At 43.2% G+C, this 72,089-nt stretch overlaps 1 protein-coding gene across 1 annotated transcript; it reads right to left on the bottom strand.

Annotated features, from left to right (window-relative positions):
* Window positions 1-39,705: 39,705 nt before the first annotated feature.
* Window positions 39,706-48,345, bottom strand: PRLHR (prolactin releasing hormone receptor). The gene is made up of 3 exons (XM_056352113.1): window positions 48,254-48,345; window positions 46,879-48,141; window positions 39,706-40,533 (listed from the first exon to the last, which is right to left on the bottom strand). The coding sequence occupies exon 2, from the start codon at window positions 47,953-47,955 to the stop codon at window positions 46,921-46,923; it is 1,035 nt and encodes a 344-aa protein (XP_056208088.1). The 5' UTR covers window positions 47,956-48,141; window positions 48,254-48,345; the 3' UTR covers window positions 39,706-40,533; window positions 46,879-46,920.
* Between the last annotated feature and the right edge of the window lie 23,744 nt (window positions 48,346-72,089).

Here is a 72,089-nt window from a genome sequence, read left to right as displayed (position 1 = left end):
ACCCTCCTCTGGGATGGAAAGGGAGGAGTGCTGGGATGGAGGGGATGGCAGGGTCTAGGGGAAGGTACGAGGCAGAAAATTCAGCAGCAAGTATAGGTGGTGATGTATCAGCAAAACAGCTTTCTTTTGTGGCTACGGAAAATGGACAGCGGGGCAGCTGATCATCAGGATAACAGCCACACATCACGTTGCAGTAAGAGTTTCAGTATGCCTATGGCACTCACATTTCCAAGGGATTATAAAACCTGAACTCCTGGTTTTGTAACGCAACGTTATGCTTCCCTGATCCAGCTGATCCCGGTCACAGGTCAAGGAAACCATGAAGTGGCAGCAGCCACGGGGCTGAACTCCAGGGGTAACCATCTCTCAGGGCCGTCTTTAAAGCATGTGCATGAAAAGCATGTTTAAAGCAGTCTTCTAAGTCTGTGTCCATCTGCTGCTGAGCCCGGTGGCCCTGCTCCACAGTACCACGGTGAAGGGGCTCACGGCCACGGCTACACTGCTGCTTGCTAATAATGAGGGAGGGAAATAACCAGGCAGTGCTAGAAAAGAATGGCAATGTGAGGTTGCAAATCCATCTCACATAGGGAGGGGTTTTTTTCTCCTTTTATAACCATCTTCTATAAATGATCACCAACAGAATGAGTAGATTTTAGAGCAGATTTTAAAGAAAGAGTATATTTTAAGGAAGGATTATCCTGCTTTCTTAGAAAGCGATTGAAATGCAGGGGGGCTTATTTCCACTACTTTAAAATGTGAAACCTAATTCTAGGTGTGACAAAATTTCTGTCAGAGGCACATCAATATAACAAGGCAATGTGTCCAACCAAAATCATCTACTTGACTACTTTCAGTAAATGACTCATTAATGAGCCATCAAGACTTGATTGTGGCAACTATTGCACAACTGTCACAATAGTAATAATAATAATCACAATAGAACAGCTAATTTTGCATATTTCACATAAAATAAAAAAATACATGACATAAGCTTTGTTACAAAGACATATTCACTGCCACTTAATATGTATTATTCACTGGTACTAAATTATGATTCTAAATCAGAAGGGTAACAAGGTGTTTTCCTGTATAAGATTTAGTGAAACCTCTGGAGTTTTTAATCTGTTTTCCTAACAAAGTTTACTCAGAAACATTGGCTCTGTTCTGACTGTCAGGAGACCCCAAGTCTCTCTGTGTAAATTGAAAGAGGCTCCCCACACTGGCTCATGCTTTTATTATGGGAATCACACTAAATGTGATAATTTTAGCAAAGTGCGTGTTTGCTATTGCATCGGCTTCTAATTTTGCTTCCTTGGCATCTGCAGCATACGAATGAAGAACATTGGTCTAACTTTGAGGCTAATCACTGAACACAGGAACAGTCTCATCAGGCTCCCAGCAGAAGATACACCTAAAATACAGCAAATTGCAATGGGTAGTTTTCAACCACCCTTATTGAGAGAAACACCTGAAACTTCTGCCTTCATCTCCTCACAAACTGTCCTCTGTATATAAAAGCTGTGGGTCCAAAATCAACCATCTGCCTTTACTTGCATGGCAAAGTTTCTGTTGGGCCAAAAGTATCGCTGGTGAAAATGAACCAGTTCTCTTGAGCATCACACCCACAGTGACTTGCTGAAGGAGTTAGTGGCTGTCATGGGCAAGTCTAGGGTTTACGTCTAGGAGGGATGTAGGTAGGTGTCAACTCCAGCAACGTATGGGAGCTCCACATCTTCTAAAGGACATGCATGAGGATTTGGGGGTATTGGAGAGAGAGGACTGAACAGGTATATGACCTTCGAGCATTCTGATGAAAGCCTCTTTGCAGAACAGGTGGTTTAATTTGGCATACACCAGTATGCTATCAGGAGAGGGCATTTGAATATGTAGAGATGCAGTTTCCTTTTTTTTTTTTTGTCAGTCTCTGTGGCTCTATTGATTTGAATCTGCTAATTCCTATCTGCCAAAAATTTGGCTCATGAACAAGACATATTTGAAATGTAAATCTCTGATGCAAATATCCAGAGCTGATTTGGAATCTTTTATCAGGATGATAAATACAATTTTTAAATTTTTTTCCCCAATAAAAATGCAGTTACTGCCAGTTCAGAATTTTCTATTGGAAAGTTTTTGTGTCAATGAATATTTGCAGCTTCCACATAAAAATGGAATTAACTATTTCATTTGACTGAAACACATTTTAAATCTTTTTTTTTTTTTTTTTCCCCTGGAGTGAATTTCCGTATGATGCTTTGCCATATGGCAGTAGGAGTTCAGCTCCCAGTGTTGCAGACTGCTTGCATCCCCAGCCCTGATGTTCATAGCTGCTCGCCCACATGACCCAGGACATAGATTTCAGATGGAATAGTTTGTAAGGGAAGGAGAATGGCAGATTCTCATGATACACTGCATAAACTCACGCGGGACCTCATTGTCCTGATTCCCAAGAGGACTGTAAGCCCATGTGCTGATTTTTTGCTGCCCTGGACTGCTGTAACACCCAGTGATCGTGGGACCTTGGGGTATGATACAAGCTGTGGCCTGGTTCGGAAATCTGGGCTGTAGGGAAGAGCAGATTCCAGCTCCAGTGAGGCAGTGCCTGGCTCCCATACGCTGCAGAGAAATACATTTTTGATGCAGGATATTTGGGGTTGTTCTATCAGTGACTGAAGTAAAAACCCATCAATATCCAAACTGCTGAAAGTTTTATTCTGTTAAAGAACATCCAAATGAATCTGTCATTCCTTACCTGGAATTAATGCAGAATTTCCATCCCACACACAGAAGAATCTGAATCTTACTTTTTAATCCTGTTTTAAATGGAGAGAAGGGCTGAAATGTCAGCATTTCTCCTGGGATAGAAATGCTGTACTTGCTATGCTCTGTAAACAATTTTGAATAGGAGACTGTTTCAGTGGAGATCACATTCTCAAATGCATGATTTATGGGTTTACGAGGGTATTAGGCATCAAATTAAGTGTCTGTAAGGATCTTTTTTCACCTGAAGAGTCCATGACTTTAACATCAACTGCCCTAAACTGGCAGAAAGTGAGAGAGATCAATATGACAGAAAAGAGTAAAATAACAAGGCACCTGATAAATGCTAAACTAGCTCCTAAAAACTGTAAAATCCAGCACGACACTAAATGCTTTCTCCATCTGAGTGAGCAAACTGGCTGCAACTTGGATGTGGTGTCACTCTGTCCCTTCTCCCTGTGTGACACATTCCCCTCTAGTGGCTAGTAAAAGATTTCTGGGAGGAATTTCTGCTGAGAGCTAGAACCAAATTTGCAAAGGGGGATCAAGGGGAACTAGGCATGTAAATACTTTTAACAAGCTAAACAGGGGGTCCTTCCTTCCTGCAGTGGCAAAATCTGCCATCCTTGTGCTGCAAGCCGAGACCAGGTCGCTCTTTTGGCCTGACTAAGCATCTAGAAATCAAAGGCTGAGCTCCATTTTGGTACAGCTAGAGGTGGGGGGACAGAGTTAGAGTTGAGTCTGAAAAACATGTTTTATATGAGTTTGAAAAGTGTTTATGATTTTTGGGGTCCATATTTGCCCTGCTGGTTGGGGTTGTTTTGTGTTGGTTTAGTTTTATTAATTTTAGTCAGGGATGAGCAGCCTTATGGTAGCTGTCGTTTCGCTTTCATGGGGGTTTTGTGTGTGTGTGTACATCTTTGCTTGCTTAGGTGCTCTGGGTTTCAACTCCATCTGTGTCTCCTGGATTTGGGGATTGGGGTCTGGAGTGTGTTTGTTCTGATTCTGAGTAAAATGATGGTGTGTTTGCTCTGAGAATGCTCGGTCCTTTTGCTGATTGCTGTGGAGTGTCTGCCCGAACCCGGGAAAGGAACAATGAGAGGGAGAAGTTACAAACAAACTGAGCTCCGTGGCTTCCATCTGCTCGCTTGGAGAGGGGGCCAGAGTGCCCATAAAGCTCTGTGGGATACTTCAGGAATCACTGATCTTTTTCCAAAGGGCACTGGCATCTGGATTAGACCTTAACTTTGGATTTTCCCTCTGAACCTTGGGCTGTGCTGTAGGTGAGGGGAGCACCTGGGACGGACGGACTCCCACTGCCTTGTTCTCAGGGTCAGCTCCACCGCTAGTGCCAGCTAAAACTGCAACAGGCAACTTCCAGTTGCACCATTTCCATGGCCGTGAAGGACTTTACTCCAGTGCAGGACTGTTGCAGCAGAGTGAGTCTGCTTTACACTGCTTTTCCCTTGCAGACTACTAAGAGTCTGCGTCCTTTAAGAGGATGAGGTGTAAGTACAGATACCGGCAATAACTTCTTCAGTAAGAACTGGATCTGCTGGACATGTGGGACTTCTTTATGACGTTCTTGTGCTGATTGAAATGGGCCATAATCCACCTTGAAATGCCTTAGGTTCACCAGTCTTTGCTGAGAAAAAACATAAAAATGCATACTTTGTTCTCAGTATAAACGATCATATGACAGCTGTTCATACAGGACTTGCAGTATTGTGGTGCCAGCAGCCAGCACATTGGTAAGTGGCAAAGTAGGTTTCTGTAACTCCTCTTACAGCCAAGGGAGTGAGCCAGGCTCACCAGCAGGAGGATGTCCCTACCACCTTCTGACTGTTTTCAAACAACATTTGGGAGTGATTTATGCTGCGTTATGACATTGGTACCATCTGTTCATCATCAGAAGTATGAATGAAGTGATAATGAAGAAAATGTTCTAAGCAGCTAACAAGATGATTACACTATAATAACATAATTTGGGCATAATTTGGATCTTCAGCGATCTACAAACACTTCATTTCAAAATCTAAAGGTCTGGAGCCTTACTGCAGCTACACAGAACTCTCTTCTGACTTTTAATATCAGAGGAAGAACAAAATTGATTTTGAAATGTGTCAGAGGTCCTACTCTACCTGTCTGCTGACTCACACTTTCTCCTACTTAGAGCATCTGCTGTGCTGCAGACTCTTGGTTCATTTCCTCGCCTGCTTCACCTGTGTTTTGGAAACCTCTTATTAGAGTAGACTGGGTATCTCCCCAGGGAAGAACCATCTCTTCCTTCTGCCAGGGATGTATACCTGATCTATGCACTCTTTTCTTATGGGAGAAAAACAGGAACTGCCCATTGCAACTTCTGTCAGAGCCCTGATAGTTTTCTTTCGTGGAGAGTAAACTGGAAGTCCTGAGAAAACAGAAAATAGTGGTGATTTTGCATTAGATTCAGTGACATTTCAGCATAAAAAAAAGGTGTAATTTGTTAAAAAAACTTTTAGATTTTTTTTAAAAAGTCTTTCAAAATGCAATTTGTAAGAAAAACAAATCTCATTGCTTTAAAGCCAAGGATTGAAAAGTACTTTTTCTTATGGGTCCAGCAGAAGTGTCTCAGCTCAACCACCAAATGCAGAACTTCCATTTTTCTTCTTGGTTGCCAGTATTGTTCCAGGAGGGAATCTCCTGGCCATCCATAGCAGCATTAGATCCTGCAGCGCTGTGGTTAGGGGTTATTTCTAAGCAGGCCTGTTGAGACAAATTTGAAGTTTCTCCCATGCTGCAGAGTCAACCATAGCTGTCCGCTCCTTGTGATCCCACCATCAGATGGGATACATACTCGACTTTTTTGCTGTGCCTTGGGGCCATGCAGGCGCTTGCTCCAAGTCCATATCCCACATTAGAGGGATGATCAGAGTAAAACACTGGGGAAGGCATTTTGAGATGTGCAGACTTGAAACTTTTGGACAGAACTGAAGGTAATCTGTAAACCATGGGATGGTTTGGGACCTAATTGCCTGAAATATCTCCGGGGCAAAACAGTAACAAACCACCCCAGTGCATAACAGCAGTACACAAAGCATCCAGCCGGGCTCTCTGGCAGAGTGCAGAGAAGGAATGTGATTCCTGAAGGTGAGTATCTGCAGCCTGCCATGGCTTGTCTCGCCTCCGTGTGCTCAGCCTACAGCAGGTGTGAGCCCACAACTGCAGCTTTACGCAGCACTTGTGTCGATGCTGCTGGTTGTCAGCAGTTGGGTGGTCCACCTGGCTCTCTCCAATGATTTGGCTGGTTGTTGTATGAATCCTGGATGACTGTCCCACCAAGTCTTACGTGCTTCTACAGTGGCACGGCAGTAGCGCAACGGCGAGCAGTTGGGCTCGGCAGATATTAGGCTAACATCATGAAAGCCCAAAATGTTTCTAGGAACTCTTAGGCTGATCTCTTAAGCCTGCAAATAGCATTTCTTTGCTACTCGAGCAGAAATGTTGTCTAAATATCTTGCTTTTGTCTGGGATGTTTTTTACTAATGAGCAGTCTTTTTTCGTAACAGAAATTTGTATGATAACTTGCTACCAATCGGATAAAGCACCTTGCTAGAGAGGAAAAGGCAATTTGTTGAATTGGTAGTACAGCAGCAGAGCTGCCATCCAAGCTGATCTGCTATTCAATTAGACTTCACTTAGCTGATGGTGCGATCAGAGTGACTAACAGTAACAAGAAATAGGAAGCACAAAGCAGATTTTTGTGCTGTTATATTTTCTTTCTTGTAGCTCCATCTTTATATTAATCTTTTCAAAATGAATATGCAGAAAAGAAAGAACCCACATGAAAAGACATGGCACTGAATGGCACTTGTGTAATCCATTGACTGTAGCTGCTGTGAGGATTTGTGCATAGTGGACGTGACTCATGAAACAGCTATCCCTGCACCAGGTGGTTAAAATTCATCAATGACAGGTTTACAAGGAAATCATTCTTAATCTTTCTCACCACACATGTGGATCAATGGATCTGCAAGAGGAATCATGACTCTTGTTTACATTATTTCAAGGATTCTGGGGCCTCTGGAAACAAATTCATCCCCTTCCTTGGATAAGAGCATTTCAGAAGACTACCAGAATCTTCTCTTATTTATCTTCCAAATTGGACCACGACCCAGAGGATGTCCCTTCAGCCCAAAGGAGTCTGAGTTTTCAATGATTTTGACACATCCTGCCTTCACCCGGCTGGGACTAGGAGGAAGGAGAGCCAGGGAGTGGCACTGAAGCTACATCCTACCCAGGAAACAAGCTTGTCCTGGGAAATTCGGTACAAGGATGCTGTGCTGTTTTCCGCTTGCTTAAGGCCATTACAGTAATCAGAAAGTGGGAGAAAATTTATATGTGTTGACCAAAATACAGAAAAAACTGTAGGTGACACCTGAGGAAAGCCTTTCCTAGCAATGCTTGAGGTTTCTGTGTGGAGGCACAGGGTCAAAGACACCATCAACACCCCCAAAAAGGAATGACATGAAGAAGTATTAGCAGATACTCCTCAGTGATTTAGAGAGGCAGAAAAATAAATTAATAAGGACCTACAAGCTGAACGAACTCTGTAAAAAAACCAAACCAAAACAAACAAGCTTCTGTTGGTGGTGTACAAATACCTTTCCTGATTTTTTTTTAATCATGAGAAGGAAAAGAGGGGGAGAAAGGGAATAACAGCCTTTGCCAAGTGTTCAGTGATTCTCATACACCTGATTCCCAGCTGCACCTAACTCATTATCACTCTTGTGAGTATAACACTTCTCTGCAAATGCTCCAGCCACTTAGATTTTTGAAGAGGGTTTTTCAACAAGGATGGAATGTGATAAATGCAATTTAAACAAGCCACTTAATCAACTTATTTATATTAGATAACAATATAAGCAGAGCGAGTGAGTCTTCCACAGAGAAGCCCTCAGTAGCCTTGGTGGAAAAGAAAACACCACCAGATCCCTCCCTGTGCCGCCAGCTGCAGTGGATTTCTCTGCTGATCTGTGTCCCCCGTGCCCAGAACGGGCAGTCAGGGCATGTTGGTGGTGGCCCACTTTGGTCCCTTGTCCCCTTTAGATGTCAGCGGCACCCTCTGAAGGTCTGACATCGCTGGTGTGTGAGCTCTGGCGCTCCCCAGCCCTCACCCCATGCCACCAGTCGATATTAAGGCTCTGCTGAATTTGTCCTATCCATTTCAGAAGATTCATCTGCTCATAGTTGTTGGCTGTAATTTTCCTGGAGGATGGGGAAGGGTAGTCTGGGAAAAGGAGAGCAACTTATTAATTTTATACATTTTATTAAGGTTTTATTAATTTCTGAGAAGATTGCCTCTGGGAAACGCTGTGTGTCCCACTGTCCTTCTACCACAGTGGTAAATACATCCTGAAAGCATACGGGGAATATGGAACCAAGCTCTTTATGCAGCTTACCCCATCCAAAGTGCCCACAGGGCTCAGGAGAATGTTCAAGAAACAAATCTGTGCAGGTGGAGCTACCGAAAACATCAGTGAAAAAAGCTAGCTTTTAAAATTGTATTTTCAGATGAGAAATAGGAGATGATCCTCACATTGGTTAAGGAATAGCAAAATAGAGGCAGAATTTTAATTTTAATTATTCATCTCACTTAATCTGAGAATTTAAGTTGATCCTCATTTTACAGAAGCTTGTGGAATCCCTAATTTGAGGTAAGGTCTGAGCAGGGATCAGAGACCCCAAGCAGAGAAGAGTGCTGATGGAAATTTAAGCTGACAGAAGTTTAAAAAGAAACAAATGGGCTTTGCCGTTCAGAGAATGTAAGTGAAGACCACAGCTCTGGAGGGAAAACAAGATAAAGTCATAGTAAAATGATTCATAAACCACAGACTCCACTTCAGGAAAAGCAGAGGCAAAGGTGAAACTCCAAGAGGAGATGGAGCAAAACTAGTTAGGTTTCAAGAGGCATACTGAAGGACAAGCACAAACCAGCCGCATTTTGGAAGCCTTTTTGTCTATGTAAGAAGCTAAAGCATGACTGCAGGTATTAAGATAAACAAAATATATGTAGTTTGCACAGATGGCAAGGATTTGTAGGAAATGTTAGAGACAGCTATAGACAGTGACTGATTATTAGACCGAGCGTGAATGGAGCCCTTTTTACTTGTCATTCCAACACCAGTGCACAAGTTCACAGGAGCTCAGAAGCTGCATTAAAATTTTTGAAGAATAAATTTAGTAATGTCGCAAACAGGAATGTAGACCTTCATTAGAGTCAGTGGGGAATTTCCAGCCTAGATATGGAGAGAAGATGTCTTTCAACAGCAGGATCCTCCAAGCTGTGAAATAGAGCAGGGTGTGTTGATGAAAACACATGAGCTCCTTTGAAGATTTTCAAGACAAAGGAGACCAGCTCAGACTGCTTGAGACCTTTTGATATGCATGGTATATTGTCACTTCTCTACAGTATTTCTTTATAATGAATGAGAGGTAAGTCAAATTAACCTTTTGTGAGATTTAGGATGAAGACTAGGGCTTCTGGCAGCATTGCAGCTAAGACTGAATGTTAAAACTACCTGGTGAGCAGCCTGCAGGAAGCTACAGACCAAACCCTCCCTCTCCATCTCAAGGACCTTCTCTAATGCATGTGGAGCAGCCTGCTGCTCCATCAAGAGGGGCAGTTCTGTGTTGCAGCTCAGGTTTCTCCTGCGTACCCGTGAGGGAGTGTGGCGACTCACTCCACCTTCCCCTGGTGATCCAGAGCCGGTTTGTCACTCACCCTGCGTGCACGCGTAACCAGTGGCCTTCATCCCACCCAGGACTGGGCTCAAATTCAGCCTCTCTTAGCTGCCACACTTGTCTGATCCACACTTAGCATTTGCATTTATACAGCAGTAACAGCTGTCAGCCACTGATGGCAGGATCCCAAGTCTCGATCAGGTCTATGGTTTCAGAGTTACATGCACACTTGCCATATGGACAACCCTGCAGTAACGTGTCTTGTAGAGTATCATGCGCTGAAGCTGGAAGTTCATATGGAAATATTTTTTTGTGTGCGCACTGGTTTTGCCAAACATCCTGTTTTAATTATTCATCTCTCCTCATGAATAAATGAAAAGGGGAAACATCAAAAGTCGCCAAATACTCTGTGCTGGTCACAAACACTGAAGGTTTCTTTTTAATGTACAATCAGAAAGTTGGATTAAGATTCATTCCTTTGATATGCAGCTGATTATTTTTATATATATAAAAAAGACAGAAATTCCTGTTTCCTGCAATTAACTGTATTTTTTTTGAAGCGCAACAGGCACAGAGAAATCACATATCTGTGGCGACTCCTTTCAAAGAAAACAATTAGCATCCATATCAAAAAGCTAATTCAGAGAAATTAAAAGAACACATACATCAGTAAAATATAATATTTCCTCTTTAGCACATCTCATTGTGTACAATGTGTCACTGTAAAATTGTTAGGCTTGGAGATAATGAAGAGTGACAGTTGAAGGGTTCAGGGCTTCATATAAGACTTTTGGGTATGTAAAGATTTTAATTGCACATAATTATGAATGTGGAAGTGGAACGACTTAATTTTTTAGCTTTCATGCTATTAGAAGGCTAATAGAACCAATATCAAACTGAGTTAGTTACAGCAGAATTACTAGAAGAAGCTATTTTTTTCATTCAGCAATTTAAATTCAATCAAAACAAAAAAAATTAAAATAGCTCATATGTTTCTCTCTTCTTTTACATTTATATAGTGGTAGCAAGATAAGTGGTGTATGCTATTAACAGAGATGAAGAAAATAGTTCTAATAAGATTGCAATATCCTGGAATAATGCCAGTGGATAGCGGGGGAGCACAGAAGAAAAGGGACAATGATAAATGGTGCGGTTAAAGTAACAAAGTGGTCTGTGAAGTTTGAGGGAGACCGTTGTCTAAGGCAACTCTCTATTTTTGCTATAAATACATAAACGTACCCTCTCCCCACCTTAGAGACACGCTACTGCTGCTGAGCATAACTGGAGGAGGAATGAGCCCCTTTTTCCAGGTCTGTGGGTTTGTGACTGCCCGAACAGCACGGATAAAACGTGCCTGATAGCTGAAAAGGTTTCTGGCCAGTGCCTTGACTCTGGGCATCGCCCATCGTTTTCACCTTGGTGAACCACAGCACGGATCATTCTCTTCCAGCGTCCTGGATGGCTGTAAGCACAATTTCCAGGAAAGCCCAAGTGGGATAAACCAAGATTTCCAGCACAGCCCATTCTCTGCAGGGCCCAGACCTCCCTGTTCCCGTTCCCTGGTCTGTCCCTGGTGCTGAGCAGCCAGCCCTCTCCTGCACCTTTCCCCCTTCTCCTCGTAGTGCCTCAGTTTCGGGTTCCCTTTCTCACTCTAGAGCCCCACTTTCAGTGGGCATTTCCCTTCACCCGCCTACAATTCAGGCTTTTTCTGATACCTTGCATCCTTGCAACCGGGGAGCCCAGAGTTTTCTCCCCCCGGGACTTTCTTGCGAGCGCCTGTTCTGCTCCGTGCAGCTGTAACACAGCCTGCCCCGCACGGGGACGGGGGGCGGGCAGGGCCCTTGTCAGCCGAGAGGAATGAGAGGAAACAGCGTCCAAACCCTCCGCGTTTGCTGCATCCGTAACCAGGTGTTTCGGTCCTGGGTCGCTTTTTCTTGCCTGTATCGTTCCTTACAACAGAGCTAGAAAATGAATTTCTAGCTACTGCTAAACCCCATTTAAGTCCACTTTCAGCAGTAATTAGAAGTCTGTTGATGTTAGGATCTCTTTGCAGATCTTGGACCTTTTCAATTAATTTTAATCAGGTTCATTAGCACTTTTTTAATGTGTAAGAAATGGGCAAATACATAACTGGAGAGCCACTTACCTTTTAATGAAGGTAACAAATATGCAATTAAAAAAGCTCTGTCTTTCAACAACTTTGCAGTAAATTAACTTGTTTTGTCATTATTGTGCATGCGGAATGTCACTTACTCTGGAGTTTTGACATAAAATTCTTTATCACTGGCAGAATTAGCAAGCAACATTAAGAACTAGGAAATGACAATTAGTTCATGAATTAGGTGGGATATACGACGTGTTAATTATTGAGGGACCAACTTCATGCAATTAAAATTTAAAATCAAGATAAGAATAATGTATTATTAGGTATCTGAGTATTTAATGAAGTTGCAAATGATTACCAAATTTTATAAATTAATTCTAAGGTTCCTTGACTATTCTTAGAAAATTTTGTGCTGTGGGACTTATAACAGGCTGCAGTTGTTTGTGAATAGAATAATAATACAAATCTCTGAAACGCTGTAGGAAGCTTTGCTTTTTATCAATTTTACATGTGCCTGCAAAGATGTTTATTAAATGTCTTGCTGCTAAAAAATGTTACACTGATGCTTCTTCACCAAGAGCTTAATTTCAAAGCTGAGTTTCATATACAGCTGCCATATCCAAGAGTTTATTGCCTGCACATCAGCAAGCTGTTGGAAGTTCACTCTTCATTGTAAGTCATCTTAAAATCAACAGGCACCTTCCCAAGCAAGCCACATTCTGCTCATGCTAAGTTCATGTCAATACAGAGTAAATGCAAACAGCAGCTGGCTGTTGGCTGCAGTGGGACTTGGATCACATCCACAGTATTGCATGAGTCTTGATCCCGTGGCTACAAGTGGAGGCTGGATAAGTCATGAACTTAGGCTAGCAGGTCGTCACTTTGCTGTGAACAGCCAGCCCTGTACTGTAGAGGAATTATAGAGGACCGTATGAAAAATTTATTTGTAAAAAGGTTGTAATGATTGTTAAAAACATAAAGTATGAAATGTTAAAAAGAAAAAGAAAAAAGGGGTAAGTGTAGAGGAATGAAGCTGGGTAAATTAGCATTGATAATACACAGCTGTGGGCTGGCTTCAGGGGCGGTGGGTTGGCTGGTGTAGACAAGGTGCAGCTGTGGCTGGTTCTGTTAAGAGGTTGGGCAGCTGAGGAAGACAGAGGAGGAAGAAGCAGAGAGAACAGGTACTCTGGGTGAGGAGAAGGCAGCAGAGGGACTGTATGAAGAATATGCTGGTATGAGATGGTAAAAGACTTTGTTGCAGCTTGATAGTTTGGAGAGTGCTGCGACCCTGTACCATCCCAATAAACCACACAGTAGAGCAGCAGCCCTCTAGGGGGGCCGTATCCAGGAGGCATCACACGAACTGTCGGGCTGGGGTGGATTTTGTAAGAGGAGGCAGCTCTCTGCTGCTGTTTGAGGGAGGCAAGGCCAACCGGTGATGAAACCAGCCAGGAGAAGGCTGAGGACTTGCATGATGATCTCTCCGTGTGACTGCAGCTGCTTTTGATGGACAAGGGGGAAGGGCATGTCAACATATTGCTGTTCTTCAGGGGTCTGAGGAGGGTCTCATGTCCAGCTGAAGTGAGAATCCTGTCTTCCCCACCCTCGCCCTGGAGGACTTGCAGCTCCTAGGCAGCCAAGTGACCCCCTCCCCGGCTGGGGCACAGGACAGGTGACATCAGTTTCTTGCCCCTAAGAAATAATTTTTTTTTTAAGGGCCACTTGGCTCTGATGTTGGCCAGCATGAATGCCGTAGGAGGGAGGCCCCATGTCATTAATTAGTAAGTTCCTTACTGGCTCCCTGACGCTGATAAGCTGGCATCAGGAGTCCGAGTCTTCTGAGAAGATCAGTGATGCACGGCACAAATTTCTGCCCAGCAATGGGGCAGGGGGAGCTAAGCAGACCCTGGGGTTTGCATCTGAGCACCCACGGCCCCAAGGAGCTGATGCCAATGTCTCCTTGCTGTACGGTGGCAGTGCAAACACACTTTCATTGCCAGCAGAGCCATGGGGTTGGGACCTGCTCTTGGAGAGCCAAAAATAACAGCATGAAAAGATCACCTGCCCCCCAAGGGCAGCGAGCTCAGCCAGCTCCATCCATTTCTGCCTCCCAGGGCCACTTACCTACCTGACAATGACAACCATTTATTTTCAACAACTTCCACAAAATTAAGTGTTTCTCTTGTAAAATCTCCCTCTTTCATCACACTGTCTTCTTTGCAAGAGCCAACATTAAACTTCAGAGCATCCTGGCTGGCATGCTCTTGGATATGAGCCTCAAATTTTGCCAGAAATTCTCCACTGTGAATCAACACCACAGACTGTGCAGTTCAGATCTGTTCCACTAACTGGATCCCACAGCAGAGAAACCTTGAAAGATCTGTGGTAACAAGAGGTCCCGTTTAAAAGCTGTGGCCTGTACTATTTATTATTTCTGTCATGATGAATGGGAGGGTGTGATGGAGAGCTGTGTATCAGCAGTGCCAACAGCCCTTGGGGACCATCAGTGCTCTGTGTCCTGTGAGTGATCCTGGAGACTCCTTGCTGCTACTGTCAAGGGGTAATTTGAGCAAAACACGTGGAGTCAAGATCAGAAAACAGCTGAAGGAAGGAAAAGAAGTCCATACAGGAGGGGTCTTGGTGCCTTTAGCCTGTGCTGGCATGGGTGGCAGGTACCCACCAGGCTAAACAAATTCATCGGTCCCAGGACAATGTCTCTGTACAAGGAGACTTTTGGAGTCCCTTCATCCCGTGGGATGGACATGTTTCACAGCCAGCAGTGACCTCTCTGCATGGCTGTGCCCAGGCTCTTGCGCTGGCTGTGGGTGTCGCTTGCTGGGATCAATGCAGCCTGCGGCGCTGATTCTGCATGCAGCCCACAAAGAAAGCTCTGTGTAAACTATCTTATTTATTTCACTATCCTTCCCCCATTCACCAGGCAAATTATCACATGTGTATTCAGTTTCAATAAGATAAAAAATTGCCTAATAAAATATTTACTCAGCCTTTGTCCCTGCAAGTGTAAACTCATGTAATTACAGAGCACTCCAGAACCTGTGGCTATAAATCTCTAGAAATAAAATCCTCAGCACATTGACAGAATAAGGCTCCCACTTACTGTGAAAATGGGAAGCTAGTCCATGCCAAGCTGTTAGATTAACTTAATGTGCTCCAATTCATGCTCCTTCTCTCTCTTCAGTCTTCAGGGAAGGATGTTTATCTCATCCTACTGCCTAGCAATGGCTGTCATGAGCTTTCCATCACAGGCAGGAAAAGTGACGATTCCACCCTTCTCTCTGAAATCGTTGTCTCTCATCCTGATACTGGCTCTCGTTGCTGGCTGCCACAGAGGCTGTGGGCAGTGGTGCCTGGGCCGTGCTGTCAGCAGAAAGGCTGATGTGTCTAGATGCACTTAGAAAATTCGGAGTATCCCGATGACAAGGAGGCTTTGATTATCTCCGCTGCTAACAAGAAGCTAGGGAGGTATTAAGGTGCTCTAGCCTGATCGTCCTTGTGCAGGCAGCGTGGCAGGCTTCCACAGGACACAGTGCCAGCAAAGACATGGTGTGACCAAGCTGCTCTTTCCAGGAAAATTCCCGAGGCTTCAGGGCTGAATCTCAACCGGGAGTGGGAACCTGTGCCAGAGAGACTGCTTGCAAAAGGCAAACGGTTAGCCATAATGTGTTTGTTAGGTGGGAAGGGGAGAAAGGAGGTGATTATTCATTATTTTCAATAATGTTTAGGTTGTGGGACTTCAGAACAGAGGGATCAGAGAAGGGAGCACCAGGAATATAACAACCTCTTTTGTACCTGTCACTTTAACATACGCCTGCTCCCACTTTGGCAGAGCACCAGAGTTTTTGAGACACAGTAGCTTAGAGCAGTGGGGAGTATATTTTGAAGGACTTTTAATTAAGTCTGCCCTTGGGCTACTACGCAGAGAAAGGTGGGGGCGTCCATGGTTCTTTTTAAAGCATCCCTCTATAAAGGCAATTTTTTCCCAGGCTATCACAAGTCTAGAACTTGGGGGGGGGGGCGGGGGGGAACAACCAAACAGGTAATGAAACAGGTAATGTCTCCAACTCAGCAGGTAACCTAACCCCCCATCCCTGAAAAAGCACAGCAACATGGGCTTTTTACTTCCCAAACTAATTACTTGAAAGAAACACGCCTTGGACACAAACCAGGTATCAACATTGCCATTCAGCATTGTCACTCCAAACCCCAGTTTCGATGCCAGCAAACAGACAACAGGGGAAAGTAGGAAGCAAAGGAGGAAAACGTCCCTTACTGTCTGCCCTGTAGAGAATCCAGGTGACCCACTGAAAGCCCTTTACAGAAATGGGTGAGCAACCATATCCTTGAGGTAGTCACGGCCCAAGGATCCCCTTTGAGAACCAGAGGAATCTGCCTAATGTCTTTTTTTTTAATGCCTTGTCGCTTTTCTTCTTGCCTGGGAAGACCACCACAAAACACAGGCTTTTCTTTGCCAGTACATTTTCTCTTTGAAAACATTTTCTTGAAGGAAAATCCCTAATGAGATCCGCTAACAGCTTGGGAGGCGACCCAAGGTGACAATAGCTGGAAGTGCTAGGAGGGAGCATTTCTTCAATAAAAAAAACAAAAAAGTCAAACAAACCCCAAGTTTCGTAGTGGTTGTGTTTATGAAAAGGAGACTGTTGGATCAGCCTGGGTGTTCATGCAAGTCCTTGTGTCAACCTCTGAGCTTCATCTCAGAAACCAGTTTCCCCTAGTACTCTCCAGTGCCACTTTCGCAACGGTGCATGTTAACAAGGAACGCATCCAGCAGTGATGCATGCCACAAAGCCCTGCCTGAAATGAAGTCAGGCTGAGCTGGATCCATCACATCTTTAGTGATGGAGCTTCTCCTTTTCCAGCCCAGAATGATGATCAAGGATGGCAGCTCAGCAATTACGGTTTGCAACGGCAGCAGGCAGTCACAGGACGGACTTACCCAGGTAAGAGGGCTCTGCTAAAATAAGCTTTCTTCCTATATTTGGTAAGTGCTGGCCTGGGAGACAGCAAGGAGCAATCCAGAGGTGGTGGGTGGCCAGGCTGAACGTGAACCTTACGCTCACACCTCCAGGGACCATCATGAAGCTTCACCATTAGGTTGAAAACGGGAACTGGGATCTCCTGCCCCTTCCAGCTTAGTCCACCATCCATTGCACAGGTGTCTGCTTCAAAAAAGAATCGTAACAGCCTCAAATAAGTGGCCGAAGGGCTGATTTTCCTGTTTCTGCCAGTCTTAATAAAAAGTAAACATCCCCTTTGAGGAGTTATATTAACAAAGTGAAATTAATTTTTTAAAAGGCCAGCTTTGAATTCACCCAATCAGTGTAAACGTTTCATGAATGCATCCATCAGATGCCACCCTGTGGCTGAAAAGCACTCCTCCCAGCTGGAGTCCGAAGGAGGGTCTCCACTGCCCGCCAGCATCGCTGTGTCCCAGCTTTGTGGGACAGGATGGTGGGCAGCGGAGGGGATCCTGTGCCACAGCCGGGTGGGTGTCCTGGCCCCGCAGCTGCTGGGATGTGTGTGTGGGTATGACGCCACTGCCATGATGTCTGGAGATGTTCTTGCCTTGGGAAAACGGCGCTGGCTGCCGCCCAGCGATCTTTAATAGAGACCGAACATGGATGTGGGGATGCTTGTGTGTAATTATACACAACGTACAGGGCCATTGACCATATGGGAGCAGTTGGAGCCCTTTGATCCTTCTCACCCGTAAAGCTGGGCTGGAGGGGCCTGATGTGGGAGAGTGGGGTCACAGGGGGGCTCACTTTCATTCCAGTGAAGGCCGGGGCTGTGCCTCTGTGCCTGTGTTTTCTCATTTCCCATGAATGTTTGGGAAAGAGACTTCCCAGCACAGCTGGAAGAAAGCAGGGGCGCACTGCTGGTGTCCTCTGGAGCCCAGTTCGGAGGCCTTTGTAGGCAAGGCAGGGAGGTGCTCTGGGGAGGTTTGCTGGAGCCAGAGGCTCACCTCCTCCGGGAGGGACCCTCTCCCCTGTGTCTCCTGGAGCTGGGTAGGGCACCCCTCATTCAAAACAGCAGCACCGAGTGGGAAGCCTTGGCTGAGAAGTGTCTGCGGTGTGGGGATTGCTTGCATTAGGGTGGTAATGCCTGAAGGTGGGAGGAAGCCCACCTGCACCACAGACCTTCTGCCGGCCAGGATGCAGCGTGTTGGCAGCAGAGCCAGGACAGGCATGCTGCTGGCTCCCAGCGCCTCTTTAGGAAGGTCTCTGCTTGCCCTCACAGTCCTTCCTAATTGTCAGCTGCTTCATCTGCACTGGTGATGCTGGTACAGGAGTTCACCAGGCAGGGCTTGGAGGTATCTGCTCAGAGATGTGAACGGGGCGTTACCATAGCCATGCTTATTTTTTTGGTGGTTTCCATAGTTCCCTGATTGGATGATGCTGAAACTCTTTCATGAGAAGGAATTACCTGCTACAAATGCTACATAGATCCAGCTATTTCTTTTGTTTTATTTTATTTTTCCATTCTGGAAAAAAAAAAATTTGCTTTGCAAGGGCAGCTGGGAATTCAGTTGTATTTTCCATAGTCTGGTGGGCACAGGGTTGTGGTTCCCCAGCCTGAGTTTATTCCTGACTCTGCCACTGAGGTGTGAGTAACCCTGACCAGACCACTTGGCCCCTCTGACTCACTTTCTTTTCTCTTTCATTTTCCCACATTATAAATTCCTTGATATAAGAGCTGGTTGGTTGTTTGCATTTGCGGAGTATGTCGTGCAAGGAAGGAGAGCGCACGGCCGAAGCAAAGACACTGAAGAAACTTTGCTACCAGCATGATAAAACCAATCAACCAGTTATGTTTCCAAAGGCAGGGGAGTTTAATGGCATAATTTGCCTGTCCTCATTGCTCACCAGCTAAACCCAAGCCTGAATGCTCAGCCAAGCCTCCGGATGGTCCAGATGTGGGCTTGCCCCAAAAGTTGCTCCAGACCTCGTGGCAGCCCCTCTGTGCCCCTGCCGTCCCTGCGCCCTGGTCCTGGGGAGCTGCAGGGCCAGCAGGGCATCACAAATCCTCATGCTCAGAGGCTTTCCTTCACCTTACAAGCCTGCTGACAAGCATTTCTTTGCCGAGGAGAATCTAGCGAGGGCATGCTGGTGGAGGGTAACGGGGCCTTTGTGTTATTTGCTCACCCATAGTCATCCTCACAGGCCTGAAGCTGAGGGAGATGCCTGGGTACAGAACCGCCTGCCAGCACCCAAGCTTTTAAAGGAATTTTGCACACATATGCCCATGCTAGTGAATCCCCCTGGAGCCATTTCTTTTGCCCTCCCTATTGCTAAAACATGTGAAAAGATAGCACTCTGCCTACATGTGGTGGTGTTAACCCGACTCATGCACACACATTACTGACAATAAATCCGCACCACGTAACAGGTACTTGTAAACCCTTTCCATCCATCCTCTGCAGACAATGCTGAGTTTCATTTAAACTTCTCTCCTGTTTCTCAATCGGTTTGGTTTTGGTTTTGTTTTTTTTTTCAGGCTATTTGAGCCACAAAACTGGCCAACAGGCACAGCTGGGAAACACACTGCAGCACAAAGAAAAAATAATAAGGGCTGGGACGAGTTCTTTTCCCCTCTACAGAACTGTAATTTGGTCTTCTATTTTTTATTTTTTTTTGAAGCTCAGCTGGGGTATGAACTCCTTAATCTTAGTTTGACTTATAGGAAAGGGAGGGCATTAGCATATTTATAAAAATTTACCTTGTTCTGAAACTGTAGACATGCTTCACCTTTTAATTTCATGATTAGTGTCATTTCATCGTAGGGGAAAAGCCACTTTTTCTATCCAGCGGCACAAAACGAATACAAATCAAACACATGCTTTCTGGAATTATTCACACAATGTTTTCAAAAATCGACATAGTTCAATAGTTGAGCAATAAATTTTCTTACTAATGAGACACTAAAAAATGTTTTTGATGTTACGCCCAGGGAGAACTAGTTATTGCAGATTTATAGGCAATCTGTGCAAAGACTGTCCTTTGCTTCCAATGAGTTTCTAATTTTGATTTGATGATATCCAGCTGCAGAGATTTGGCCATGATATTATATAACTTGTGATATCACATCTCTACAGTATTTTCTTCACCCTCGGTGACCAGCCTTTTCATACATGAGCTGGATGGTCTGCAACACCCCTCAGTCTCCCTGTGCAAACAGCCATGGCATGCAGATCCATGGATCCCCCTAAGCAGCATACGTGGTTACGGTACCTGCATCTCAGAACTCTGAAATACAGGAGGCAAATTTAAATGTTGGTGAAAACACAGCTTTTTTGTGTGATCCCTCCTGCACACCCTGTTGCTGGGAGCCACAGCCCAGAGCAGGTCAGGGTGCGGGTGCTCCGGTACCTTGTGGGCAGCATTTTGCCCTTCCCTTTGTTCCAAACACCTCTTCTAGCATTGGAACTGGAGTGGGGCCACTCAGGCTTGTAGCACAAAGGGCCAGCCACTGCACCAGGGACCAGGGTCACTGCAGTGCATCGCCACACAGAGGAAGGTCAAGGGCAGCTGGTGGAGGACAGTGACCACTTCTGTCACCATTTCAGCAGTGAGAAGCCCAAGGGAGGGTTTCTCAGTTCAGGCACGGAGCGTTCTCTCCCCTTGGCAAAGGCAAAGCAGTGTGTTCAGTGAAGTGACCACCACTGCGTTCCCTGGAGGTAACCATCGGTGGCCCAGCACAAGAGTTTACTCTCGTGATGGTCTTGAGACCCTGCTGAAGACGAGCACAGATCTTCCCTGGGGACATTTTTAATGCGAAACAAGCCGAGCGGTGCCGGTATTGATACTGCTGGCAGGCCCCCTTCCATAGGAAATGAGGGAATGTGGTATCTCTCAAAGGGTAATAACAAGGCTCCTTGCCTGGATACAAGAACGATGAGTGCTTCAGAAGTGCTGATGATTAAGGCCCGTGTTTAGGACGCTTGGAAAAAGTGGTCTCCAAAGCGAAACAGCCATAAGCCGGTTTGCTCCACCGCTCTCCTGCCTTCCACCCACATGGCTGCCTTGTGGGCAGGCTGCAGACAGCCTCGACGAGCGCGTCTGGCAGCAGGCTCCCGCGCCATGTGTGCCTCAACACGCAGGGGCCTGCCTGCGCTCGGCTCCGCGGGTGCCATGCCTCACCATGTGTGCCGCCAGGCGCCGGGGCCCCTTGCGCTGCCCTGCCAGACAGCACAGGCATGTCTGCATCCACTTGGCCCGCTCGCTGCTGCAGGAGGCTAACACGCAATTAGCTGAGCAGATGAGGAGCACTATTATTTTTTTTTAATATTTTTTTTTTTCCTTTACAGAGTCTGCAACTTGAGCATACTGCAAGTAACTGGAAAGCTCAGCTTCTGGCGGAGGATGACAATAAGACGGTGGTGAATTAAGCTAAATGACTGCACACAAAGCCTACAGAGCTATTTTTGCTTAAACAAACATTTCTCATTTCCAAAAAAATGATGAGGAGTCTGTGGCCACCCTAAATAGTATTAAATTAGCCGATAACTCACAAACACTGAAGTCAGTTATTCTTCTAAAGGGCTGCTGGAAGCACACTCATGGCAGGGACTGCAAACGCCTCCGGCAGGGACTCCCCTGGGAATCAGGCAGAGCCATCCTCTCGTTCCTCGCATGCCATGCATATGCATAATTCCATATAAATCATGGGTCTGAACGACATCGAAGCGCTAGACAAAGCTAGAAGTTCACAGAAACACATTCCGGATGACATCTTATTCCCAGCTTTCAGTAAGCACATTATACATTGAAGAGCTGCCATTCTTTTTTCCTTCTTAACCCAAGCTTTTGGTCCCCTCCTCCCCACATGCACCTTCTTGTCATGTTTCTATCTCCAAATTTGCTGCTGATGCAAATGATTTCAATGGCACTTCACAAACATACACAGAAAACGCAGCCAGATGTCTTCCCTGGATTTCAGGAAGGCAGAGAAGTGTCAGAATTAAATCTGGGTTGCTATGATGTTGCCAAAAATAGTTTCTGTGTTCACCCGGTGTCTGTGAAGATGGAACTCAAGGCCAAACACAGAAATTAGCTTCCATATCAACATTTTACTGTCACTTTCATCGCCAAGCCAATAGATTAGTTAAAATAACATCCTTTACTGGCATGGAGTGTTATTGCAAACAGATGTTATCATTAGGATAAAGACAAGTTCTACTATTTCATCCAGGAACTTATTCATGGAAATTTTGATTTTTCTTATTGAAACAAGAATCACTTTTCAGTCTTTGCATCTTTCACCCTCGGAAAACACTTTAGGGAGAGGGTTTTTTGTTTTCCCCTCCTATAAAGAAGAAATCAGCATTTTGCTTGACAAGGCACAATTCTGGTGGTTATTTCCAGTTAAAAGTTTTCCTCCAATGAAAGACAAATGTTAATTGGAAAAATATCTATGAACAGCTCTAATTTCCTGTATCTTTCATAATTGTATCTAATTGCATACTGCTTCCTCCAACTTTTCTTCATCTGGAGTTGAATAGTTCTAGTCTCAAATATATTCATGTTTTTCCATGTATCCAGTCACTGAGCTGCTTTCTGTGTTATTCAGATAAAACTGAACATTTATTTTTAAGGATTGTTTCTGTTGCCTTCCTTTATTATGAAGGCAGTATGTATAGATAATGGATACACATTTTACTTCATTCATTAGAAAGGAATATGTAACAGCGTGATGTAATGAGATCGGCCACCATAACACAGCAGCTCAGGAGGGATAAAGTAATGGCATGCAGAAATCTGAAATCTCAGTCCAGTTGGAATGAGAGGCAGAGCTCCAGTTGACATCAACGAGGCTAGGATTTCATCCTAAGAATTTAATAATACTTCAGTTGCAAGTAAGTTCAAGCAGAAACGCATGCTCACTGGCATTGTTTAAAGCTCTCGGTCTTACACAAACAAAAGCCTATGCATTTAAGCAAAAGAATTTTGAGTCCCTACGTTTTATTTATTTAATCTACTTACAATATATTAAATATTAAAAGCTATATTGTAATAGATTCTATGTACCTCTGGAAAATAACTGCAAAAATCACCCCACGTGCAAAAAAAATGCAGTGGCAAATTTGTATTCTTTCTCATTCTACTCCAGAGGAGACAGCAACAAATAAGGTCACGTTTGGCAACTGTTTTCATGTAGTATGTTGACTCATTGCTGCTCTCTGGGTCTATGTATTCCTTATATTGTGCCTAATAGGTTGTACGTAACTTCTGTATGAAACTTGCAGAGTGTCAGCTTCCCATCAGCTCTAGTGTTAAGACGGAAACTCCCAGCACTTCGGCACAGCCCTGGCCTCTGCTCCTCCACACAGCAATGAAAAGTTCCTTTAGACATCAGTAACGGAGGCTCAGTCACTAAAGTCAAAATGCTTGGGGAAAAAAAAAACCTACTACAATTTATTTTTTAAGTCTGCAACTCGGTCTGTAAAATCTTCTTGAGTCCTCCTATAGTATGGAAGAATGGACACTGGCAAGAAGAGACACCTTTGTAATGTAAGTTAAATGTTGGGAAAAATGGGAAGAGTTTGTATTAACAACCCCAGAGTGCACCCAAAGTCAGTGCCGCTCCCGGAAAATCCCTGGCTGAGCCCTGGGCACTTGCAGGGAGCCTGGAGCAGGCGCAGAGGTGCAGAGCTGTGCCAGGGGGCCAGCTGGGTGGGCTGCAGCAAGCTCCGCGTCCCCCCATGCAGCTGGAGCAGGTGGGCACCCGGGTCACCTGGCAAATACTGACATAAACCAGCCTAAATGCAAAGGGCATACGTGCTCCTGGGACATCAGCTGCCTTGCCGGCACTAACCCTCCCCTTGTTTTTTCTAGCACAGGGTGTTGTCATCCCACTGCAGCTTTCTGGGATAGCCAGGACAGGCTGTAGAACAAGCATTTGCCTTATATCCTCACCCACGGCCCTGCGCTGGGTTGCCTAAATGCATAAAAATCTTGATCCTGCATCTACTATAAAAGCCTACAGGGACCACCGCTATGTCTCATTATGCTGAGCTGAGAAAAGAGCAGGAGTTAGCTACCAGCGGCAGAACAGCCCCCAGAAACTCCAGCTGAAATTTCTATCTTCTTCTGCATTTGCCTTTACTGTAATTATGCTTCAGAATAATTTCTATGTCAATCTTCTGCTTCTGAATATAAATGTCACTTCTCTTGCCCAGGTTCAAAACAAACTGTCAGTTTGAAATAGCTTCTAACACGTTAATAATGAAATACCATTTTACCCCCACTGAGAATAAAATGCTAACACTAATCATACCATTCTAAAGGGCTTATAAATCAATAAACTGAGAGGCAATGAATGAACAAAATGCTGATTGAAATCATAAGCACATCAAGTATCTGCAGATAATCAGCGTCACATGTTGTTTTGGTTTTTTTTTAAAATAAGAAGGAATAGTTTTCCCAAAACATGTGGATACACACAGTGTCTGGCTAGATTTTATTCTCACAATGTGGTTTGATCACCTCACCAAGGTAGATGGAAGCGCAACTGAATGCCAGAATATGAGAGCAGTAGGTCGCTGTGATGACCCAAAGTGGTACATGCTCATATGAAACTGCCTCCGGTACCTGGGGTTTCTCCTGTGTCTATTATTGCCCCTCACCTCTGGGATGCCAGCTTGCAGCTCTTGGTTGTGAGCAGCTCTGGTGTGGTTCCTGGGGTCAGGGCTGTGGCAGACGGCCAACACTAGTCACAAAGTGGGAACTGTTGGAGCGAAGCCCATCACACATCTCAGAGCCAACTGCCCACTAACCCAGCCCACACCACAGCCTGGGGAGCTCAGGGGTATACCTCTCCCCTCCCACCTGCAAAGTATCCTACAGAGTTTTCCCGTTTCCTTCTCTCCCTGGAGTACGTGCTTTGTGGCTCTTGTCCATGTGAAAATTTCAGTAAGCAGCTCCTTGCAGGTGGCTTCCTCTGATATCTTGTGTAACACACTTGTTCAGCATTGGCTCTGATGGTGTCCTTCTCAGCTGGATGCACAACACACCTGCAAAATCCTTCCCTGGGTGAGTCATATTCTTTCCCATCCCATCAAGGCTCAGAGAGATTTGTAAGTATAGTGTTGGGAAAAGCTTTTCTCAAACTCATGATACTGCCTTTAGTAAGTGATTCACATGGCTGCTGTTACAAAATTGCTTCCCTGCTTGGGGATGTCTGCATAGCTCTGGTATGGAAAATGTTGTCAAGCTTTCAGCTTCGCAGGGTCCCCAACATGCTGGCACTGTGGAGGCGCCCAAGTGCGTTAGTTGAGGTGGAGAAGCCCTGGCAACACAATCCGGCATTTGCAGGTGTAGGACCTCTCATGTGGAACCTCCTGAAGAGAGGAGCAGCCCTTTGCTGGCTGACTCTTGGTCACCAAAACCATGGCTGCTCTCCCTGCATTTTTCACACACACACACACACACACCCCATCCCTTTTATCATTATAAAGGAGTCTATAAGGAATCTCTAGTACCTTGGAAGTGGCACGCTGCCATTTTTAACAAACAAGCCTTGTTTTAAAGGTAAATGCTGGCACTGGATAGACAGAGACAATGTGAGATGCAAACCACCGACAGATCAGCTCCTCAGTTTTGTGGAAACCGGTGACAGCAATAGATCTCAGTAATTTCCTACATGGGAGAAAGAATGGTTCTTATTACGGTCAAATCCAAATTATTTCCTCATATAGTTTATTGAATCTTTCTTAAAGATAGATTTTGTAACCTTACTGGATAAATCTACTTTGAGAGAAAAAATTGCTTAATACATCAAGAATCATCTATGACTTTTTCCTCTCGATTCTGATGCAACATGATGGATAAAACACAATAGAAATGAAGATGCTGGGAATTTATGACAGGGCTTTTAATTATAGATCTAGGAATAAATGAACGTGAGATTCTCTTGCTAGAGAATTGCAAATTAAGATAATGGATGTTAAGATTAAGTCTTTTTTTTTTATTATTTTGCAATACTTGATGTCAATAGAAACTGATTTTGTGTATTAGCCCAAGTGTCTTTAAAGACTTTCAGTGTCATTATTCAATAATGGACGCATGTTTTAATAAATTTGCTTTTCTGAGAAGGTAAATGGATTAATTGATAGAGGATCATGAAAAGCTTTGCAAATGTGTGTTGATGAACTTGTTAATAAAACATCACACAAAATGTTTTATTCACACAAGATAGGTGGGTTCACCCCTTGTTAATATTCAGTGAAGTTAAAATGTTCCTGTGAAGTGGCATTGAGGCATCATGATCTTCAATTGATGTGGGGTGGGAACGTCATCTAATAAAACCTTCTGGGGAAATAAACCATGTTAGTGGTTTAAAATTGCCACGTGTTTATGTTGTGTGGTACCTGTTGTTTGAGTTGTCTCATAGAAGTGCTACTGCTGCCACTTTAAACGATTCTCCCCAAGTGACGGTAGCTCTTCACAAGTGGGGTATGTCTCAATAAGTGCTTTAAAACCAGTGGAAAGTTCTCAGTATGGAAATTGGAGAATATAAAGCTCTTTCTGTCCTTTGCAAGATGGCAATGATATTTCCTCATCTCTTCCTCAAATGAGCATTCAATTACCTATACTTTACAGAGAGGTGATTAACCTACAGCTCCAAGTCAGACAGTAGCAACTAACATTTGTTGGGTACAGTGTGCCAGAGTATCAAAGCTGTGTAGCAATAAATACATCCAGCAGCATTATGGAATTCAGGCACTGACCTTCAAAAGGTATTCAGAAGCCCAGCCTCTCCTGGAACCCAGTGCAAATTCAGTCTGGTGCCTAGGAGCTGGGTGTTTCACTAATGTCATGAAGTTGAGCCATAGATTTTCAGCAATGTTGCCTCGAGCTTCACCGAAGCCTGTGAAGCCCCAGCTCTGCACCATGCTATAGCTGGTCACTACAGGTCTGTTCAGTCATTATTCATCGTCATTGCTTTCAGTCACCGGAGGCTCTAATTCTTTTGAGGATCTCAACAGAAAATTTTGCATTAGGTGTGTGATTGTGTATGTATGCATACAGGCAGCTCAGGGTTCAGAGAGCATCGCAGGGTGCAAGGACAGTATATGCTACTTGTTACCAAGATAATACTAAGAAGATGAGACTATTTAGTTGTTATACACTGGGAAACAGAAAAAGTTGTCGTTACCTTACAAATGACCTTGTAAAGTTTCTCCTACATGCCTTTCATTCACAATCTACCCACGTTGTCTGTCACATGCCTGTCCCTGAGAACTTGGGAACTGCCAGCAAAACCTGTGCTAGAAGATATTCTGTGTTTGAGAACCCTGTAATGCATTTAAGTGTTAGTGGAAATAAATACCTAAGGAAACTTCTTTATATGTTGCAACAAGTTGTCCTAAATATTATTTTTCACTAAACTTTAAAGCCATTAGAACCCTTATGCATGCATGCTGTGCAGCAGCCCTCAGCAGGGCTTTTGCAAGCACACAGAGTACACACGTGGCAGCTCAGGCCAAGCACAAGAGTCCCAGCCTGGTTACAAAGTCCTTTATGAGGCAGATGTAATTTATTTTCCTGTTGTCATGTGTGACAAATAAGTGTTCTTGCCTTGCGAACATTAGCTTGATAATGAAGCAGTTCTCCTGTACAATAGCGTTTTCTTAAACCTCTGTTACATTGTGCTGCCACTCTATGTCACCAGTAAAACAGGACAGCCAAGAAAGGCTGCAGAAAGGTTCATAATGTTTTGATGAGAATGGACCCTGCCATTTTTAAGGTTAAAACTGCCCCTGCCCTCAGCAGCAGCCTGCCTGAAATTGTGTGGGGTGATTGCAGCCACTGGAGGTCAGCTAACACTGCAGCAGGGGGTGAAGGGCGGGGGGGCTTGAGGGGGAGAGCAAGGGGATTGCTAGCAGCCTTACTGAAAACCTAGCATCGTTTGCTTGGAGAACATTTAAAAAAAAAAAAAAAAAAAGGAAATAATCATTGTGCAGCTGTGATCAGATACATAGACACCTCCCAGCCCTCCCCCCCCCCCCCCCCCAAGCTATCTGGGAAAGGCAGCACGACTGTCTTGGTGGTTTTGATTTTATTAGGTCCCTGTTAGTGCTCAAGTAAGAGCCAAAGCAGGGAGATCACTTTGGCCTTCATCCATCTTCATTCAACTTCATTCTAATCCTATTTTAAATTGTGTGTTTGTCCAGTTGTATTCCTAGTAGCTTGACAGGGAGCAGTCACACATGGACCGCTGTCTCCAAGCGACTTTTTTGACACCAGCCAGTTAGCACCACCAGCTTGCACAGCAAAGCACAAGCCACAACTGTATGCTCTGTGGTTGCAGCTCCTTGCTGGCTCAAGGCATGTGTCTCTGGGACCACCCAACTTCACAGGCAGCCACCAGGAATGGAGAAGCTGACAGGGAGAAAGGTGTGATGTGAGCAGCGAGTGACACTAGTGCTCACGGGTCAGTGGGGTTAGCAGTTTGTGGGAACCACAGGCTGAGCCCCAGGGAAACGATAATCCCCTGCCTTTGAGATGCGGGACATCAGGCAGGTAGACATCACACTGGCATATCTCTGGAGTTTCCATCAGATACATCTAAAGCACTCAAATGTCAGGGAATGTCAGGATTTCAGCTACTGAGAGAAATTTATCTCTGCTCTTTTGCGTGTTTGTGCTGTACCAGTTAAAACACTACTCCAGTGAGCAAAGTTAGAGACTCCTAGCTCCCTGTAGAAATATGAGTTAATTCGGTCACTACTTCAAACTTTTCAAACATGTCTACTGTCCCTTCAATAAATGACTTAACACCTGCTGCATCACTGTTCCCTTCTGACAGCCACAGCATTCCACTTTGCAAATTCTTGAGCTCAAGAATTCTTCAAGCAAGGAAAAAAATAATTCAGCAACCTGGCTTACAAAAACATGTCTTTGCAGAATGGAGCATTCACTCTCTCCTGGCCAGGCAGCACCTTGTAGGAGGTAGAGGTGAATAAAGCCTGGCTTTGGTGGAATTTCTCCATTCTGTAGCTTCCACTGACACCTGCTGGAGACAGGCTTCTCAGGGGCTGATCATTTCAAATTCTGTAGCCAAAATGCAAGAGGGTTAGGCACAAAACACACTTCTCCCCCACTTCATTAATGAAGCACACCGCACATCTGTAACAGTAAAATATGGTCAGAATCAAGAACACTTGCTTATTTCCATCCCTGAGTTTATGAAATAAACCTAGCTTATTCTAAAAACCAGACCTGATTCACAGTCCTGTGCACACAGACATTTCCCAGACAAAGGAAAAATAATGTTTCTTAAACAGACAGGTGATCTTCAGAGCTCAGTTCTGATACAAATGGGGTGAGGCTTGGAGAAAAGGAGGAGGAAGGAAGATTCTCTCTGCAATCCCTAGCAAGCTAAGAGAAGAACAGGACCTGGCAACGGTTGTACTTTCTGGTGTACAACGGCTCCACAGGGATGAAACACCAGCTCGGCGAGGGGGCTCAGCACTCAGTCCATTTCGTATGTGGGCTGGCAACTGATGCTGGGGGACTAGTACTGCTGTCTTCACTGCTGGGCTCACTTACTGTGGCACCACTGGAGGAATGTGGTCTGTAGTTGACTTCAGAGACAGACTGATTGCTCAGACTGCTTCCCAGCAGATCCACACACAGAGCTCTGCAAAAGAACACAGAATTAAATCTGGGTGTGAATGATGGTTCATGTGAGTACAGCACAGAGATCTGTGGTATTCTGTGCTGCCAGCTGTGGGCTACTTTCCTAGCGAGACGGTCTGGCCAAAAAGTCTTCCTTTTCATGTTAGAAATTTCACCCGGTCCCTGATGAGCATCTGAGGCAATACAGGCAATTACAGGAATACAAAAATAATAAAATGCCTTAAAATACAGGCACAGTCCTAGAGCTTTGAAAACTAGATGTATCACAATTGTAACAGGAGGTTTTATGTTGTTGTAAAGTGTTCCTACCCAGCTCAGGCAGGAGACAGAGCTGGTCACTGATGGACCTAAAGCTTTCCTGCACTTTCAGATCAGCGTCATAGCTTGTCCATAGCCCAGGCAGGCAAGCTGTGTAGAACTGAAAATGCTTATTCCATAGTCAGCTCAGTCTAGCGCATAGCATTACCTTTTAACCAAAGCTTTGGACTGCTAAAAAAAAAATATGGTTCTATATAGAATGATTATATTTTGAGTTCTGGCCAACAGGGGACATCTAAGGTGAGGGGGTTTGTTGGGGTTTTTTTGGTTGGGTTTGTTGTTTGGTTTTGGGTTTTTTTCTCCCCTTGGTAAAAATTAAAGGACAGTGGAATCTTTTGTTCGCTGTATTTTTCAAGTTCATTGACTCGTTCCACGGGCCTCTCTCTCGGGCCATGGCCAGAAGGTGGCAGTGGAAGAGCACCCATCGCTCAGCAAATCCCGCTCTCGTCTGCCAGGTCACCCCCAGCTTCAAGGGCAGAAGCAAGGGCTGTTTTACGTGACAGCACAGCGGACAGCTGCAGTTTAGGGTATTTTAAGAAGTATCTCCTATCTATGATACTCGAAGTGCCAAAACGTGTGGCCCCATAGTTGTTAAGCTGGAAACGTGTAAGGAAACCCACTTGTTCACTATAAAACTAGGAGGAGAAAAGCTCTTCTCAAAGCGTTATTGCAAACCACTGGATTTCAAGACAGCTTTAACAATTTTAATGACTCAAATGAGCAATTAAATTTGACTATCTGAATAGCAGGTCCACTTCAACTGCCTGAAAAACATGAAGGATTCCCATGGTAAGCAAACAACAGAATTGTCCCAATGTCACGTTCTGTTATTTTGTCTATATTTTTTAATGAGCATGTGGCCCCCTTTTTAACAGCCTTTATTGTTGGGATAACCCAGAAAAACCCTCCAGAGCAAATGCAGGTGGTGGCTCTGGTCAATGTTATTTTAACTTTAATTTTAAATATATTATCATGACTAATATTACAGTCCTGCAAGCTGTTGCATGTGGAAGGACTTTAGCTAGTCTTCTTACAATCCCAAACTGGCCTCTTGCTCGTTCCCCTGGCTGTATTGTTTTGTGTTTGCATTTGCTTTTCTGGTTTGTATTTTGGGGTCTACAGAAAGAAGAGTCTTTTAAAAGATCTTTCTTGAAAAAGTAAGTTATCTCTCTAGGAAGCATTTACTGCCGTGCTGTAATTCATGTTAATATTTTACTACTCTCAGTTCAGACGGAGGTCCCTGTACCTCTCCGGGCGGCCCATTCCCACAGCACCACCTGGGTTGCCCTCCAGTGGCCCAGGGACCATCGGTGGCCACCTCAGCACTGTAAACCTGTAGGGTAATAAACCGAGAACAGAGTAAAATAGCTGAAGTCAATGGCTAAACATAACCCGAAGAAAGGAAGTGAAGCATGCTGCCCTTCCCTGCCCCGCTGTGGTGGCCTCAGCGAAGAGGTCTGAGAGATGAGGGGTAGAGCCTTGCATCTGCCAAAGCACTGGCAGATCTCCTGATCTTCCACTGCTCCCTGGCAGGCAGAGTCAAAGCAGCCGAGTTCTTTCATCACATCCTGAGAAGTAAATGTGAGGAACGGGATCCTCTCTCTCTTTTCCTATCCGCCCTTTCCATCCATGTATCTTACTCCTTTCCCTTTTCACCTTTCATTTCAGAACAGTGTCTTTCACAACGCTGCTGGGTGGCAGAGGTCCGAAGGGCAGCTACAAGCACCACAAGGGACAGCGCGGGTTTGCACATATTTGCCAGATCGTGGCCTGACAAACTGAAACACGTGTTGTGACTGAATTTCTCCCACAGCAAGGCTGCAAGTAAAAACCAGCACCAGGGAGAGGAACGCAGCCCAGTTGTTCTTATGTGTCCCCTGCTGAGTTTGTCTTATTTTCTACTAAAGCGAGCAGGATTAGGCCACACACAAAAGAAACACTAAAAATCCTCCCTGTTTCATGTTTTTGAAGGATACTTGGGCTTGCTTTTCTATACAGTATTGCGCAAATGGAAGTTTCTTTCTGAAAGTTCACTTCAAAAGGAAGAAAAAAACGGGTAATAATTACAGTAAAAATCTTACAAACCTCTTTGATTCATATGTTTTAGCTTTTAATTTTTTTAATTAAAGATGCAGTAAAGAAGGAGAAGATTTTTAATGGGTCAGTGTGGAGGGTGATGCAGGGCAGAACTCTGAATCAGGCTTAAGCTCTTTTTATTGAGCAGAGAAGTGCCATTGACACCTTGTCTTCTCAGCACATCAGAAATAAAAGGATAGTTGGGTGAGCCAGCCAGAGGTGCAGGAGAAGATTTGGAAATGTGGGGAAAAGTCACGAGTTCTTCATTCACCCTAAACTCAGAGAAGATGCCTACAGAAAGTAGCGACTAAATGAGGCTACTGAGACAAGTAGCAAAGAACAGCATGAGTATGCAGAGACACAACTTTTAGCAATGAAGGTACAGAACAGGGTTTTACAAGTGATATCAGGAATAGCAAGAAACAACTCTGAATATACATTGAGACAGAAAGAGAACAAGCAAATCATTGATTCACTAGCAAATGAAAAAGTGAAGTCATCAGCACAAAAAGCCAAGAAGGCCAAAGTTCTCTGTGTCTTGTTTTGCATTTCAGAGAGGAAAGATCAAGTGCAAAGACTGGCTAATGCAAGCAGCAGCAGCAGAGCAGCAGGATCTCTCTAGGGAAATGCACAAAGATGCATCAGCACACTTAGAGAACTCCAAAGTTTTCATCCTGCCTGAGCCTGATGGTTTTTATCCCAGGATACTGCAAAAGAGTATGGCAGAGCTAATATCAGAACCACTTGGGGTTACCTTAGGGAAGTCAGGCAGTGCAAATAAGCATCAGAAGGCTGGAAAAGGGCAAATATATTCAGTTTCTAAGAATGGAAGGAAAAGACTAATTGGGGATTTGTCTATCAGCTTACCTTCAAATGTCAGAAAAACCTTGGAAAGCACAAAATCTTTGTGAGCACATGAAAGAAAACAAAGAAATGAGCAATAATCAAAATGGATTTGTCAACTGAAAATCCTCTCAGAGCAAACTCGTCTCCTTTTATGCATAGGTTGCAGGTCTGGATAGAGAGAAAACAATAAACACCATCTAAAATCTCAGAATGGGCTTTGATACCATCTCTAAAGATCTTCTCACTCAAAAGGTAGAAAAGTATGTTCTCCATGAAAGTCTGATATGGCACAGCCCAAACAGGCTGAATAAACACGCTGAACTATTGAATATGTAGGAGTTTTCAGTGCTCATGGTCAAAATACAAGAATCAATTAACATGCTCCTCAGACAACCGTCATAAAGTTGGCTGTGTTCAAAATGTTTATGTTAATTACCTGGTAGATGCAAGAGAGAGCTTTACTGTTAAAGCTCTAGAAAACACTGAGGTAGGAGGAGGTACAAGTATGTTAAAGACAGGACTAGAAACTAGTCAGCTAGGCAAGCTGGAGAAATTATATAAAAACACTGGATGAAACCTTACAGGTTTCTGCTGCTCTACACAGCCGAAGGATGTGCAGTTGCCAAGAGTGATTCACTGCACTCTTAAGTGAATACTTAATAAGAAACTCCAGGGATCCAAGATTATAGGAAATCATGAGCATAACATGAGCCAATGTTTTCCTATAGTGTTGCAAAATGAAGGTAATCATCAATGCAACCCAGGACACTGTTTCCTGAGCAAAACTCATGATGTATGCTTATAATGAACTTACATTCATGCAGCACAACATTCAAACAGGTTTGAGCCAGTGCACGATGATCCATTTCCTAACATCATGTACTCTCACAGAGCAATTAAACTAAATTGCTCATGTTCTGTGAGAGCAAACCTTGCTGGAAGGGACTGCAATAAAGGAAGAACCTGTCTCTGTTAATGGTACTAACTCATTTCCCAAAAGCTGAAATTGCTAAGTGACCATCTGTAATTAAAAGGCCTGATGCATTTTACAGATCCTTTTTCTACAACTGGCTGCAATTGAACCTTCCCTCTGAGCTGCACATGAAGCCCGTGCAGTACCAATTGATTCAGCACTTTCATAAACCTTACAGCAGAGGCACAAGAAATCAGAACTTTCTGCCTTAGCTTGTGAGAGGCAGCCTTCGCTAGCCAACATTTCTGATTTTTAACATAATTTTCTTGTATTCTAGCTATATTGTTCTAGCTCTGTCTGCTGGGGAGGAAGGCCAAATATCAGAAAAGCATCCATCCTGCAGGAAATGGGAGCTCAGTCTAGGTACTCCACAAAATACTTGTGCTCTTGAATATTTTTGTGTAGGTTCCAGTCCTCAGGAGCAACCAGACAGATGAAATGGCCACTCTTATCTGCTGCATCCATGGAAGTAAAAAAACTCAGCTCTTCTTCCAGATTTGTAGGCTCCTTTTATCTCAGCAGAAGCTCTGACCTTTCAAAGCAATAGATTCTAGGCTCCAGGCTACGTGTATAAACCCTTGTTTATATGGTGTGATAAATCAAAGGCAAAAATAGCCTACAGGATTCCTTGCTACATTGCACACTGTGAACAATCATTTACTTTCTAGGGGACCATTAATTAGTATTGATTTGTCTTCTTGCTCAGGCAGTTCACAGGCATATGGATGGGAGGCTGCATGCCAGCTCATGCAGCATCAGAAGCCTGTTATCCTGCAGCTTTCCACACAGGTTGAAAAGATTTGCAAACAGAAGACACACTACATAGTCTGAAGTTAAGGTGATCTTCAAATTGGCTGGTTTAAGTGGCTAGTGGAAGGGGAAATGGATGAGATCTGTCACTAGGAGCAAGAGACCCATTTGGAATGTAAATGGAATAAAACTGTGAGGATGAAACCTGACATCCGTGAAAAGGCTCATGCCCCAGCCCAGTACTCCAGAGTAAGACATCCCTATGAATATACGTGGTGCACCAGTGCCAGGCTAGCACCTGGAAGTCAGCACTGTAACAGTCTGCGTTTGCAGGGGTGGTCTGTAAAAACAGACCATCTTTTTACAAATCTTCTTGTATCTTTGTAAGTAATTATTGTCTCAACAACCCTGACTGAGACAATCATTTCTCCTCCTTCCTAGAGACCTTCTCTAGTGTGCCACGCTGAGACCACAAAAGGCCAAGTATCTGTCTGGGATAACTGGTCTCACATGGTATCAGACGTGTGATGATGCTGGGAAAAGAGATGGCACATACGGTGGTAGCAGGTTCCCTCGGAGTATGGCTGGTCTCCACCAACAGCGGCTCAGCCCTTGCTGGCTGCAGCGAGCAGGTGAAGCAGCTCACACTGTTCTTGGGCAAAAAGGCACCCCGGAGGATGCAGCTCAGACCTAGGCCAGCAGGCTCCAGCAACCAGCACAACAGGGTGCTTGATGTTTGATTGAGCCAGCTAGATTTTCAGTTCCCCAAATAGCGAGAATAGCTGTACAGACACACATCAGAGCCTCCTGGCAGGACAGAAAAACCTGTGTAGGTGATCAGTGAATGCACAGCAGCACTGCAGGGCAGAGAGTGCCTATAGAGCAAGCTGGTACCCACCCGTCACTGGGGTTTTGCTGCTCACCAGCTATGTCCTACTGTTGCTTGCCACCAAGAGATCATTGGTCTTATATTTAGTGTCCTGGCTAAAAAGGAAGCTAGCACCTAGTGTTAGCGCTGGTGTTAAACTGAGCTCTTGCTTATGGCTGGCACATATTGTAAAGCAAAAGACAGTTTTAAGCAGGATGAGTCTAGCTTTGTACTGATTGTACTGGTCCATCCTCCCCCTTCCTTCAGACAGCCCCAGGATGAGCAGGCGCTGATAGATAGGCCTGTAACAGCATCTCCTGTAAAAACAGACAGCAATTAAAATTACAAGGTAAAGTTTCTTAGCCAGAAACAACCTAGGGACAGCATTTTAGTACTCTGGTAGAAATGGGAGGTCTAAGATTAAGTGGAAGCTCAATTCCTTCATGCCCTCCCCAATCTTTTTAATAAATTTTCATTCATTCTTTTAGTATTTATTTTCATAACAGTATTTATTTTCTTAACAGATTAGGAAGATATTTTTTTCCTGGTTTGATAGTCTTCAGTATTAGTATCAGATAGCTATTCTAATCATGCTCTTGCATATGTGGGTTCTATCTGACTTCATGTAATAGTATCTACAAATAATGCAGCCTTGTAAAACCTGTTGAGTAAGGTAGAACTACCTATAAAGCACTGCCACCCAACCCAGCCCACAGCAACACTACCCATGCTTTACACAGGGTCTCTGTGTGCCCTACTTAAAGGCTGTGCCTGCTGGGCTGGAGCAGGTGCTGGAGGACCAACAGGTGGTGGTGGGAGGACACCTCGTTCATCAAAAGGGTGAGTTCTCATAGGAAATAGGCTGTAAGATTTGCTGGGGGATAGGGAAAACAGCATTTGCTTTTCTAACGTGGAAAGATTTAGTGAGAATACAGCTGACCAGCAGCTTCCAGGGAAACAATGACTTACAAAGGTGCTTTGGTGAGTAAAGATCTAGCCATTTTATTAAGCAAATTCATGCTGAAGGTCAAAGGGAAGCTGATATCAATCTCTTGTGAAGGGATGCTGCTTGATAGACTGACTAGCTGATTTAGAGTTTTGTTTCAGTTCTGGATTAGGATAATAATTATGTGTACTTATGCTTGGTTTCATGGACTCCAATCTTACACCTGCTGTAGCTGTTAGGAGGAGGTATTTCAGATCTTGGGCACTTCTAGTTGTTGGAAGCTAAACATTGTGCATGGAGGCAGGTATTGCTGCATCATGAGGGCTTCTGATCTTTTGCAGAAAAAAAGAAAGGAAAAAAAAAAAGAAAGCAACTCAGGAATATTATAAACCAGGAAACTAACAGGTTGGAAGTTCACCTGTATACTATTTTCCTTTACCAGTACAGAGCAGAAGAAAGGAAAGGTAGGGACCCCTTGTAAAATTCCTGTTCACCTGATCTGAAATCAAGACTACTGCTGATAGGGATGGAGGTGGAACCAAGCTTCTGGGGTTCCTGAGAGCAGCCCTCAGCAGGGCTGCAGTTGGTGGTGGTCCGTGTAATCAGACAGTTTGTTCCAATATACTTCAGAAGAAAGAGGAGGTATCTAAAAGGAGGCATATCACAGTGCTTAAGTTCTCTGAGTCCTAGAGGCATTATGGTTCCTTTTAGGCTTCTCTCTGCTTTTCAGAGGTGACGCAGCTTTCTGTGACAGCTGAACCACACTGCTGCTTATTCTGAACTAAATGAAACTATTGCTCTCTGGTGGATTCTCAAATGGCTAATTAGCACTTATTGGGAAATACACAGGCAGGGTTGAGATTCACTGAATAATAGGTGTCTGTTGGATTCTTAGCCATTAATAAAAGAAATTAGCATACCTCTGCATAGCTAAACTCTGCCATATTTTGCTGTAAGTAATGTCTTCCCTGTGTTTCAGCAGTTAATGAAACATGTCATAGGGATTACAAGTGGCAGTATCCAGCTCACAAGGATAGAATATTTTCTAAAAGAGAATTGCTCTCCCTGGAAACATCAGTGCTCTGGGGCTGCCTAGACCAAATGCAGAAGGCATAAATTCCAGGTCACAAGAGTTGTAGTTTCATAGAAAATACCGCTAGCTATGCAAAGGTTGAACAGAGTACATCAAAGCTTCCAACAGTCCTCTGTCATTTCTTTTGGTTTTAAAAGTGTTTAGTTGCCCTAAATGGGGCATTAGCAAGAGTTTCTACTTACATGATTTCTTATTTTCAATCCTCTGGTTGTGCTGTGAATGTTAAATTAAAATCTTTTGGAGAGACACCTCAAGCTGGTTTTGGAACCATTATCTACAGCAGAAAATCAGAGCAGCTTGGTTAAGTCTCTGGACTCCATCTAAGAAGAGATGATAGGGACACGGTCATCTCTGCTCAAAACTCTGCCTCAAAGAACTTTGACTTTCTGCAATAAAAGATGAAATCAGACTGCAGATCCATGTTTCAAACATCTGCAATTTAATCTGTAGGGCTTGCTATTTTTGCAACTGTTTTAAATAGGTAAATTTCAAAACTTAATGTAGCTCTACACCACCTTTATCCACCTCCTCCAGTCTCAATATTTGAATGTGAATAGATTCAGAATTAGAAAGCTGTACTGACATTATTCTCCATTTAGGTTTTATTCACTGCTGTCAAAAAAGACTATTCCTGTACCAGTCTGGCCTTCTCCCAACCCACCTTCCACCCTTGTTTTCAAATACCTCATGTTAGAACTGGAAGTAAAAGTGTTTGCCTAATTATCTCTATTTTCAGCAGAGCTAGCACTGTAAATTAGGCTGTTTGTTGAACAATGTAGTGCAGATTCAGCTTGTCCAGCTAATTCGTTTTAGCACTAAAAATAATGTGCATTTTCCTCTTGCCCTCGCATCTTCTGTGCTTTTCTGGTCATTCAGCAAACCCATAATGGTTTAGAAAGCTACCAAATATTTCACTTGCACATACCTTCTTCAATGGTAGGCAAACATTTAAACATCTTCTACCCCTCTGAAAAGTGACCTGATCCCCAGGGATCAAGGCATTTTAAGAACAATTTAAATTTTTTATGTTAATCCATTCCTTTAACATGTTGGGGTTTGGGGATTGTTTGTTTGGGTTTTGCTTGATAATAAATTTCGTATGTATAGAAAACATTTGGCCTAGGGCTGCTGGTTACTTTACCACTTCTATTTAAGTCCTTGAAAAGCAGTACTGGACCAAACCCACAAATCAAATTTAAGCTTTGTAAGACTGGGTGAATACATAGAGGCACTGACAGCATCCCAAGCAGATTGTTCGTACAGTGCACTGGGAGAAGGTTTTACCCAAAATATTGACTGCTAGTGTGCAGAACAAGCTGCTGTCTGAGCTAAACTAGCTGACAGCCACCACTGAGGATGCAAAGCGACAATGTGATTTTAAACCCTGCATCTCTGAGACTGGGTGCCTCATACTGGGCTGAAGGGAGATGTCGCTGCATGAAAATTAGTAGGCTGAAAATCAAGTACCTTTTCTTGAAATACATGGGGGAAGGAGGTAAATCTTCTCAGTAAATGATTGAAAGACAACTTTTCAATGCACAGTTGCCTTTATCCAATAATTTAATGACTTCAGGGTCTAAGCAGTCTGGGGTTTAATTCCCAGTTCTTAATTTCAACCTGTCTTTTACGCCTTCACCCTATCCCTAGTAAGCAGCATTTACAGGTGGGTGAGTGCCATTTTGAACTATTGCATGGGAAAACATATTTCCTCATTTAGCACCAAAGGAAGAATGTTATGAACTACAAAAATATGCAGATCTTGTCAGACCCTGTATACAACTTTTTGGGGTGAGAAGTGTTTGGAACAGTGCTTTCCACAATGCCTTAGAAATGAAGAAACCCATCTTTTTGTAACTATGGCAAAACATAGGTCTTCAAAAGCTTCCCTGAACTTTGTTGGTGATGTTGGAACTTTGACCAGTGATGATTTACATTTTGTCTATCCTCAGTCTGTGGCAATTTTCCAAGAAGAAGTGCTATCAAAACAATTTAGAATTAGCTGTGATAACTGACAATTGCATGGGTGGTCCAAAAGGCTTTAACAAAGAAACATTTTATACAACAGACAGGAATACATGTTTTAATGAAGAAGTGATTCACAATGATAATACTATTGACTTGTTAAGGTTAAACAGGTCTGCCATATGCTGTGTCTAGTGCTTCAGATGGTTTCAAATTTGTTTTTAATTTTTTTAAGTTATGCATATTAACAACAGATGTTGAATTTTAAAAGGATCCAATAATTGAGGGGAAATCACTCCGAAGCAGAGTGTTGAAGGTCTTATTTTCTTAATGATTCCACTTTGTATTATAGTGACTTAGAAAGTAATTTCTAATAGGTGATGTAGCTCGTAGCTGCCTCTTGCACATGATACTGGGATTATTTTCATCTCACTTCCTCCAGAGTTGCACCCAGTTGCTGAGGAGTGGGTTGGTTGAACACTTGCCTCAGAACCCCATCCCCAAACTTTCAATTACTCTTATAAAAAAATCTTTCACAGGTGCATCCACCCTCAACTCATCTGTCCCTGGACCACACACTGATGGTTCACGCATACATATGGCTGCGGGGTGGGAAGAAAGATGCAATAAAGCAAATACACTGAAGCAGCACGCTGCAAGTGAGGGACCAGACTCAGAAGGCTTGAGTTACCCCTGCGTTTGTACAGAAACAGCCTCTGGGTTATTACAGATTTAGCCTTTGGATGGTTATTGTTGTCTTGATGTCCAAAATTATGCTTTTCTTTTTTTTTTTTTTTTCTTTCTTTCTTGCATCCAGGAGCCCAAGACAGGTATGTTTTACAGTACAGTCCATTGCTTCGCCTCCCCACTCCCAAACACAGCTGGTCACACAAACCTGAGCTGTGACTGATGGCAACCTGTGATGGTGTGTCACAGTTACCGCATTGTTTGGCTGTCACATTCTCACCAGAGCATCAGCCTGACTTGTTGTGGGTGTGATGGGGTAACAGAACACAACTCCCTGTGGCTGAGACACCACAGACAGAGCAACCACACCGCGTGCTGCCCAGCCTCACAGGGAGCACCAGCTGCCTCCAGCCGAGCACATCACTTAGTTGGTGATGTTGCTGGGGGGATCCTGAGCTTCCTAAGAGCGATCCTCTGCACCACACACATCACCAGGCTCTCACAGACCACAGCACTAAAGCCCCTACTGCTGCTGTGAGCCACAGGCTGCCTTTCCAGCGTTTTATCTGGAAACCAAGAACTGTGCTCAGCAGGAGAGGCAGATCTGATTGCTGTGCTGGAAAGCAGCAAGCTTCTCTTTGCGGTCCTGCTAGCTGCTGATGAAACATCTCCAGTGCCTAACGGAAATGCAGAAATTGTAGGAAATGTAGATGTAGGAATTAAAGCCATCATCTCCTTTTGTATGTTCCCTGCAGAGAGAAAAAAAAAAAACACAAGGAAATTACAATGTAATACTGATAATTAACATAAACAAGATGCAAGGAATGGAGAACCCAGTCAGCTGCAAATAGATAACAGTGATCCCAAATTGATTTCCAGTGACCTGGAGACACAAAGCAGGGAGCTCCTGAGTGTGTGTTTTATTATTTATATTAATTACTAGCTTCATTAACTTAGGTCAACAAAGCAGGCTGTAGAAAGGAAAAGTAAGCAACAACAGGCAAGAAAGTCAGTCCTATGAGCTTCTTGGCAAAGAGGGTAGATATTAGATTCCATAGGGATCTAAAATTTTTTATCAAATACATTTCACTCCCAGTGAGGTATATTTGAGCTTCATGCCGTTAACTCCAGGAGGCAGCCTCGCCATCTCATAACTAGTTCTGAACCATTTACACCGTCCCCAGTGTAACCCTAGCTGGGTCCCTAAAGGAGTGAACACTTTGATGTCTTTTCCTTCCCTGGGGAGCACCAAGAAAATGCTAGTATTTTTCCTTATTTCAGATAGCCACTAGGATTTCAACATCCTTGAGGCTCCTGCTTCTACTGACTTGTTGATCAATGGTTTCAAGACTCTGGGGGAGGGTTGGGAGGGCAGGGAGCAGAGAAACATATACAAAATTTGGTTGAAATCAACCTGGGAGAAGCCTGTTCCATCTGGTTATATCAGTACATGGTAGGAATGTACTTAGAAACCTGCTCTTGAAACAGGGAGTATGATAACGAATTCTAAAGGCAAGGTCTCATTAACATGGGCAGGGTACATTCGATGCATCTGCAGTTGTTCTCTGGGACTTTCAGTAAAGCAAACTTTTGTTGATGTGGAGGGAAATCAGGTACAAAGGAGCCAGAGTTCGTGATGGTTTTGACCCAGAATGAAGTCACTAAGTATGGGGAGGAGGTTTTACTGGATGTAACCACAAAAGCCACTGCTTCAAGTGGGAAGCAGCCCAGGTTTACTCCTGCCAGCTGCAGACACACACAGCAAAGGGTTAGGCGCAGAGTCTGTGTGTCAGGCACAATGGGCTACTACTGCTTGCAGAAAGAAGTTTAAGAGAGAAGAGAGTGATCTCCATTTTAGAAAGCCTCCCTGACTTCTGTGTGCTTTCTGTGAGACAGGAATATTTGCTTTGACCCTTGAGCAACCTTTTTCCCAGGAGAAGGAGGAGGAATGCAACTACTTTTTTCTGAAAAAAATACAAAGCTAGTGGGCAGTCAGAGTGGAGGGCTGGAGGTAAACATTTGTATTTATATTTTTTCATGCAGAAGTGACAAAGACAGCAGTGACTTTACCAACAGCATGCTGTTTCTCTCTCTGCCCTCTTCTCGTCTGGTGGGCAGATTGATGGATGTACAGTTCTGTCAAATCTGACTTTTTTTTTTTTCCCTAGCTGCAGGTGCACCATTTTCAGCTTATATCTGTACCCTGTATAATCTTAGACATCTAATTATAACTCACCATTGACACCTCAACAAAGAAAATTTGCTCAATTAAAACGGTGCAGAGCATCTGTTGTTCAGCTGGCATGAAAAATACCATCTTCTCCCAGTCTATCTATCAGCTGGGAAGCACTCAACATGCTCCTATGAGCAATGGCCTTCTGGCAGGTTCTGCTCTTGCCCTTCCCAGATAAACTGTCATTCCTCAAATATGATACAGCTCTCACAGTTTTCTTCATCCAAGCATAAGGAAAATTTATTTAAAGCAATGCATTGCACAAACAAGTTAGTCTTTGCTGACTGCACTGAGCTGCCATTTTCAAGGTCAGGGAGAGACCAACTCTACCTGACCTTAACTGAGGTTATATTAACTGTTGTTCTTCTTTGGCTGTCTGATTTCAGATTTAGTGGCCTTTTTTTGCTATCTAATCTGTTTTTTAATTCCTGATCAAATACTGATTTAGTTTTTTATATGTTCCACAAGTACGTCACCTTTTAATACCAATCCCACATTTGACCATGGGGAGTAGCTTATGTTTGATCAAGCATTTCTGCATCTATAAACATTGGAAATAGAGTGTATTTGCTAGAACGATGCTCTGTGAGTCCTTCCAACTATGCAGAACAGCTAGCTTCAAATTGTGATGCTGTCATTCCTACTGTCTAAATCTGTGCTTTTCACTTTCAGCAAAGACTCCCCCCTGCTTCTCCCCATGAAATCCTTCCATATCTCTATTAATCTCCACATTTAAGATATGCAGAGCCTGCTGAGCTGTAGAGGTTTGACCCCTGTGAAATCTCCCAGATGATTTTTACAGTTTTTTTACAAATTTAAGTGTGGTCCTAAGTGGGCCCTCTATTTCCTAAGCCCAAGACTAGTCATGCTCTGATCACCCGCCTGCTGGCTAAGGCATTTGATATCTGCCTGCAACCACCAGCACAGAGCATCTGTACAAACTCCGTAGTACATCTCAGAGCGTTTAATGGAGACCTTCATTTAGGAACAGCCCAAGGAGCCATCATAAATAACATGTATTTGCTGCTGTAAAATGCAGAGCGCATGGGTCTCTACCCACTAAAAGTCTTTCAGTACATGTAAACAACTAGAATGAAATCCCAGCAGATGAGGAGCATACAGCATTCTGCCACACCTCAGCTCAGACACAAGCCCAGCTCCATCCCTGCAGAACAGCTGCCCTGCAGCATGTGAGTCCTTGGATGTGAGTGTAAGCAAGAAACAACTCAAACCCTTACAGGGAAAGTTAATAGGTTCACCAAGTTTCAAACCAGGCTATTTTATAAAATCAAAGCATGCAATGATTTCTTAAATTATAATTAAAAATTATACCACCAAAAATAGGGGAGTGATGAGCCCTGATCCCTCAGAGAACCACAGCAGCTCCCTGGAAAGGAGTGGAGATTAGCAAACACATTTCACATGACGGCTTTTAATATAATTATTTGCATAACTGGATTAAAGAAACACACCAATGCGCCTCTAAATCTTATTATTGTTTATTACTCTGGCTATCAGAGAAAACAGTAATTATGTTGAGCAGAGATTCCTGGGGCTTGATTCAGAGGTGGGGCTGAGTGAACACGGCTGTGCCTCAATCCCCCCCAGTCCACAGGACCCCCAGCCCTCCTGCTTGGGACCAGACCTCCTTTGGGCACTGTCCAGGGAAAGCCTGGAAAAATAGCCTTACAAGACCACTGAGGTGGACCAAGGGGGCTGCTGAGGAGAGGGGAGAAGCTTCAGGAGCCCACAGCTGGGGAACATGGAGCATTTCAGGGTGCACCTGCAAAACCAAGTCCTGAGAAGGGCCTGAAGCAAGGGGCAGACGCAGAGTTTTCTGCTGCAGATACAAGGCCTGACAGATTCAAGGCAAGTACAAGCTAAACCAGCACTTAAACAAGGATGGCCACTGTGCTGGGCACTCCTGAGGACCACCTTGAGATGACAGACCTGGGCACAGCTGGAATGGCAGCTCCAGAGGCTGCAGCCGCCGGTGAGATGTTCCCGAGTGCGTCTGTCACTGTGGGAACAATATATGCACTGAGCAGCCCTTCATTTCTGTCTCAAGGAAAAAAAAAGAAAAAAATAGAGAACTCCCTTGTTTGCTTCGTGCAGCCCTCTGCAGCAGTCCTCTGCAGTCACTAACATTCAAAGGAACATTAATAAGCCAAACTGCATTGCTGGCAAATGAGAATAAAAACATGATGTGTAAGTAGGAATGATCCCAGGCTTGCTGTGGTTGACAAGAGTCTTCCCAGTACTCCACTGGGCTTTGGATCACTGTGGATTACAATGCCGTCTGTATTTAGTGCATGAGGTTGTACACATTACGGGCCATCTCAGTGCTAATTAACCTTTACAAACCGGCACATTAACAGCTGGAAGTAACATAATTCCATAGAAGAAAAATCTCTCAAAATCAGGATTTTGTTATTTAAAGCTGCTTTTTGCAGTGTAGTTTCAGTGCTCTCTTGCTGTCCTACTCTCCATTCCCCTCAAAAGAGCCCTGAAACAAAAGCTGAAAGCATTAGAAAATTTGGTTAGTTTGATTGGAAGGGGTGGGTTTTGCCTTTTCAAAATCACTAGTTATTGCAGTAAATTGTTATATTGAGCTTGAAGGAAAATCAGTTTCCTAAAATTCAGCAAAAGCAAAACATGCTTTAATAGGTCATTCAAATCTTTAAATCAATGCAAGCAAGGCAGATACACTTAATCACAGAGTGAACGCAAGTAATGCCCACTTTAAAAGGACCTCCTTGATTCTGTGCCTGTAATCAGCTTCTAATATCCCGTTCCTCATTACTAACAGCAGAACAGCTTGAATTTCTAAGGAAATTTGTGAAAAGGCATTTCAAATATTTTTCCAATGCTTCTCCCAGTGGGTGCATATGCATCTGTGTACTTTTTAAACCACATTAAGCTTACTGAATGCTGATGAGCAAATGATAATCAGTTTCACAGTAGGAGCAAATTCACAAACTAGAGAAACCATCCTCTCTTGCTTCATTCTTCCTTCTCGTCTATTTCGACGCCTCACAGAGTATATGTTTTGGGTCATGTGCAGTTGCAGTTGAATAGGTGCCCTTGCTAGTCACGACCAAAACTGCCCCTGGATTGCACTGCTGCTCCGGCTGATCTCAGCTCAGCATCAGGCAGCTCCCCATCCATCCCAGATTCTGGCTGAGCCAGCTGGAAGAAACCTCTCCAGAAACAATGCCTGCTTTCAGAACTTTGTCCTGTACACTTACCTATTATCTTAGGTATTTTCAGGTCAGGGAGGAGGCAACTAGAAACCATTAGGTTGATTATAGCTTCTAAGTCCCTCGTCTGATTGAAAGGTGAATGTCAAAGGAAATTGTTTCTTCCCAAAAGACTCTCTTTTGAGAGAGCACTTGCCACTCTGCTCCATTTGTCAGGTCTTTCTTTGACTGGTAACAATGTGCAATGCTCATGCACAGCTCAATGTCACCAGCCCCTTCCACCCTCTGTATCTTAACAGACACCTCCAGAAGTGCTCCTGAAGACAATACCAAAGTCTCTGGCTGTCTCTGGGGATCAAAGCTGATGGCAGCATTGCCAGATGTCAAAATCTGTTCCTCAGGAGGTGAATGGAAAGCATCTCAGCACCGACAAGGCAGTGACGGCGTCCGCTCCTCTGGCTGGGAGCACAGCTGACTTGCAGTAGGGTCAGCAAACTGGGGTTACACGAGACAATGGCAGGAACGCAATTCAATGTCGGTAAAGTGAGGGTATGTCTTAATGCTCCTTTATTTGTATGATTCTCGACCACACATTATGTTTCTGGTCTGTCCATCCTTGATGGTGACACTTACTATCTAAATCTGTGCTTCTCACTTTCAGTAAAGACTCCCCCCTGCCTCTTCCCATCAACTCCTTCTATAGCTCTGTTAATCAGCAAATCCACCAAACAGGCTGTTGCACCTCACAGAAATCACATCACTCCGGTTTTATTTCCCCTCTCCCAATACTGCATCTCACCTTGCTACATGCTCTGCAGCAGATTCGCGAGACACAGGAGGTTTGGGGTTGCGTGATGATGCTGGGCTCAGAAAGCACAGGGCACAGCTGCCCGCCCTGTGCAGCTGGCCATGGCCAGCAGGTGAGCAGCCTTGCCGCCCCATCTGCCCGGCCAGTGGCAAGGAGAAGATGACAGCGAGGGAGGAAACCGTGCCAGCAGACACAGCACGCCCCACCAAGGGCCACAGGCACGCAAGCCAGCCGGTCGTGTTGTACAGAGGCGCTTGGAGGGAGGGCAAGTTTGCTGCTGCCATCACTGCGCACATCACTTGCACACTCAGGAGTGGGGACACATCTGCATGTCGCTGCTGCCAGAGGGAGCCTGGGGGCCGCTCCCACCAACCTGGTTTGCAGCCCACAGCTGAGACAGCAGCTCAGGAAGGGCATTTCAGAGAGACACAGGCTATTTTCAGCATGGCTGTAATGCAAGAGGACTCAGGAATATTGTTAGTCCTCTACCTTAGATCCTGTGCTAAGGACTGGACTCTAGGTAGATATGCAGATATAATTTTTACCCGATCCAAAACACTTCCTCATTGAGGTGTTTAGGTCTCATATTCATGTCTGTATACTGCCAGCAATATCCAAAACAGATAGGAACGATCCCTGTAGCTTACATAAGGGTGTCTTGTTAGGCTAACATCTCCTTGGCCTCTAACTCCAGCCAAAGAAGTCAAGTTGTTTTTGGGGCATGACGCCTGCCTCTCCTTCCCTGTAGGGGTGGAGGTGCTGAGGAAGCTATGCATGGGACTTGTGTCACTGTAGTTGAGCCCTGTGGACAAACGTCAGGAATAACAAGTAATTAGAAGTGGAAAAGACTTACATTGTTACTGCATGAAGGAAGTGCACTGCAACCAGCTCTCATTTACAGCACCACACTGGCCATAATGCAGTTTGTAGTGGGTCCAATTTTCTTCTTCCTCCAGACAAACATTTTCTTCAGCTCCCCCCTGAAGCTGTCATGGAGCCAGGCATAGAGGAAGGCATTGGTACAAGCAGACATCATTGCAAACCAGTGGCACAGCAGCTGGATGAAGTTGAAGTACTGCTTGTCAATCAGGCTGATGTCTATGTCCTTTATCATGTTGAAGATGTGCAGAGGCAGCCAACAGACTCCAAAGGCTGCCACCACCAAGACTAGCAAGCGAAAAGTCTTTCTCCTCCTTGCTCGGTCCCACTCAGCTTGGCCCTGGGTGACGTTGCCTGGCACTACGCGGTTTTTCAGCTTGACAGAGATTCTCAGGTAGGACAGGGAGATGACAGCCAAAGGCAGTACATAAGTGATGATGAGAGTGCTGTAGGCATAAGCTAAGCGATCTCTTTTCATGTGGAACCAAAACTCCTCGCAGATGGAGAAGTCCAGTTCTGGGAACTCTGCATGGTAAGTGTGGACCAAGGCTGGGGCAGCCAAGGTACAGCTCAGCAGCCAAATAGCAGCCAGGATATAAGCACAAATAGGGATGGTGAGCCTCCTGCGGAATGGGTACACCATGGCATAATACCTGTCCACAGCTATGACAGTCAGTGTAAAGACAGAGACAAACACAGTGACAGGTTGCATCAGGAAAACAAAGTAGCACATGAAACGGCCGTACACCCATCCTCTGGGCTCAAAGGCATACGCGAGTGTCAGAGGCACACAGGTTGCACACATGAGCATGTCTGAGAAAGCCAGATTGCCTACCAGAAAGTTGGTGACATTGTGCATTTTTTTTGTCTTGCAGATGACATAAATGAGAAGGTAATTCCCAATGACACCAATAAAAACCACTAGCGAGTAGCAGGGGATGATGAGTGGCTTGAAGGACTGAACAAACTGGAGCCCAGAGAATAAATTGCTGGCATTGCTGTGAATAGCAGAGAGGAAGCTTTGGGAGGTTAAATTGTCCGAATTCATCATTTCCCTCCTTTTGTCGTCTGCCGTCAGCTGAGTGAAGTAGTTCCCACTGCACTACTCCTGCACTCAATCAGTGTGGATAATGAATGGATTATTGGCTGTCCAGAGGATACCACATGGATAGTAAACAAGCATCCATAAAAGCAAAAGGTGAAGTTGTAATCCTCAAGCGGCAGCTTTCAGCAGTTCCTAAGAAAAATCAAATACAACCAATTTCCATTAAAGTCCTCCTGTATTTACTATTGAGTCTAGGTTTTGACAGCATGCCACTTAATAAACATTTAATGCAGCGAGTACTTACTGCTGTGGGTTTTTAATCCCATATGATTTTCCTGTGGATGCCAAGAAGTGCCCTGGATGTCTGTCTTCTACAAATCCAGGAGCCTGTGCTCTGTGTGTGTGTGTGTATGTGAGGGGGGGTGGGAGGGGGGAGAGAGAGAGAGAGAGAATACATGAGTGAGAAGAGGGTGATGCGCATTTACAATCTAAGTGGAGATCAGTGTTTTTAAACTGCCTTCACTACTAGAACATGATAGATTTGTGTATAAGGTTTTATTCCTATTGGCTGTCCTGGGTATTACGTTGCTCTTTGCGTGTTCCTTACTGATTGCAATTAGTCCTAGAATATCCTTTTAAAAATTCCCTTCTCCTTCCAGCGCATCTATAATTGCCCCTCACAGCTAAAAATCAATTTACATTCATTAACAGGAGCCTGCACAGTATCTAATCCCAGATCCACTTTGCCACAGCCCTTAGCGTGTCCAAAAAAGCTACCTGTGAATTTATTGCTATAATGTGACTGTAACAGAGAATTTTAATGACATGTTAAAGCCAAATAAATGTTTATGCCACTAGAGGGACTCAGCTACGTACCTGGTGACTGAAGCTGGGCTTAGAAGTGTTCATTTAGCACGTAGCACGAAGGATCTGATTTTATTTAAAATTATTTTATAATGGTGGAACAATGTTTGCTCACCCATTGTGACTATTTTCAGTGAGACTTACATATCCTTAAAAGTAAACACATGACAGCATCTCAAAGGAAAGATTAGCATAGAAATATCTTAGCTGTAAGGGTTTATCTGGAGTGAACTACAGCAAACTGTTTCTAATATTGCAGCTGCCCAAAAATAATTGGGGTGTTTCTTCATGCCTGCAGTAGGTTTGTTAATCTTTTCTGCACCAGACAACAAGTGCTAACCAGTCTGTAAAACAGTCTATACTTGTTTTGTTTGGTTCAGTCATTAGAAAGCAAAAAAAAAAAAATCAGGGTAAATGCTTACAGAATACACATTTAAGCAGACAATGCCATCCAGCCCTTGCCTATTGCTCTAATTCTCCCTTAACTCTCCTTCTACTGGTACTACTGGGACCAGTACCTCAGACAGTGAAAAACAATGAAACTCCACTGCATTCATTTATACCAGCTAAGGAAACTAAAAAATAAATGGAACAGACTAACAACTTCTGAATACTTCAGAGTAGAGAACATTGCTAGGTTTTGCAAGGCATCTGGGGATTTAGACACAATTGCAATGGAGAGTTTATGTCCTAATCTCTTAGACTACTCCAAAAAAACATTAACCCGCTATTTTCTGTGAGGTTATGAGCAGAACCATAGCCTTCCTTTGATTTGATGTAATTTGACATAAACAAAAAGTTTAAACAGACTTTATTTGTGGTGTAATTCTTTCCCCAGTCTTAAACCAGAAGCTAATCTTGTGTAGTCCTTGTTCAAAACAGAGCTGTTCCCCCATAACTACTTATGATGGATGGGAATTTCAAACCTGGGAAGGGCTGAGTCTGTGCTACTGCATTTATGGTTGGATTATGCTATGGACTGGAATATGGCTGTAATTCCAGCCTAAGGGGAGAATAAGCATGAAGCTGCATTGCTCAGGAGTGCCATCCTTCACTTCGTGATACAGTAACCTACCCATGACCCATACAAAAAATGGGATGTTATATCCCACTGCAGTCCAATCTCACCTATCTGAGCTGGATGGGACCCAGAGGAATACAGTACCTATTTATCTCTACATACCCAAATCCAGAATAGGAGAGGGTAAAGGTTGCAAAGAGGTAAGGAAAAAGGGAATCCCTGCTGCTTTTACCACCCAGTGCAAACTATTTGGTGACAAGCAGCATGCTGCAAAAGCAGTTCCTAAAACCTACAAATGCAGTTGATTCACTTAATATGGGAGAAAAGTAAGGTCTAATTCAAATCTTACTGAAGTAGGATGTCAGTAGGCTTTGGACGTGGTCTCTAGTATAAGCCTAAAGACAGAAAAAATGAAGGGGGAGCATATGTAAACGGTCTTCAAACTGCCCACTTTCTACTGGAACTGCAAGGCTTATGCTTGGAAAGAAGTCTCACAATAATATCAGTGCATACAATAATAACTGAAAATCACATTTTTAACTTATTTTTCTGTTTCGTTCCCAAGAGCTGCAGAGTAGGTCCAATAAACATCCTCGTTGTATTCCTATAAGAAAAAGGTTTATGCTTCACCATGTGACAAAAAATTGAAACAAAATATTATCCAAAGTAGCTTTCAAGGTCATCTTAATGCTCAGGTCACAAAAACCTGTAATTAACCTTAGAGGTTCTTTTATTTCAAGTGGACCGAGCAATCTTCCGGCATTTTCTCTTACCTTTAAATGTATTTTCTTCACCTCTGAAACCAGTAATGAACACATCTCGTGTTTGAAGGCTCCCACCCTATTACTGTTAGTGATTTTCTGTTTGTTTTGGCTTCAGGCAGAAAAATTCTTTAGTTCAACTGTACAGCCAAGACCTGGAAAGATAATATTTAATAGGGGCTTAAACTAAGAAAGCATTTCAGCATTTTACCCCAAAGAAATCCCCTTTCCTCCTTTTAAAACTGCAAATATTAATCTTGTTTAAAATTTCCTAGGCTGAATAACCAAGTCCTTCCTGAACTGAGTATAAGTCTATTTCACACAAAGAATTTTCTCATTAAAAGAGAAAAGGTCACAGAAACTACACCACTGTCATGTTTGAACTGTTTTGAAATTCCAAGTGTATAAGGGTGTCACACATAGGAGTGCTAATTAGTGTCTAATTGAAACCCTGGTCTTCCTTGAGCCGATGGAGAATGTTCTATCTAGAGCCAGACTAACACTTCACAGCTGAGCTTTCATGTCTTATGCTAACCTGTCCGACTCTACGGACACTGTGAGTACAAGCACTGTAAACTGCTATGTGACTTTCAGAAAGTAGCAAACCTCTTACAGCACTAACGCTGTTCCTTATGTGCATGTCTAATCATCCCTGTAGATCCTAACTAAAACAGCGTGATCTAGGAATAAGATCTGATCCTAACAGCCGTACTTGCAAAGCTCAACAGTACTTCTCAAGCCAGTAGGCTCTCTCTTCTATTATTTAGCTTTTACAGACCAAAAATTTTCTTTTGTCATCAAAGTCTGTTTCAGGCGTTAGTTTTCTATGTTCTTGTTTATTTGATATGTGCCTTTTTCTGTAAAACATAACTTCTTTTGCATCACAGAACTCCTTTAAAAAGTCTCACATTTTCCCAGGAATGTTCTGTGCACAGCAGATCAGATAGCTCTTGCAGAGCCTACAATAAAAATAGACGCTTTGCCTATATTGAATGAAGTAGAGCTGGAGGTTCCTTTAGCAAATTCTTCTTTTGACGAGCCAGGGAACAAGGTTGTGTGTGACACAGCAATTTCAAGACAGGGCACCCTGTCCCTCCTGCTCTCATTTAATCATATAAATGCATCCTGTGTGCCCCTGCTTTGGACTGAGCCACCACAGTCTCTAAACTCTAAACCCCATGTTTACAAATAAGGGTTTTCTTTGGTTGGCTTGGAGTTTTTTGGTTGATGTTGCTGCTTTCTTCAAATTCAAGGTATTAAAGTTTGTTAAACTCAGGATTCAGCTTAAAATAATTCATTTAAGATGAAAAGGAGCTTATCAACTTGAATGAAGCGGAGTTTCGAATTTAAGTCAAAACATGTGTAAGGATGCATGCTAAATATAGAATAGAGGATCTATTCTTCCCCGTATGCACAGAATTCTTAGTCTACTGAGCAAAGTGAGATGAGAAAGGTGAGCTGGTTCCCTAGATGACAAAGATCTTGTGTTAAAGATAACGGTGTAAAAATGCATGTGGTTTCCTAGGAACGAAGGTGCTAGATCACAATTACCACAAAATGTAGAAACCAAACGTGGAAGTGAACAAACTGAAACTGTCAGAGCTAACTAACCCCCACTGCCAGGTTCGGCAAGGACTGGTACATGGAACTGCTGGGTGAGAAGAGCTTTTCCTGTCTTCATGGCATGAGAACACAACTCTGTGACTGAAGAAAAGCAAATGAGCCCCTTGCCCCTAAGAATAGGAAGGGAGAGGTTGTGATGAAAAACTGCAGGCCCTTTAGTCTGACAGCAGTTTTACGGTAGGTTTTAGACCAGATTTAAGGACAGTGGAGGGAAAGAGAGAGGAGGCAGAATAGAAAACCAAAGGAAGCTTTTGTCAAATTAACCTCCCATCTATGTGTTATTAAACTGATTTTTCTCAAGGTAGGCTATGTAGTAATTCTTCTGTTTGGGTTTGCATATCACATGTGATGTGGCAGCATATGAGAAACCATCATCTACATCAGAGGAAATATCCTAGGAACTGTAAGGTAGGCAAAGACTGGTAACATTTATGAAGGAATTGGACCAGAAGACAGCAACAATTCATGCTCCTCAATAACTTACCTTGCTTGGAACTAACCAACCTTGGTAGCTCTTTTCACTTTATTATGTTAGCACAAAAAGCAGGACCGCACTGACTGGATTTGATAGAACCACCAAGTTAGGAACCAGAGGCAATGTGGAGGATGACTGCACAATTACACAGAGAAACTTTGAAACCCTCAAGGAGAATGAGAGGAAGTTTCATACCATTACGGAAGAAACACTTGTCATAAAAGACAGGATCAAGGTCACCTGGCAATAAACATTTTCACTTATGGCTTAGGATGGAGTAAATTCTGTTGCAGGTCTGTACAAAGGAGCAGGCAGATCATTTGGAAGTGCAAAGAAAAGAAAACCTACTACTTTGTGATAGATTCTGGGATGAATTTGTCTCTACTTTGTTACAATCTCTGGACAATTTTTTTGCTATAAATGTCTATTTACCAGAGCAGAATTGCACCGTATTCTTTGGAAACACTGGGGAGGATGGTAAAATCCAGAGCAGGTCAAGACATATTTAAGCTAATTTGTTCTTACTAAAGAAAGAACAAATTCACCATGGGCAAGTTTAGAGTGGAAAGTAAAATACTCTTAAGTGGGAGGGCCACAAATTGTCCCTTGGAAGTGCTGGCTTTTGGAACAATCAGTGTAATATGAGGGATAAAACACCTGCTTTTAACAGAAAGCTTGATCCATTTATCACATGTATGTGGTATTATTTATCGCCTGGGGCTTGGGCTTCAGGAGGTTCTTTTCCATCCTTCATCAACACAGATTTAAACTTTGGACTTCACTCACTCCTACTTGAAAATAACTCCACTATCATCTCACTATCACCTTTTTCAACAGTATTGCCATTAATAATATTCAAAAGATAGAATTAAAATTTACATACATGCACACATGCCCCACGCAGGCACAGTTGAGACTAAGTCCTAAGAAGTTTCTAGTGTTCTTTGTGATTCTTCAGTGGGAAGATTTGTGCACCAGTGCCAGTGCAGATCAACTAGAACAGGTCTTGAATAATTGCCAGATGACCTTTCACTGTTGCTGGTCTTGGCACCTGCTCAGAGTAGCTGATCTACAAAGCAGGGAGAAAGGTAGGGTCAGCAGAGTCACTCTCTATAAACATGTCAGCCCCAAGGCACTTCAATCAGTACAATCACTGATTCTTCCTTATCTGTTCTTGCCTTTCTGCAGGAGCAGAGACTTGATACAAGCAGGCTTCATTTCTCCACATCCCTACCCCCTTAAGATTTTCTTTGCCAGCCAAACCCAGCAGGAATTAATGACCAAGAAGGAAGGTGACCTGATTTTTTTTATGTTAAGTTTTGGTGTACAGTTTTGAGGGATTTTGCTTGTTTGTTTGCTTTTGGGTTTTGGTGGTTTTTTGTGGGTGTGGTTTTTTGTTTGTTTTGTTGTTTTTTGGTGGTTTTTTTGGGGGGGTGTGTGTTTTGGGTTTTTTGGTTTTTTTGTTTTGGTTTGGGTTTTTTTTCATTTCTAAGCACAGGATAAGCAGGTTAAATGCTATGATGATTCAAGAGGTATTCATGTTGAATTCATTGACTGAGCAAGCTGAAACAGAATTTTGCTGAAAAATAGGGACCAAGTGAGCAAGTCTGACCATCTCTTAGTTGTCTGGACAGACATCAATAGAATTTAAGATTCGTATTACAGATCCTTCTGTAAAACCACTACTGAAGTAAAGCCTTATCATGTTACAGTAAGAGACAGTTGCTGCCATTTAGAGTTCCCATAAGCAGGATATATAACACTAAAAAGAAAAATGGAACAAAACCTTTAGAAATATCAGAGCTAGAAGTTTCCTTCTTACTTTATAACTGGTTTTAGGCAATCATGTTGACTTTATCAGTGTGTTTACTTTTCTTTCATAGCTAGATCAGGACTAACCTAGGAGAAGGTATGTGAATGTCTTTGATCTGAAAGCTGCAAGGTTCCTCTTACAAGGAAGTATGTAAAACAAAAAAGCACGAAGACAGATTTGCATATCCATCAGATCCAACAATTCCTACCTCTCCAGAAAAACTGGCATTTCTCCCCTGCTTACAAGCCCTGAAGGCATGTAGAGTGCAATACCAATACATGCCCCGAGCTAGAACAGACTGTGGGAATGAGCTCCCAGAAACATCTGCAGATTAAATGCTGAGCCCTGGAGAAACTCAGTGTTAGAAATGTTCCCTGCAGGCGTAAACAGCCAGGAGTCAGTGTCACCGTACGCTCACAGGGTCCTGCACGCTGTTTCGCCCTGGTGTAGAAGAGGACGGCCAAGAAAACCTGACAGCTGAAGCTTGAGCCTTTGCAGCAACAGAGAGGAATGCTGCCCGGCCCCTGGCACTGGGGATAGCAGTGCTGCTCCGCCCCGCCGTGCTGCTGGGGGGCTGAGCCCCCCCAGAGGCACGGACCCCACAGCCCCCTAGTTCCCCGCCGTGCTGCTGGGGGCTGAGCCCCCCCAGAGGCACGGACCCCACAGCCCCCTAGTTCCCCGCCGTGCTGCTGGGGGCTGAGCCCCCCCAGAGGCACGGACCCCACAGCCCCCTAGTTCCCTGCCGTGCTGCTGGGGGCTGAGCCCCCATCTCCCGCCGGCGGGCGGCCCCGTTCAGCACCACGGACAGCGCCCGCCGCCCGCCCGCCGCCCGCCCGCCGCGGGGGCCCGGGGCAGCCCCTGCCCCCCGTGTCACCGCGGTGTCACCCGCGGCGCAGCCCCGGCCCGGGGGACAAGGGCAGGGCTCCAGAACGCCCCCCTGCGCCTGGCAGCTCCCACGCCGCAGGCAACATGTTCCTTTGCCTCTAAAAACGCTCGGGGTGCAACCCATGGGTAACAGGCAGGCGGGAGGTGGCACCGCCCGACACCCGAAGGGGATGTCACCTCAAGAGATAAGGAAGGAAAAAGCACTTCCTGATTCCTGCAGCATCCTGAAATGCCAGTCTACCCTGGTATGGGAAAAGGGCAGAAGAGAACAATGGCTGTCCGATGTTCTGCAGTCAGTGCATTCCTATAAGTAAAGTCGCTGTTTTCATGGAGCAATGAGTACAATTAATATTTGTCAAACAGAAAGGAGAAAAAACAAACCAGAGGACCAACATTATTCTAGCTGTTCTTAGTTGTTTATATAAAGTAATAAAATACAACTTCCATTTAATTAACTATCCCACTAAGAACAATCTGCCCTGGAGCTTCGAAAGCTCTTAATACTAAAGGTTTGTCTGGAGGGCTGTCGTCTAGTTTGATTATAGCTTGCAAAACAACATTACATAGAGATTAAGAACACTATTTGGAAAAGTGTTGTTCTGCGCTCTCATGCTAACTCATGTTTGAAATAAAAGAAGGGAAGAGAGATTGGACTTTAATACACTACATCATCAGGAGAAAAAAATGATCTAACATAACTTCTAATTAAGCTTTCTGTATGTTTTCAACACAGTTCCATTTAGATGAAGGAACTGATATCCACAAAAATAAAATAAATCTTTTTGCACTGTATTGACAGCCAGGCTGGTTTATGGTCACCTCCCCCTCCAAATGTACAGACCTATATTTGCTATCAGGACTACTCTGTGTGTGCGTGTGTGTGTGCATTGTATCTATTTTAGCTATGCTTCAACAGTTGGGTTTATTCCCTTTGTCTCCATTTCTCTTCCATAGCACAATTTGCTGCTAATTTTTCCCTGCTTCACATTATCACTCACAGAAGCCATTAAAGGCATCCATTGTTAGATGAGAAACACAGGGAGCAGAAAAGGCTTAATGTGGAAGAAATCAGAGGAACATAGAAGGTGAATGATCATTTCACAATGACTCCCACTGCCATGACTTACCCCACCACCAACACTTCTGTTGTTTATTCTTTCATGTCATTCTGATAGATGTAGCAGTGGTTATAAATGGCAATACTCCCAACTTACAATTCTTTTCACATGAAAATCAATGTGAATTTTGCTGCAGATTTCAGCATCGCCCGGCTTCTCCCCCACCCTTTTATTTAACATATTTGCTTTAGAATGATTCTAGCTCTGTTAGCTTTTCCACATCTAACACAAGAAGTTTGAAATCACAAAGACCATCAGACTTCCTTTACTGCAACTCCTCCTGGCTCACCTTTTTCAGCTTTTCCTTTGGACACTCTTCCACTGTTAAGTGAGTCTTATGACGCAGGAATCCAGTCCCATCTGTAGAGATCCTCAGCTCATGTTCATCAGCCCTATTATTCCCCATGGATATTATCCCATTACCTGGTTGTTATTAGATCAAGAGTTTAGTCTCCAAGTAGCCTTCCCCTAGCATTCTGCTTTAAAACAACATTTTGTTCTTTTGTGGCTGCATTTGTGATGGGAGAATTGTTTTTATATATGGACTTTGTCAAGTGCATGAGCAGCAGCAAAAGTCAGTTTAGCTCTAATTTTGTGAACTCTCTGTTTTTAACTGAATCCATTGATTGAACTAAAATTGATTTGAAGAGTTGAACGTGCATTGTCTACAATAAATATCTATCCTAGAATTTATCCATTTTTCCACAGATATTTTTATTCTACAGAACAAATCTGTGGTCCCATTACTGTTCCTCTATCTTGGCTGCTCTGCTCTGAGATAGGCTACTTGAGGCAGAGAAATTTGCCTTTTTTATTTTTTTTAAACAGCAGATTATTTCTTCCTTTCTAGGTGACTAATGCCAACTCAACCACCAAGACAGTACCTACTGTTTCATTAAACAAGTGACCTCCACTGTTTTATGAGTGTTGACTTCATACTCATCAACCAAAGCATGTGGGAACCTTAACCTGAAATTTTACATTCTGTTGGCTTTGCTAAAAACTTGCAAACACTGCAATGTCAAAATAACTAATGGCTTAAGTGTAATGTTTTCTGATACTATATAATACACAAGGAGAGCTTGGCTGAAATCTGAGAAGTCTGGCATCCCCCAGGTGTTTACAATTCTTACACCACTTTATGTATATTTTGTTTCATCACTGCAACAATTTTTTTTCCATCAAGAAACATAAGTATTGTTTCAGATGTTTCATTCCTAATAGTATTCAATCATGAGAATTGTATCTTAATTAGAATAAACCGGAAAAGCTCTGTAGAACTCAGCTGATATATGTTACAAAGGACTCATTTATTACTTTAACACCATTGCTCTAGTAGTGCTCCAGGTGTTCAGAGAGACTTTCAATGAGCATTACCTATTGACAGAGGTAAGACCAGCCCGAACAGAAGACAACTTAATCACTGCAAATGTAGCAAGCCAAGAAGCTCACAGCATTTTATACAAGATAATGAACAAGTCTTTCCAACACTCAGCAAAGATCACTGTCATCTCCACACTAGGGAGGATGAAGCTGAGGCTGGATAGTTTTTACCCTGGAGCAGGACAGATGTTACCAGTAGAATTGACAAGGAAATCTAGATTTGCTGATATCCTACCTAGGCAAACCACCTTTCCCTATTACTATATGAGGTATCACCACTCCAGAGGAACAAGAAGGTAAGGCAAGAATTGCTAATTAATCATTTTTCCCTTCCCTTATTTCTTTTCCAACACTGTAAAGCCTAGATTCAAGAAGACAAAATCAAAATACACAGCCCTAGGCAACAAACCCCTCCAAAGCCTTTTCTGAAGACACCCACAGTATTGTACTTTCAAAAAAGCCAACTCTATCCTAAATGAGTAATTGTTCCTGGGTTTTATTCTAGTGGGAAAAAAAGCTTTTAAGCCTGGTTACAGTTTTACTTAGCAAAAACATTATACAGCATTCTGGTTAATAGAAAATGAAAAGGAAAAGCCAACACAAAAACCAAAAAACAACCCAAACCAAAAAAAAACCCACCACCAAACAAAAAACACTGAATTCTGACCTCACAATTAGTCTCTCTGAGCACTGAAATAGTCTTTTTACAGTCATGAACCCAAATCCCCTTCTTTTGAATAACTTGGAGACAAGTAGTGCAGAACAGAACAGAAAACATCGTTGATAGGGAGTTATTAAATAAGGTGTATATGTAGAAGTTCAGAAGAAATAGAGTAGCTAAATTTAAGCAGGTTTTTTTCTGTCTTTTTTGTTATTGTTGTTCCCACTGAATATTTTAATTGAAAATTACCCAAGAGACCTTCTAGAATATTCAGAAAACTACACCATCAAATGGTAACTAATAAAATTCTATGAAATCCTGAAATAAGAGTAGCAGCTTGGTGCCACATTGAGTGAAGTGAAATACTTGGAGGAGTTGTGGGATGACACTGTCATTGGCATATAGTTTTCTATGCAAGGCTATGGGTCACAGCCTTCGAAACAGAGCTAAAGGGCTCCTCTGCTTCCATCCAGATCATGAGCCAAAAGAAATGAAGCCCATTCCCTTTTGTTCCCCAGTCTTGTTCTGGTTCACACCAACTAACCTTAGCCCACAAGGGAGAGGGCTCTGAGCTGGAAGAAGGCAGCAGCCACGAAACTCGCCTCTGAGGTCTGAAAACAGACAGAGGCCCTGAACAGTGTGGTGTGGGACTCCCCCAGCCCCAGCCACCTCCTCAGCCACCTGTGTCAGCTCAGCCATGCTCCCAGGCAGAGTAGAGACCTTCTCTCTCCTCAGGTGAACCCTAACAGCAGGTGGCTTGTCCCTCACATATGTCAACAGCTGTCACGGACCCCCCTGGCTGGAGACCATTCCTGTAAATTAAAGGAGATTCCCACACAGCTGCACCACTGTGATCCAGAGGTACAGAGAGGCAGAGGGCGAGGAGACCACTGATCACACCAGCTGTTTCGACAGTGTGAAGATGTAACTTGTCAGGATAGAGTCTGTAAAATCACAACCTTTATTCTGGTCCATAGTGAAAACTGAAATTATTCACAGATCATTTTTCTCTAGTTCCTCTGAAGCACATGTTATCCCACAAAGCAGCAGTGAAGTCACAACAGTTCTAGAAATGTGTTTCAAATCTCTTCATTTGTATCCTTTGGAAAACAGAGCTACCGTGAGTCTGGAGCCTCAATACCTCAGATTTATTCCCTGATCAATGACCTTCTGCACCTAAGACTGGAGCTCCTATTTTAATCCTAAACCCCCATCTTCGCTATTGGTGCAATAACATAGGATGATGAAAATACCCTCCCATTCTGGTTTTAAATACTCAAGGTTATAATTCCCCTTCACATGACCTCTGAACTAAACCTACATAGTCCTGGGTTCACACCTCACTTCATGATGGAAAGTTTTAACAAATTGTGATGAAACCTCAATAGCTGAAAGCAAGACAAAGGCATCTTTTAATCATCAAATTAGCTGGAGGGAAGAGCTGGAACTGCTTTCAGTCTGGAAAGAAGGGGAAATCATTAAAGAAAATCATCCCCCTTTCTTTCTTCAAGTAATTAGAAGAACCATCTGTATGTTCATTCCACTACAGTTAAGGGTGCAGATTAGCATTTCAGAGAGATTTGAGTTCAACCAGAAATACTTTGATGTGTTAACATGAATGATGCTAAAATTTCTAAGGCTTTCAATGTTATACAAGTTTAAAAGGGTACACATGTCACTTTCCAGTCACTCTTTTTAAATGACTATTCAGCAGACCCAAATTTACATTCAGAGTATTTTCCTTTTATCTCCAAAAGCATATTAAAAGTAATATGTTCCTGTTAAAATAAATATACTATTCAGATAACACCCAGCTATAACCCTGCGGATCTGCACTGCCAGACTACGCAGCACACACTGCCATAATGAAATCAGAATTGTACAAAAAGCTTATAAAAACATCCAGATATAAACAAGCTAAGTAAGCCTTTTAGTTATGACTGCTTTTACCCAACAGGAAATATAATCCCTCAAATATTTCTTCTGTGATGTACAAGGGTATACGAAAATTTCAGACACAAAGTCATAAACAACTAAAGTATGCTGAAAGAGAAAGTGAAAACAGAAAAGTTCTACAGGCTTAGTTTTGCATATATAAAACAAAACAGTCTCTAGTGTGGGACCACCTCTGGTTAATCTGGAAACAAGTCTTTCCCACTATTAGTTCTCTGAGTACTATAGAAATCTGCATTTGACCTGAGGCAGAATGGAAATTATAAGATAATATAATAGACCCTACAGTCCTCATAAATAAAGACCATGGGATGTCTAAATCATTCAATACATTTCTTTCCATAATTGAAATTAACTCATATGGACAAGTGAAGCTGAATTCAGTTTTCCCAAGATCCTTTGTGACTGTCCAACTCTCTTAATATACTTTTCAAGCCATTAGACAAAGTTCTGCTCATTTATTTACCAATAAATGGTGAACTTCAGCTCCAGCAAGGCTAGAACTGCCCTCTGTGAACCCATGTCTGTCCTCATCATCCATCATTATAACTAATCAACTAACTTAAAATGATAATGTACCTCTCAGTAAAGAGAGCTCTGAGGGATGGCCATAACTTTAGATTTCCCAGCCACATAGTGAAAAGAGCATCTTTCCCATTGAAACAAAATGAAATTGGCAAGGAAAATCACAATACTCTAGAGCTGGGCATTGCAAACTACTAACAGCTCTCACCATTTCTTACAGATCCCTCTGTTCAGGGAAGTGAAACCACCGGACTCTGGGGTATTATTCCTTCTGGACCAATTTCCAGGACACTTTAATGAAAACTAGCTGTATTGTTTTGCTCCTAGAATTGGAAAAGCAAAACAAAATATATAAAGAGAGAAAGTACACAAATAGAGGCCAAAAGAAAAAAACTAACCTGTTCATATATACTATAATTCGGCCTTTTTCCCCCATGCTTGGACATGGTATGCAGAGAACCTGAGTTCCTCCAATTTGGAATTTTAATCTTCAGAACACACTCTAAGGAGGGAAATGCTGCCACTTAATCTGCAAATGAGGAACTAAACCATGAAGTAACTAAAGCAACTCGCTCAACAGGCGAAAGACATAATAAGAGAGAGAGACACAGAGGTCTTAAACCCCCATTACTAACCCCTGCAATATCTCTGTTCCATAAATTAAAGCAGAACGTGGGGGATGCTTGGCCAAATGGCAGTGGCTCAAAATTCGAAGAATTACAAGGGAAGAAAGAAGTAATTTGTGTTTTGCTGCCTTCATTTTGCAAAAAAGCCAGTGTCATAGGATCACCTCACCACCTTGTTCAGAATTTTGTTCTTGATTTCTACAGGCCAAGGAATTTAACAGAACAATATTAAAATGATGTGGCTAAAATACTCTATTGATTAATTCGATTTAAATTAAATGGCACTATGCGGCATAGCAACCTGATTGAATTTGAAAACATACATCCAAAAAGAAACGGTAACCTGTAATGCCCTCTCAGCATTCGTGTTTCATAATGAGAAATTTTCTTGCTAAAATAGATGAGCAATAAATACAGTATGATAATCTGTGGCAGGGGTAGGTATTCACAAGAACCGAATTTATCCTAGTGAGACATATCTCCTCAGGCTTCCTGTGGGGTCAGCCGAACACCAGACCAAGAGAGGGTAGTTCAAAAGCAGCTAAATTCATCTACTGAATGGCTGAGTACCCAAATTTATGGTCCCTTATAAAATGCTACCCTAGGAGACTATCTTTGGTTTCATACTTTAGAAAGCCTTCATTCCCAGTTGTGAAAAGATGAGATTTTTCTGCAACTTCTGGGGTTGTGTTTTTTTTGCTATTCCATTAAACTTAATTGGTTTAAGAGCTGCTAATATGTGTTAGGATTATATTCTCTGATTAACACCTGTTACTCCTTGCTTTGATTACTCAGACACTCTTTAACTTGCTTCCTACTATGTAGTATATAACTTCACCATCAAGAGAGCCTAGAAGGACAGATCTCAATGAGCAGAGTAAAATAATTTAGTACAGCTACAGTGCTTACCCACACAAAATACCTCATTACCAAGGAAGCAGCTTCCCTTTTGTCCCATTTCTCTCCAAAGTTAATGCCGCTTGACTGCAATGAATTACAGTAGATGGTGTTTCCCATTATCGGGACAGCAAAAATAGTCTATAATTCATAATAAAGCAATTTTTAAGCCACTTGAGATGCTTTTTGCACTTAGAGTTACTCTATCTTCTGCCACGTACAGCAGGAGTTGCCTGCCATCCAGTCTAGCTGGTTGGTTGCTATACACAAATATTTCAGGTGACTGAAATTACACACGGCTTGAAGGCTACCAAAATGCTGCAGAGGCAGCGAGGAAGCAACAAGATAGCAAAGAGATCACAGAATCTGTGACTGGCTAAAATACACACTACATGCAGCTGGGCTTTAGAGTGGACAATGACAATCATTTGCTTGTTTATTAAAGGTGAAAGAGAAACAATGCTCTGAGAGCATTGTCATGGGAAAAGACACCTTTAAGCTGTTGAAGCAATTTGTATGCATCAGGTTATCAAAGATCAAACACCACGTCCATAAACTGAAGAAAGATCTGGAAGTCTCAGTGGAGGTGTGTATTTGGTGGAAAGGACTGTGCAAAAGAAGCCACTGCAGTTCACTACACCAGCCTGACATAGTCTTCCAAGCTGTGTGACATGGTCATAGCCTTGCTTCTACACAGTCACCATCACCCTTGACAGAATAGCTGGAAACGGTGCAAGTCAGCTACCATAAATGGCTGCAGCTCCGTGGCTCCCAGAGTCTAAATATGTGTTAATTAACCAGTGGGAGAGTCTAAAATTGCTAAACTGGAAGCAGAAGACATTAACTCCAGCCAAAGAAGGAATTATCCTGCTGTAATTATGCTGCTTGTAGGGTATTACTGACACCAGGTGGGGACAATGTGGTCTGCATTGTCCCCGCATATAATGAGGCATTGAGAGTCTTCCTCTTAAGTCATAGAATCATAGAATAGTTTAAGTTGGAAAAGACCTTTAAGATCATCAAGTCCAACCATTAACGTACCACGCCCAAGTCCGCCTCTAAACTATGTCCCTAAGTGCCACATCTACACACCTTTTAAATATCTCCAGGGATGGTGACTCCACCACCTCCCTAGGCAGCCTGTTCCAGTGTTTGAACACCCTTTCCTTGAAGAAATTTTTCCTAATACCAAATCTAAACCTCCCCTGGCACAAGTTGAGGCTGTTTCCTCTTGTCCTGTTGCTTGTTACTGGGAAGAAGAGACCGACCCCAACTTCGCTACAGCCTCCTGTCAGGGAGCTGAAGAGAGCGGTGAGGTCCCCCCCTGAACCTCCTTTTCTCCAGGCTGAACAACCCCAGTTCCCTCAGCCGCTCCTCACCAGCCTTGTGCTCCAGCCCCTTCCCCAGCCCCGCTGCCCGGCTCTGGACACGCTGCAGCCCCTCCATCTCCCTCTTGTCGTGCGGGGCCCAGAACTGAGCCCAGAGTTCGAGGGGCGGCCCCACCAGTGCCGAGTACAGGGGGACGGTCACACCAACAGACTTTCTGTCACTGGCTGCTATGTAAACAACTTAGGGGCCTCGTTATCCCAGACATCTAATGAGTCACTCCATAAAAAGCAGAATTACAAAATCCTGGTTACGTATAGAAATATATATCTCATGTTTCCCATACCCCAGTTTCACACTCATGTCCATCATGACCTGCTCACCACATTGCTCTCAGCTCCCCATCACAACTACCAACTAGTGAGGACTCGTTGACACTGGGAACATCTAGTAGTAAAATTAATATTAGCTCTACGGATAAAAAGAAGCTGAAGAACAAACTCCATCACAGGACTCATTTGTTAACAAGATGTTTCTCAGGTTTTCTAATCCCAAAATAATGTAATCTGCCACAGGAACTCCCTCCCCCCCACACACGTACTGTGCTATCACAGCTGTTAAATTTTACAGGTCAATAAAAGTTTGATGTTGAAAGCTTGGTCTTTCTGCCTAAAATTATGATGCCTAATTATTTTATACAGATGTTATCTACATATACACAGTTCAGTACAATATACATATTTTGTAAAGGAAAAAATACAACTAACTCAAAAAATAAGTTACATGGATGGCTTTGGGTGGCAATGAGGAAGAGCAATGTGTGAAAAAAGGTGTTTGAGAAGGAACATGGCAAATCATGCAGTTAATGGATTATATATTATATAAATATTATAGATATGCTATATCTGAAGCATGAATCATACATGCTTTCCATACTTTCATAGTTTGAGCTCACACCTCATTAGGAATATAATTCAGGTATGTAAATGAGACTTGAAAGGTTTTAATACAGAAGGAGAGAAATATTCCCATAACAAGAGGTGGAAGGGGAAAATTGTGACTACTGAATCAAGTGTGGCAAAGTAACTACGAGTCAACTGACCAAATCTTTCTGTTCTTTGCCCTTGAATAGTAGTTGTGACTTTTTGAATCACAAGCTAAGTTCATGATTATATTAATTTAAATTGCATAACAGAAGAATAGCAGCACCAGGTTAACACATCTAGTCCAGCATCCTACCTCTGGCAGTATCTCTGAGGAGCAGAAAAAAGAGAGGAGGAACAGTATACAGTGATGCTTTCCCTGTGATGGCCTTCCTAAAATCAACATTTTTGGTTCTTTTAAGCCAACAGCTTAGCCCAGAGACTTGTTCCATGCGCTTTTCTTCTACAGATTTGTCTAATTGCTTTCTGATCTCCATTCACCCATATCCAAAACAACCTCTGCCAAAAAAAAAGTGCCACATGTTAACTATGCAGCTTTGTTTTTTAAGCCTACTGCCTGACTGATAACTTTATGCATTCCATGTAACAAGCAAACTATGTGGCAGAACTTGAGGGAGCAGAAACTAGGAAGCAACCCATAAAGTTATCAGTCAGGCAGTAGGCTTAAAAACCAAAGCTGCATAGTTAACATGTGGCACTTTTTTGGCAGCGATTGTGTCTGAATGCCTGACTTCTTTAACCTACAGAACAAGCAAAAAAAATAAATTGCAATAAGAAAAAAATCTTTAGTACTGCTAAAGGCAGAGGTTGAACTTCAAAACAGGAGAGTACATAGCCTACAGTACCTAACGCTTCTGCATAATTAGAAAAAAATACTGTTGGGATTTTGTCACTAAAAGTGATCAACATACAGATATTACATGACATAGAGATACTTTGTTGTTAAATTTTAATAAGATTTTGTTCTCCATCTTTTTTCTCAGCATTTATTTCCTGTCTTCATTAGTTAATTAGTTCTGCCTGGAGCAGTAAGCTTGTGATGCTTAAGAAAAAAACAGAAAATCAGTAACTCGGGAGACCCTCAGAAGCTTTGATCATTTCTTAGCTCATTTTAACCTACAAATCTTTCCTTCTTTCCCCTCTGAAAATTCTTGCTGTAAATTCCCACAGGATAGTCTCAAAGGCTGCTGCTGAGGTCCTTTCAGGTGAACTTCTTGTAAACACCTTCAATCTCATGTTGCTATAGAGAGTTCACCACAGGAGCTGGATGCCACGGAATAAACACATTAACCAGCTAGTCAGAGCTTCTCCAAACGATTAAGCATCTCTAATGAGATAACAAAGATGTGAATAAGTTCAGCATTTTTAACTCATAATTTCACTCCCTCAACAAAAAGCAGTAGAAGGAAGCCATGAAACCATGCAGAGCCCAACAGTTTTCTGCCAGCATTAGCACTGCACTGTTACCCCGAGTCTCATCCAAAATCAACAATAGTGTTTATTTCTCCACACAATGTTCGCTTCTCATTTTTCATGCAGTAAATTAAATAATTTCTAATTTAGTAATTAAGAATATCTTGCATCTATTTTTCATCTTAACAAGATTAGCATGTTAATCTCAGATTAAAAGAAATTGAAAACTTGATGCATATGACCTGGAAACAATCTTGATTTAGTTTGCATAGTTAGTGCTAAGAGCTGTAAATACTACAAAAAGAAATACAAACTATATTTTAAAAAATTCTTCCTTCTTCAAGTAACAAACTGCATCACTGACCTTTTGTTCATGTGCCACCTACATGAGATTCACAGTTTTTTCAGGTTAGGAAATTTATTGGAATTTAAATTATTTTGTAATTTATAACTACTCATAGCAACACTTTATTTTATTAACTAGATGACTGGGAAGTTAATACTGCAACAATGAATTTCCCAACTTAAACTCTTTCCAGAGTGATACTCACATTGTAAAAGCCTGAATATAACTGTCTTAAAATATGTGTTAGTGAAATTCACAAACCAAGACAGAGATTTATTCCCCAACTTCTCTGTTAGGGAGAATTTCTTTGTGATATTAAAACCTATTAAAACACCAGATTGAGGCCAAATGAGGACTGCAGCATTAGGACTCAGGAACTCTTGAGTTCCTTATTCTACCTTTGCTTGAGACTCAGGGGTGAAGGTGATACTTTCAACATACAGAGTGCTTCAAGCACTTACCCCTGCAACTATTAATTACAGAATATTGTATTTCAAAGTATTACACAAAGGATTTATTAGTATTTTATTCTGAAGATGTACAAGAGTGAAGACTTTAGTTGTGAAGCTGGCATTCCAGATCCTCTGATAACCCTACCAAAAGAGAGATACCCTTTCAAGAACGTGCACCTTGAAAAAGGTTACTTATTCTGATCTTCCTAGACCTGGCAAGTGGTGAGGAATTTAACTGATTAAGCACTCGAGTTCTGGACCTTTGAAAAACCCAGTTTCCTCTTGCATTTCAGTCCCCTTGTCAGTGCCCAGTAGGGACAGCCCAGGAGCACTGGTGGCTGCATGATGGGCACACCACCCCCCTCCTTCAAAGCCTCCCAGCTCCGGGCTCGTACTCAACTCTACAGAAACTTTTTCTTGTTTTGCCAGTATGGACATGCCCAAGGCCAAATTTTCACATGTCTGTGCTAAGCTAAACAGCCAGCAAGCTGTAAGGCCAAGGCTGCTGTTAGAGTTCAGAGGTTGATTTGCTTCAGAAAGCAGAACTCCTTCAAACGGCAGAGCCAGGAGATGTAGCTCCCAGTTCCTCTCCCTGCCTCCTGCTGCCCACTTGCTTCTGCCCCTCAGGTCTGCTGCTGAAAATGTCTGGGCAGCTGCCTGGTGAGCTGGACTGGGGAACTGATCTAGCTTAAAAATAACACTGCAAAGAGCAAAATGATTAATAAGCAGGGTTGGTTGACAGGCTGTTCCCAAACCTCTGTGTCTGACTCACCGCAGCAGTCCCAGGGGCAGGCACAGTCACTTGTGCCTTTCTCATAGCAGCATAAAACACGTGGGTGTTTGCGAAGCAACACAAGGCAAGGGGTGACCACAGTTCTGATAAAGGTCTCCCCACTGAAATCCAGAAGGTTGTACTAACGGTTCACTGATTCCCAGGAAAAGCTAATTTGACCAGATCATTTGCTCAATTTGCCCTGACATGTCATCATGTCAGGGTGTCACTAGAGTCAGCCATTCACATATTTTTAACCTTTTCTGTGTACAGCCCGATAGATCCAGCTAATTTTTGCTACATCCCACATCCACACATATTTTTCAGTAAGTGGCAGCCAGATTCACATGAGTCATCCTCAGAAATTATCTTCTTATAAAGCTCCAATGGGTACAAAATTCCACCCATCTCATAACAGCCGACCCCAGTGATTGAGTCCCTCCTGTAAGCGGCATTGCTGGGTGCTGCAGTCATACATGCGGCAATTACTAACGATGGAGACAGCGCCTTTTATGCACAATTCCCAGCTGTAAGAAGATTAGCATGGCTGACATGGACCATGACACAGAGTGACTCGGGCTCCTGGCTGAGCTTACTGACACACTGCCTGTTTCCCACTCCACACATGGAAACAGAAGGAGATGAGGTCTGTGCTAAAAATTAGCACGGCCTCGACGAGACCTCCCAAGTTTTTCATCAGAGATTCAGTGAGGCCATGGCAATATTCTCTACCTTGAAATCCAGCTCCATGTGACTATTCATGGTATAGGTGAACAAATACAGGCTTACAAGCTTCCCAAAGGAAGCAATCAGCGTAATACAGAACTACCACAGGGAACAAAGTTCTGCCTGTCTATGAGACAATTAAGAAAGAGAAAATCCCTTTTCATGTGTGACACACAATAGTTTCTAACTCTCTTTTCCCCCTCTCTTCCAGTTCACCTGCCTTCAGAAACAAGTGAAACTTTTAGGAAGGTTTTTCAGACCCTTTTGTCAGATAAAAAAAACCTTTCTTGTTTCTTCAAGGGATTAGCTAGGCTAAGGCTGTGCAGGACAGCAAGTACTAGTTATAACTGCGAGGTGAATAACTAGCCATGTGGAACTGCCTCCCTCCCACTGGTATCAGGCTGTGCTCATCACCAGCCGGACTCTGCACCCATCTTTATTCACGCAGTATGTGCTTCCACAAAACTTGATGGGGCAGATCCACAGCCCGCGGGGACTCAGTACAGAGCAGAGCAGATGTCAAGGGTCACATCGCAGTGTCCCATGGAAAAAGTCTGTCTGGTAAGGTGGGAATCAGATTGACCAATATACTGCCCTGGACAATCAATAGGAATCCTCTGAAGGACTGGATCTGAAGATTCAAAGATTACATTGGAAGACTTTCTTTGATAATTTCCACACTAGCTTATCATCACTTCTCCTTTTAAACCCTGCCTGCTCTGTATAACACTTACGTATAATGGGTATAATCGGGATGTTCATTTTTGCAAAATAAACCCAAGTATTTAAAGTATCCTTGAGTTAAACTAATATAAATTAATACAGAAATAAATACAAAGAGGGAGTGAATTACACTGAAAATCATTTGCACTTTAAATAATATAATCCTATTGACTTCCATACAAGCTGAGTAACATGGAGAGCACTGAAACGAAAATTACCCTTTCATCTACACAAATTATTGGAAAGTAGTTAGACAAGGTGATTGTTATGCAAATGTGGAACCAATGCAATCACAAGGCCTGGAAGTCTTTTCTAAGAAAGTGTGTGCACTCTTTCTAACATGTTATATCTGCCCCCTTCCAATAGCCTTTAAGTCAGGCTAATCAACCCCATACGCTTTGTCTTGAACCGAAAGATTTGCAGTAATGAACATTCACACACAAATACATTTTATATTTTTCACTAACTATAAATTTGGCTATGAAGGATTCTGCACTAATGTATATGAGGCTTTGTAAAGCATTTAATGTACTTGATATGGAGAAATAATGTGAAATGGGGATAATGGACATGGATTGTGATTGTATGTGTCTGCTTAAGGAATGTGGGTATGGTGACTAGTCATGGGTGCGGTGACAACCACAGTTTTGAGGAGACGCCTGCCCCTCTTCCTCTAACAAAGGGGAGACGGGGAGACGCCTGCCCCTCTTCCTCTAACAAAGGGGCTATTTAAAAGAGAATAAGAAAAGATGAGAGACATTCAAATGCTATCTAGAGGGAGGGAGTGCTAAGTCTCCTTGCTGGAAAAGATTGGGTGGTCACAATCACCTGAAGAAGATTGGGTGGTCACAAGGACATGAATCACCTGAAGAAGATCCGGATGGTCACAAGAACATGAATCACCTACAAACCTGCAGGACCACCACATTCCAGGAAATGGACTGATAAGCTAATTAACATACGAAGCGGGGTTTAGGTAACAAATATGTATAGGCGTTAATTGAATATTCATTTGTTCATTGTATAAATGTGAGATGGTTCGTCACTTCGGGTATGCACGCTTGTGGAGGAGCGATCCCCCGTGCATCTGCGCGCAATAAACATACCTACTTTATAACTTTCGAGTTATAGAGTCTAATTCCGCACGTCATACTGGCACATGGCATATGGATTGAAAACACAATATACAGAAAAGCAATGTGTTGTAGAAAGCAAGCTCAAACATAGATGACACGTATCTGAGGAAGTAAAAGGGTATCACACTGTCTCAGGGGAAAAGTTTATTTGGCTGTTTTATAAAATTTGGAGGTGTCACAAGGGATGGGGTAGCACCAATGGAGCAGCATTTTAACCAGATGCGGAGATGCAACCAGAGGATGAAACAACATGTATTACAGAGGGACAGAAAAATATATATCCCTGTGTACATGCCAGCCAGCCTTCTTGCAGCCTTGGCTGAGAGTGTAGGGGCACAAATGGCTACAGATAGCAAATTACCAGTTGTCAAATGCACAACTACCTTGTGCACCATCTATAGTCTTGGATATAAATAAGTAGTGCTTGGAGGAAGCTGAGGCAGAGAAACATCTCACGGTCACCTTTAAGTAAGGCTGTATACTACAGAGCAGCTATGGTGGCTTCTAGCTGCTGGAGCTCAAACATGAGCCTGACATTCCTCAGGATGAAGAATACCATCCTGAGGGAGAAGAATGTTTGATGGTAAATGACCCAGCCTCATTAGTAGCAGAGCCAAAACCCAATTTAGGGATTGCTTTCATGGGTCTTGTTGATGGATCAGCTGCAGTCCCTGGATGCAACATATTTCCAGCCGTGTCCTCACCTTCTGCATGACCCCACTGCTCAGGCCTCAAACCCCCATTTATTGAGGTACACAGTCAGCTCCGTAGGTAGCCTGTCCTTCTTAGGGGACCTGTCTCCCTCAAATAGCCAGCAAAACCCTGTTGCAGCAGGCTGTTGGCTGTGCTTACCCCACTCCTGCCATTTATAGCACCAGGGCTGGGTGCTGGGCATTTGCTTTGGTATTTGCTCCTTCTCAGTTTCTCAATACCCTCTCAAAACTGCTAGAAAAAACAAACACTCTGGGGCTGCTTTTCCTAGACTTCACTGTTCTCATGAAAGACCCAAAGGAACTCAGTTTGAGTTCATCCCAGAGGAGGTTAAAAGGTGAAGATGTTCCAATCCATGCAGACATGAAAAGAACACCTGAAAATGGAGGGATTATTAATCTACTAAAGGCATGAGAGCTGGAGGCCAAAGCTGGAGCTGGATAAATTCGTGCTAAAAATATGGCGCAAAACATTAGCTAGGATGTTAATTGGACTTTAGAGCTATTTTTTGACAATATGGATTCTCTGTTGCATAAAATCTTTCTAGAGATTTTAAGATCTATGGGTTGATTGCCTTTCTAGAAGGTATTCTGCTGTTCACAGAGGATTTACAAGCTTGAAGTAATGTTTGAGGTTTCTTGTGCTGTATACAGCATCCAATTAGCCAGAGAACGGTCCCCTCTTCCTGAGGACAGCATACTCCTCAGGAAGTAAGAGGAGTATATTCTTCTCTATGCATTAAAACTTAAACCCTGCATCTGTGTCTGATGTACATGCGTTTTTCCTTGCCTGGGATTTGATTGTGCATCTTCCTAAGAATTTTAACTGCTATTTAAAGTCATCAGCAAAGATGTTCTTGAACCACATGCTACATCCCTGGGTCAAAAGCACAATTTCACATCGAACCTGGAATAAATAGCTCTGAGATAACAAAGACTCAGGAGTGAAATTAAATTACAGAGACAGCAGCTGAGCATTCCCTAAAC

This window comes from Falco biarmicus, chromosome 9, assembly GCF_023638135.1.
Source record: "Falco biarmicus isolate bFalBia1 chromosome 9, bFalBia1.pri, whole genome shotgun sequence".
Lineage (NCBI taxonomy): Eukaryota > Metazoa > Chordata > Aves > Falconiformes > Falconidae > Falco > Falco biarmicus.
The sequence above is the reverse complement of the archived record's forward strand: the minus strand, read 5'-3'. Positions and strand labels throughout refer to the sequence as shown.

What these genes read in the sequence shown, in the direction of transcription:
- PRLHR (XM_056352113.1), bottom strand. Translation starts at nt 47,955, where the DNA reads ATGATGAATTCGGACAATTTAACCTCCCAAAGCTTCCTCTCTGCTATT.